At 37.9% G+C, this 72,089-nt stretch overlaps 2 protein-coding genes across 2 annotated transcripts; both read right to left on the bottom strand.

The window, feature by feature from the left end:
* Positions 1 to 1,441: 1,441 nt before the first annotated feature.
* On the bottom strand, positions 1,442 to 1,861 carry LOC129903691 (uncharacterized). Its single transcript, XM_055979232.1, has one exon. It carries the CDS (start codon positions 1,859 to 1,861, stop codon positions 1,442 to 1,444), a length of 420 nt encoding a protein of 139 aa, XP_055835207.1.
* A 26,575-nt stretch (positions 1,862 to 28,436) lies between these two features.
* Positions 28,437 to 28,796, bottom strand: LOC129903690 (uncharacterized). Its single transcript, XM_055979231.1, has one exon. The coding sequence runs from the start codon at positions 28,794 to 28,796 to the stop codon at positions 28,437 to 28,439; it is 360 nt and encodes a 119-aa protein (XP_055835206.1).
* Positions 28,797 to 72,089: the final 43,293 nt, after the last annotated feature.

Here is a 72,089-nt window from a genome sequence, read left to right as displayed (position 1 = left end):
TATTAGCTATCTCCTATATGAGGTCTCTCAATAGCATCCTGAAGATGCCTTATACTCAACAAAGAAAGAGAAAGTGTAGTACTAGTACATAAAAAAATGGTGTAATGAAAGGATCATGCGGCTATTCTAGTAAGTGAAATATAAAAAAGTAACCACAACAATAAACACACATATACAAAATTGTTTACCACTTGTCATCTCATGATCACTACATATATATACACAAAGGTTAACAATCTGAATTCTCTATGCAATAGTCAAAGAATGTTCAATCATGGAACCCACAACCAAATTGTTAGTGTGTAGAAACATGACACCTGATCCAATAATGTGTCAGAACATGACACCTGGTACAACATTGTGTCAGAACATGACACCTAATCTAATTATGTATTAGAATGTGACAATCGATCCAATTATGTGTTGGAATATTACACTTGATCCATTCAATCACAATCACAATGAATAGTCTCACACAGTTACAACCATTTGGTAACAGGTACATTGCATACAATTGATCACAAATTGTCATTTCATTAGGTTCATTTCATCTTTCCCTATTCACATACATACATGAATATAGTGGAGAAATTAACAGGCATGTATGACACAGACGGGAAAACAAACCATCACCTACCTCCAAACCATACCTTGGAAACTCTAAACAACTTGAGCTTTCCCTTTTCGAAGTCTTTCGACTTGTTCTTGGTCTGAAAACAATTACACATCTACAAAAAAAATTGCCTAATACATCCAAATTATATTATAATGCTAACCTTTAGCCATGTTCATAATCCTAACACCCAACTAGGGAATTCCACCATTAATTTGAAGCCAAAACCCTCTCCTAAGGATAATTAACCATGATTCTAGGTTCTAAAAATTGAAATATGGATTGTGGGACTAATTAACTTACCTTTGGAGCGAGAATTCATGGAAAAATGATAAGAAACTACCCTAGATCACCCCTTAGCTCTCAAGAACAAAGTTTTGTAAAAAATAACATTTTGGGGGATTTGTGTCCCAAACACCCATTTTGCTACACACCTTCAACCCATGACGTTCTAAATTCAACATTTCATGCCAAGATCTATTATGGGAGTTCTACTCACTCAAATTCGATTCTGTAAAGTCATACAGGCTCTTTACCGTCCTGGCTATAAACTCAAACTATCAAACTTAGAATTAATCCCCCATCCATTACCAGATTACCCTAGACCTCACTTGACTCAGATTTTATCCAAGTCTGTTCTAGGTTCAGAATTCCCTAATCAGTACTCAGAAATTTTTGGCCTAAATTCCTCTCCCATTGGGTTATCCATAACGATGGAAACATATCATTACAATATATACCAATTTACCCATCACTCGTCCTCGAGTAAAAAATCTAGGAAATACTGGGCTAAGGAAAGAATAGAGTTGTACCTGAATCATCAAATAACTAGGGATATTTGTCTCGCATGTCCTTCTCAATTTTCCAAGTAGCTTCCTCCACCGTATGATGCTTCCATTGAGCCTTAGATGATTTAATCTCTTTGGTATTCATCTTACGGACATCATGATCTAGAATCACAATATGTTCTTCCTTATATTGAAGATCCTTGTATAACAAGATTGATTCCCACTTGATGATATAAGCAACATCCCCATGGTACTTCTTGAACATAGACACATGGAAAACTGGATGGATTCTAGATAGGCTAGCTAGTAAAGCTAACCTATAAGCCACTAGCCCTACATAATCAAGGATTTCAAAGGGGCCAATGTAGCAAGGACTGAGCTTTCCCTTCTTGATGAATCTCATCAGCCCCTTTATGGGTGACACTTTAAGAAGAACTTTCTCACCAATCTGAAATTCCATGTCTCTTATGTTATGATCTTTATATTACTTCTATCGACTATGAGCTGCTAGGAGCTTAGCTTGGATGCTTCATACCTTATCCTAAGCATTATTTACAACCTCAACCCCCAAAGGCTGGAATATGAAGAATTGGTGAAAAGTGCCGAAGAAAATATGTTAGTGTCCAATAATGAAGAGAACAGGATGCAATTACATGCTCTCAACGCCGAATACATCAGATTTCTTAAAATTGAAGAGAACATTCTCAAACAAAAAACTCAACTACATTGGTTCAAGGATGGAGATGCTAACACCAAGTATTTCCATGCTTTAATCCGTGGTAGGAGAAGGAGATTGTTCATTCACAAGGTTACCAACGAAGAAGGGGATTGGATTCAAGGCGACGAATACATTGCTAGAGCAGCATGCGATCATTTTCAGAAAATATTCACAAGTGATGAATCTCGGATTCCGGAGAACATCTTGAATTACGTTCCTAGAATGATCACAGATGCTCAGAATGAAAGCCTTCAAGCCACGCCTACCATTGAAGAGTTGAAACAGGTAGTCTTCTCTATGAATCCTAACTCTGCAGCTGGTCCGGACGGTATGAATGGAAAATTCTTCCAAGCTTGCTGGGAGATTATTTCGGAGGACCTACTAGCAGTGGTTACTTCTTTCTTTGGAGGGTATGCTATGCCTAAGTTCTTTTCTCATGCTTGTTTGGTCTTGCTCCCAAAGGTAGATCACCCTAACAGACTCTCTGACTATAGACCCATTAGTCTCAGTAACTTCACCAATAAGATCATATCAAAACTCATTTGCCTCAGGCTTGCTCAAATTCTCCCCGGTCTTATTTCTCTCAATCAGTTCGGGTTTGTAAAAGGAAGAAGCATCTCCGAAAATATCATGCTAGCACAGGAGATTATCCACGATATCCGAAAGCCTGTTATTGGCGAAAACGTAGTTATCAAGTTAGACATGGCCAAAGCATATGATAGAGTCTCCTGGTCCTATACTTGTCTAGTACTGAGAAGGATGGGCTTCGGTGAGACCTTTATTGATATAATTTGGCGAATCATGTCTAACAATTGGTACTCCGTTATCGTTAATGGGTCTAGACATGGTTTTTTCCACTCCACCAGAGGGCTCAAATAAGGTGATCCTCTTTCTCCCGCCTTATTCATTTTGGGAGCGGAGGTGCTGTCCAGAATGTTGAATAGTCTTCATAATTACCACTTCTACCGTGGTTTTCATATGGAGAAAAGAGGCCCACAGATTAATCATTTGAGTTTTGCGGATGATGTTATCATCTTTTCCTCCGGAAGTAAGGAAATTCTCCAGATTATTATGAAGACCTTGACTCTGTATGAAAAGATATCAGGGCAGCTTATAAACAAGAATAAGAGCCACTTCATGATGCATCCCAATGCACTCCAAGACAATGTGGAAACGGTGAAACAGGTTACGGGTTTCACCCAGAAGCATAGTCCCATCACCTACTTAGGATGCCCTCTGTACATTGGCAGGCAGAGAGTCATGTACTACACGGACATGGTCTCTAAGGTTGTCAACAGAATTAGAGGGTGGCACTCCAAAATCCTCAGCTACGGCGGTAGAGCTACACTCGTGAAATACGTACTTCAGTCGCTCCCAATTCACCTTCTTTCGGCCATTACTCCCCCCGTACTACTCTCAAACAGATTGAGAGAGTCACCGCTGATTTTTTCTGGGGGTGGAAGGATAACAAGAAAAAATACCATTGGGCTTCATGGAAGAAACTTTGTTACCCTTATGACGAAGGAGGTATTGGGTTGAGGAGAACTACAGATGTGTGCAAATCTCTCCAGTTAAAGCAATGGTGGATCTTTAGAGCTAAACCAACATTATGGGGTGATTTTCTTAGAGCCAAATATTGTCAAAGAGCGAATCCCATCATCAAAAAATTCCATACTGGCCAGTCGCTTGTGTGGAAACACATGATGCACAACAAACACATTGCCGAACCTCACATTCAATGGAGGCTTCACTCGGGTTCGTGCTGTTTTTGGTGGGATGATTGGCTAGGTATCGGACCCTTAGCCAACTATAGGCAGGAGTTGGGAAGAGCAAACAATGCGAGGGTGGCTGATTTTCGTATAGATGGCCAATGGAACATCGATATGCTAAATCAGTTGGCACCAGCGCAGCTCGTTCCTCTCATTACTTCTTCCACACTTCAGCTGCAAGGAAACACACCGGATCAGGCCATTTGGAAGCTGAATACCAATGGGAACTTCACATGTTCCTCGGCATGGCAGCTTGTGAGGGAACACCGGACCAAGACACTTTCCGACCATTACACTTGGCACAAAAACATCCCCTTTAAATGCTCTTTTTTGTTGTGGAGGGCTTTTAGAGGCAAGCTGCCAACAGAGGAAAAGATCACTGCATTTGGCTATGTTTCCACACCATGCTATTGCTGCCACAGTCCAGGTCCGGACACCATAGAGCACATTTTCAGCACTGGCCATTTCGCTAGGAATATTTGGCACTACTTCTCAAATTCCCTAGGCATAAGGCATGAAGCCACACCCCTCAAACCTCTTGTTATGAGCTGGTGTCTTCGCAAGTACCGCACAGAAGCTCACAAACTTATCCTCAATTCCACCCCAATATTTATATGTTGGAATTTGTGGAAGAATAGGTGCGCGAGCAAATACGGGGGGAAGAGTTCTAGCTTGGCGAGAGTGAAATTTGCAGTTTTCAAGGACATCTCAAATCTTCTTAGAGTCGCGTACCCCTATATCCATTGGCCCTCGAACTGGATCCACACCATCTCCTACATATATAAGTGTACTCATGAGATGAAGATCACCCAAGTCTCGTTGATTAAGCCACAACTCGATTTCGTCAAGCTGAACACTGACGGCAGCGCGTTGGGTAATCCGGGGGCAATTGGGGGGGTGGCATCTTAAGAGATCACATGGGTAAATTCATCTTCGCCTACGCCATACCGTTAGGGGAGGGAACCAACAATCAAGCTGAACTAGAGGCGGCAGTTTATGGGCTTAAATGGTGCATTCAACAGGGTTTTCAGCACGTTATCTTAGAAGTTGACTCGGAGTTGCTCACTAAATGGATCAATCATCAGACTAAACCTCCGTGGAGCCTTCACCAGGTAACTCAGGACCTTGTTGGTATTTCCAAATTATTTGTTCGCTTTTCTTGCAGGCATGTATACAGGGAGGCAAACTTCACTGCGGATGCTCTCTCCAAGCACAGTCACACTCTTACCACTCCAGGCCACTACACCACCCTCCAGCAGCTACCTCGTGGTACTCGAGGTTACTACATGCTAGATAGAGTCGGTCTGCCCAGCTTCAGACGAAGGAAAACCAAACGGATTAAAAAGCCTCCATGATCTACTATTTAGTGTTGCATCCTTGGATTGAGCACCCAATTGCAGTGTTTGTGATTTTCCATGTTATATCTTAGCCATGTTATTTGATGTTCATCGTCTATGCTAATTTTGTTGTATATATAGCATTTATGAGGATTCATCCCCATTTTTATTTAGATTTTTCCTTTATTTTATGTAAAGGGAGAGTCTCCCTTATTTATGCTTTCCTAGTTTCTTTATATCGAGAGGAGTCATTTCCTTTAGGTGCATAGTTTCTAGGTTTTCTTTTCATGTGCTTGTATCGGGGATGAGTTGGCTGCCCTTATTAGGATGGTCGGCTTATGAACCACCATAGGATTGGAGGTTAGGTCTATGTCCCCCTCCGTGTATTTTTCTGTTTTTATGTATAATACAGCTTGGGGGTGAGCGGCTCAACCCCTGGCCGCGCACGAGAGGTGGGAGCCTCGTGTAAGGTCTGTTCCCATAAAAAAAAAAAAAAAAAAAAAAAAACCCAAAGGCTTCACATCTCTAGCCTCAAACCACCCTATGGGTGACTATATCCTCTCCTATGTAGTGCTTCGAATGGTGCCATATTAATACTAGAATAATAGCTATTATTTTAGGAGAAATCACACAAAGGTAGGAAATTATCCCAATGCCCTCTAAAGTCAATTACACATGGTCTCAACATATCTTCCAATACCTGAATGATCCTCTCTAACTGTCCATTAGTCTGTGGAGGAAAGGTTATGTTGAAAGTGAGTTGAGTACCCAACTCATCATGCAATTTCCCCTAAAACATGGATGTAACTGTGTACCATGGTATGAGATTATAAAAAGGGTCACCTTAGGCAACCTTACTATCTCTTTAACATAAATCTTCGCCAACTGTTTGCATTATAATCTACCCTGACTAGAATGAAATGGGCTAACTTTTTCAGTCTGCCAACCACAACCCAAATAGTGTCATACTTTCCCAAGGTCTTAGGAAGACCCACCACAAAATCCAAGGCTATTCTTTCGCATTTCCATTCAGGAATGGACATCCTATGAAGTAAACCTGTAGGCCTTTAGTGCTCATACTTCACTTGCTGATAGTTCTGATACTTAGCCACAAACTCAGCTATATCTTTCTTCATGCCGAGCCACCAATAAAGTCTTTTCAAGTCTTGATATATCTTGGTCACACCTGGATGAATAGAGTATCTCAAACCATGAGTCTCGAATAATACTTTTTGAATCAAGCCATCTACCTGGGGAACACAAATCCTCCCCTAAAACTAATCATCCTACCTACATCAAGGGCTGCATCTCAGGCCTTTCCCAAAAAAATGTTCTCTCTAATCTCATTCAAGTTTTCACCTTCACATTACTTGGCCTTGATTTCCTCAATAAAAGTAGTCCTTACCTCAACACTAGCCAACATCCCACCCTTATTTGAGATGCCTAGCCTCTTAAACTTATCCACCAAGGCTTAATATCTCTTGCAAGGGGCCACTTACAAGCACCCAAACAAACTAGACTGCCCATACTAACCAGCTTCTGGCTTAATGCGTTTACCACTACATTAGCCTTATCTGGATGATACTGAATAGTGACATCATAATACTTGAGTAATTCTATCCACCTTCTCTGTCTCAGGTTCAAGTCTTTCTGAGTTAACATGTGTTGTAGACTGTGATGGTCAGTAAACACTTCACACTTGACACCATAAAGGTAATGACGCCAAATCTTTAGAGCAAAAACTACCGATTCCAAATCCAAATCATATGTCGGATAGTTCCTCTTATGAATCTTCAACTCCTCTGAGGCATAGTCTATAACATTCTTATCTAGCATCAACACAACACCCAAGCCTGAATGTAAAATATCACAATAAATAATGAAATCCTTAACTTCAACTAGCAGGGACAAAATAGATACCATGGTCCGAAAGTCTTGAGCTTTTAGAAAATCTCTTCACATTTATCAGTCCATTAAATGGTACATCCTTCTAAGTCAACCTTGTCAAATAGGTGGTGATAGAACCAAAATTCCTCACAAAACGATGATAGTAGTTGACAAGTCCCAAAAACACTTCTCACTTTAGTCATAAAGCAAGGACGTTCCCAGTTCTTGATTTCTTCAATCTTATGCAGATTACTATTACCCCTTTTGTTTAAACCACATGCCCCAAAAAGACAGTTAAAGATAGCTAGAATTCACACTTAGAAAATTTTGCATATAATTTATGTTTCCCCATGACACCTAAAATAGTACGAAGATGGTCTGTATGTTCTTCTTTACTTTTCAAATAGAACAGAATATCATCTATAAACAAAATTACAAAAGACTCCAGGAATAGATTGAACACCCCATTCATAAAACTCATGAAGGTTGCAGGTGCATTGGTCAGCCGAAACGACATTACCAAAAACTCATAGTGCCGATATTAATTTCTAAATGCTATTTTAGACACAAACTCAGGTCTAATCTTCCGCTGAAGGTACCCAAACTATAGATTTATTTTTGAAAATACCGACACACCCTGTAACTGGTCAAAGTGATCATCTATCGAAGGCAATGGGTACTTATTTCGAATAATGACACTATTCAGCTACCGATAATCTATACACATCCTCATACTATCATTCTTCTTCTTAACAAACAAGATCGGGGCACCCTATGGAGAAGCACTAGGATAGATAAAACCTTTTTCAAAGAGTTCTTGGATTTGAGCTTTAGGCTCTCTTAATTCTGTCGGAGCCGTACGATAAGGATAAATAGAGATTGGGTGAGTGCCCAACTCTAAATCAATATAAAAATATATATCTCTATCCTAAGACATGCCGGAAAAATCAGTAGGAAACACTTTCCTAAACTTAGAAACCATAGGAATAAACTCAATAGAGGAAGAATATGTATCAATATCCCAAATATGAGCCAAATATACCAAATAACCTCACCCCACCACTATTTTTCTAGACTTAAGAAAGGATATGATCTTAGTTGTTTTAGGCTTGTACACTACTTCCCACTTTATCCTTTCACTATCCAGGATCTCTAGAGTCACAATCTTAGCATTACAGTTAAGCACAACATAATTGGGGGACAACGAATTAATTCCTAAGATTATGTCAAAATTAGTCATATCTAAGATTACCAAGTCATCCCCAAGTCTGGAAACCCATTAACAGAATAGGACAAGCATGATAGACAATGGAGACTATAACAGATTCTCCAATTGGGTAGAAGAATAGACAGGGACATCAATCCTATCACAAATCACATCAAAGACCAAGGCAAACTATACTGACACATAAGAGTAAGTAGAACCTAAATCAAATAAGACAGTAGCTATCCAGTCACAGATAAGAATAGTACATGTGATCACTGCATCAGATGTCTCAGCCTCTGTCCTTCATAAAAAGGCATGAAATGGTGGTTGTCATCCTAACGGGCAACTTCTCTGCCTGGCTGCACTGCTCCTCTACCTACATTACCATTTCCTCAGCCTCTATGGCCTCTATAATTTCCTCATCGCCCACCTTATGGATTTATTCTACCATTATTACCTCCGCTCGTCAGTACCACTATGCTGGTCTACTGCTGCACATGATCAGTTATGCAATGATGGGGAGACTCTCTCTTCATATGCCCTTGATCTCCATAATTAAAATAGTTGTGGTCAAGTGAAGGCCTTTTTCCTGGCGTGAATGAAGCTCCTTGACCCTTGTGGAAAGGATTATGCTATGGAGTTCTTGAGTAACCACCTCTAAAAGCAAGAATAGTTGACTGAATTGATCGAGCTGTAAGTTTTGGCCTATCTGAACCTCTAGAGTAAGAGCCGTAAAAGTTAGTTGTATTCTTAAGATTCTTATCCAAAGTCTCGGCCTGCCCATCCCGTCAAACTCCTTCTACCTTCTTTACAAAGTCTGTCAGCCCATTAAAACTTTTACCTATAGAGGTCATGTGGACAGAAAATACCTGCCATTCAGGATTCAATCCCTTCACGAACAAATAGATCATCTCCTCATCTGTAGTCACCAACTGAGTAGCATATCTTGATAGGGCATGAAACTTAAAATCATAAGTAGCCATTATTATTCCACCTTTCTCAAAAGCCATGAACTTATCCTTTTTATGGTCGCTCAATATTCTAGGAACATACTCTCCATGATTAAAGCATAAAACTAAATGTAAGTGAATAGGGGAAAGACTGGCAATCACAATTTCACAAAGGCCCTCCACCACTATTTGGCTTCACCTTGAAGCTGGAAGGTCACAAACTCAATGCCATATTCTTGGACTATGCCCAACTTATGCAACTCTCAAAATAGTCCAAAATGAACTCATAAGCATCCTTACTCTCGGAACCTTGAAACATTTGAAGCTTCAGCTTAAAGAACTAAGCAGCATCTCATGCTCAGTGCTAGCCATCACTGGTCCTATAAGTGGATGGAAGAAGGCATTAGTGCCCAACACTCTATCTATCTGAGGAACTGCAACAACAATAGGATAAGCAAATATACTTGGGCTATGGGCATTATGGGAATGGCTCCAGTGCTGACCAACCCACTCAAGAAAGTCATGATCTATTGGGATATAACTGGGTTTATAAGGGGAAGACCTGTAACCCTAGCCTGTGCATTCTCTTCCTACTCACCAGCCTCCTTAACTTCCACTACCACATCCTCTTATACGTCATCCTAGGGTACTGGAGAGGCCTATTCCCTAGGCACATGCTTAGTTTGGTCTTCACCCATGAAGGGCTCTACCCTTCCTTGGCCTCTTCCATATCCCCTTCTCTTCCCGCTGCCTCATCCACGTCCTCTAACAACTGGATCCTCCTCTAACACGATGGGAGATTTAGGTCAAAAACTATTGTAACATGTTTTAACCATATGCAGATAAGAGAGTGAAAGAGGTTAGATACTAATCTGGATCACCAAATACCAATTGGAATCAAGTTATAGAACGAAGGAAAAAAAGATAGAGAAATTTTCCTAAATCTTTGTAGCCTCTTGAATAAAAGTACAAACATATCCTTACCGTTTCATAAGACTCTACTAGATTGGTTTTTGTACAGCAATCAACAAATCTAGGGCTTTGATACTAACTTTGTCATGACTCTGACCGCCGTGATTGGCACCCACTCTAATCCTTTGGTGGGAGAACAACTACTACAACCTAACTAAGCCGTAATTACAAGAGTTACGTATTTAAAGAGGTGGAAATAGGTTTAACTAAGGATAAAGTTCTGAGTTCCCAAAACTCAAATAATAAAACTAAAGTATGCAAAAAATTCCCTTAGAACCTGAAAGTTATTATACCAAAACTTCTAACTAACAAGTCTAAGATAAGGGGATGCAATCTTGAAACCATAAACATAAATACGAGTCTAAAAGTCTTAGTCTGAAGGGTTGGAATAAGAAGTAGGATGGATCCACGACATCTTGAAAAAATTTCCTCACCCTTGAATCCGATGATAAATGATCTCCTATCTGAGGTCTCTCAATAGTTGCCTGAAGATACCCTATACTCAACAAAGAAAGAGTAAGTGTAGTATCAGTACACAGAATAATGGCATACTTGTATGATCACACTACTATTCCAGATAGTGAAATATAAACTAATAACCACCACACATTAAACACACACATAAAGAATACTGTACCACTTATTATCTCATGATTAGTACATATAATTATAATTAGGTTAACAATCTCAATTCTTTATGCAATAGTAAAAGAATGGTTCTCTTATGGAACCCACACCCAAACTGTTAGTATGTCAGAATGTGACACCCAGTCCAATGATATGTCAAAATATGAAACTTGGTCCAATATTGTGTAAGAACATGACACCTAATTTAATATATGTCAAAACATTACACCTGATCCAATTATTTATCACAACATGACACCTGATCCAATCAATCATAATCAGAATGAGTAGTCTCACACAATTACAACTATCAAGTAATAGGTTCATTGCATACAATTAATCATAAACAGTCATTTCATTAGGTTCATTTCATCTTTCCCTTTTCAGATACATACATGCATACTATGAAACAGTTAACATGCATATATGATACAAATGAGAAAATAAATCATCACCTACCTTGAAACAAGGCTTTTGAAACTCTAAATAGCTGGAGCTTTCCCTTGTGAACTCTTTTGGCTTGTTCTTGATCTAAAAACAATTATACATGTGCAAAGGATCAATAAAATGACCTACTTTACCCAAATTATATTATAACGAAGTTTCATGGTGTTGTACCTTTGCGCATACTAAACCTTAGCCAAGTTTATGATCATAACACCCAACTAGGGATATTTCCACCATTAATTTTAAGATAAAATCCTCCCCCAAGAAGAATTAACCATCATTCTATGTTCTAAGAATCAAAATATGGATTAGGTGAGTAATTAGCTTATCTTTGACATGAGAATACGTGGAAAATGATAAGAAATTTCTTAGGTCATCCCTTATCTCTCAAGAATGATGTTTTGTAAAAGATAACACTTTGCAAGTCAAAACAAGGAGCAGTAAGGGAATATCCACATCAAGTGATCAATGATAGAAAAAGCCCTATTCTAGAATATTAGTTTTGTTAATACCCATAATTCATTTGAAAGATTAATTAATTTAAATAGAAAAAATTATTATTCATTCATATTTTTAATGGAACCTTTTCAAGGACCATTGGAGCTTGATCAATAAAAAGGAAGATTTGGTTTTGAAAAACCACTGGTGAATAGGTTTTGTAAAATATGGATCTTTTGGAAGAAGGACTGGGAAGGTACAGTGATGTTGGACACAATCCAACCACTCACTATGAAGTTTACTCACAACAACTTCTCCTTCATCATTACCTCAGTGTATGCAAGATATAGTGCTATTGAAAGGTTAGAGTTATGGGAAAAAATAGAATACGTTGCTGATGATTTATAGAGTCCTTGGTTGGTGTGAGGAGATTTCAATGTTATTATCAATGAAAAAGAAAACATTGGGGGTCTTGCATTCATGCAACAGGAGGTTTCTGATTTTTCTCAATATATTTGTAATTATGGGTTAGCTGAAGTGAAGTTTACATGAAGTAGATACTTGGTGGAATGTGAGAATTGAAGAAGATTGCATCCTCAAAAAAGATCGGACAAAATTATGGGTAATAGTATGTTTATGGAAGCATGTCTTTCCTCTGAAGTTAATCATCTAATCAAGCAAGGTTCTGATCATGCTCCACTTAAAATTATATGCAGAATAGAAGAAGAACTCATCATTAGGCCTTTTAGAATTTTGAATTTCTGGGCAAAGCATCACAAATTTAAAGAAGTTGTGCAGGAAAACTGGAATGCTGATGCCATTAGCAGTCCTTTTATGGTGTTTTAGACTAAATTTAAAAAATGTAAAGAAGGCTTTGGGGAAATGGAGTAAGGATGTTTTTCACAATATTTTCAAAAAAACTTCCACTATTGAGGATGTCATCATGACTAAGGAATTACAATTAGAGATAAGGCCATTAGTTGAAAATAGGAGGGAGTTGAGTAAAATGGAGGTAGAGCTAAAGAAATTCCTCAAGATTATAGAAGTGTTCTGGAAGCAGAAAGCAGGCATGAAGTGGTTTAGTGAGGGAGATAGGAAAACTAAATTTTTCCATTCTTATGTGAAAGTGAGAAGGAAAAAATTGCATATAGCTATAATTTGAAATGTTGCAAGGGGATGTAGTGCAATCAAATCAGTTATTAGGAGAAGCAACTATATCATTTTTTACAAGTCAATTCAAGGAGGAGGTGCAAAATAGATACTTTGACCTATTGAGACATATTTCTAAGTTAATCAATAAAGAAGAGAATGAGGAAATGACAAAACTCCAATCTAAAGAAGAGGTCAAAAAAAGTGGTGTTTGAATTGAATAGGGACAGTGCTTGTGGTCCAGATAGGTTTTCAGGGTTGTCTTTTTAAAGTTGCTGGGAAATCATATGAGATGACATCACAAGACTAGTGGGAGCATTTTTCAGTGGAGCTGAACTTCCCATAATTATTACTAACACTAATCTAGTGTTATGACCAAAGTGTTATTCCCCGTACTTTGGTACTTCGGAATGTTTTCTTAAGCTTCTTAAAAGTTTCCACGTGACTTAGATTGTCTACCACGCTATCAAATAACTCTAAGGGAATGAGAATGAGATAGCCCATAATAGGGAAGATTGGAAATAGGGTTACAAGAATTCAGAAGGAGTTGGAGGCCAAGTAATGAGTCGTAGGACTCGATCTATCTGCGTAATATACCAACTTGGATGTCCTACGTAATTAAGCTACTTGAGTATACGTCGAGCTTAAGTATCAAGGAATGTATAGGCTCTTGAAGTAAGACGAGATTACGGACCTATGGAAGGGAAATAAGGAAACGACGCGCCTACTTGAAGCAAGTAGGTGATGCACCTACTTGGACAAGCAAGTGATACACCTACTTAGGCTTAAGTAGGTGATGCAGCAGCTTAGGGTGGACCCCACGCTACCACATGGCAGTATATGATTGGTTGCATGAAGTGAGGTGGCACCCTAGGGGACTGCCACATGTCACCCCTAGGGGATGCCACATGTCACATCCTAGGGAAGGCTATATATACTTAGTCTTATGACTAAGCCTTCATTTTCCATCCTTTTTACACTTAGAAAAAAGATGAGAAACATGGAGGAAGAGAGAAAGGAGCAACGGCAGCCATGGCTTTAAGGTAAGTTCCCCGATTTCTTTTTGTGAATTAATTATTTAAGATATCGTATGGTGATATGACGGTGTTTAACAACATAAAATTTATCATTGGGTCAACGAGGAGGTTTTTGTTCTTGTTAACAAACCCAGTTTTAAATGGGACTGCTTTTAGTAATACTAGTATAACTCCTTGTGTAAAGCTTCATTTTGAGTAATTCAAGATGTTTGGAAAGATATTTCATAGGGATATAACTTTCATTTAGACTTAAAAACCCAGTTCTGCTTTTATCTGCTCGAAAAAGGATGATGAAGTATAGGTGAGGTGCTTCCCATATTTTGTTTTAGAAATTCTACACGGACTGCTGTTGGTATTTTGGGCATATCGTTTTGTAAAGAATTTCTATAGGGGTGATTCGAAATTGTATGCGACCCTAAGACACATGTCTATAACTTTCATTGAGGCTATAAATCCTGTTTCCTTCAATTACCCCTTCAAAACTAGGTAACAATACAAGACAGTAGGCTGTCCAGAATTCACGTTTTGATAGCTTTGGCGAGTTTTGGCCAATTTTGGGAGAGGTAAGGTCTTTACTTTCAATTTAAAGTTTATGGTGTTGTTATATGGTGTATTACACCCCTTGTATGCAGCTTTAAGATTAATAATGTCGTAGAAATGCTCTACGTTCAAAATAAACAAAATTGGAATCGCTATAGTTAAATTGTCGTCGAAGTATAGTGTTGTTAGTGTGAGGTGCTGCTGCAGGGGTTTGGCGTGTTTTTGCAGGGAATAAATGTGTTCTAAAATGGGTAGGGGTGCTTCGGGTTGAATCAACATGACCCCTCATTTCGTATAATTAAAGGTGTTACAAAATAAAGGCTAGACACCCTATTTTGATATCGTAATTTTGAGCGAGTCACTTGGAGCTTATGTTATATGCTGCAAGTTGTTGTTGTTGGTTGGTTGTAGTGTTTAAGGAGCAAATTGGAAATTTGTATAGGGCACATTATAGGGGAGGTGCTGCCCAATTTTCGTTAACGCCTTAACTAATTAAAGAACTAGTTGAGGAGACGAACAAGGAAATAGGTTCCATGAATACTAAGGTGAAACCTATGATGATGGAAAGTTAAGAGTGGTTGATATTCGTATTACTTTCATGTTGAATATGTTCAAAGGAGGATGAGGCAAACGGGATAAAGAGTAACTCATAAGAGGTATGTAAAGCTATTCCTTCTTTTGGCATGTTTTGGTATAAATATGTAAAGCCTATCTGTTCTTTCTTTTGGGCATGTGGTAGATCTAAGTGACAAGTGATATGTGTATGAAGCTTGGGGTAACTCTATTCATGAGCTCTGAACATGGTTCATGATTCATAATTCGTGTTCACAGTTGAATGTTAAGACTCTTAAAGTAGTTAAGCTTCCATTCCTCAAGTATTCTATATACTGAGAAGTAGTGTATGTAAAGTTATTCTTCCTCTCCTTGGGCATGACTTAGATATATGTATTGTGTATATGAAGTTTGAAGTTATTCCACTCTTAAAACTTGAGGGTGGGTTAAGGCTCTTGTTCACTTCCTACTGATTGGAACTCCTGTAATAAGTTGAGTCATTACTTTTCAAGTCTTCCATGTGATAGGAAGTGGTGCATGTAAAGCTTGTCTTTTCACTTCTCGATATTAGAACTCCTGCGATAGTTCAGTTATGGACTTGTAAGTCTTCTACATGACTAATAGTAGTACACGTGAAGCCTCTCTCTTCCTTTCTTTGGAATGTCTTAAATGTAAGTGAATTAAGGTATGATATGAATGTAAAGGCAGTTCCAGTTGTAAGTCATGTGTATAACTTATGACTCGAGTTCACTCCTAAATGTTAAGGGTCTTGAAGTGGGTAAACTACGACCCACGAGCCTTCTATAGGCTACATGGTGATTGGGTGTGTAAATTCCTAAATCTGGGGTTTCTTAGGCATATTTATGATAATGTTTGGGGGATGTCTGATGTGTTACCAAGTCTTACATGCACGTAAATGCATTTTTGTATGATATGTGGATCGTGCCATTGTTCCTCGGCATTATTATATGATATGCATGTATACGGATCGGGCCATCGTTCCTCGACACTAATATATAAGATACGGATCGGACCGTCGTACCTCGGCATTATCATGAGATATACGGATCGGGCCGTCATTCCTCGGCATTATTACATGATATATGGATTGGGCTGTCGTTCCTCGGCATGTGCTTGCTATACATAAGGATCGAGATGTACGTTCCACAATGCTAGCAATGTGCTTATGCCTATCATGATAGATGATGTATTTGTGATACTGAGTCCCCAAACGAGACAAATACGGTACGTGATATTGGTATACAGGAATTTATTTTATGAGGTGTAGGTACAGTACCCTATTAAATGCTATACTTGATTTCCTGCATCCCTGTTTCAGTTGTTATCTCAGTTATGTTTGCTTATATACTCAGTACATGTATCGTACTGACCCCCCTTTCTTTAGGGGGCTGCGTTTCATGCCCGTAGGTACAGATGTTCATTTCGGAGATCCGCCAGCTTAGGATTTCCGCTCAGCTATATTGGAAGTGCTCTACTGTTTCGGAGCCTAGCCTTTGGGTACTGGTCCTATGATGTATATATTTGTTTATTTAGGGGTACGGCGGGATCCCTGTCCCATCATATGTTGCGGTTACTATTCTTAGAGGTCTGTAGTCATGTGTATGTGGGTTAAGCGTAAGTGGTCTCAATTATGCCTATACAATGTGTGGTAAATGTTTTTATGTTATGACAGCCTTGTCGGCTTGCATTCCCTTTCATGTTACGATACAAAAAAAAAGGGCTACATATTTATGAAAATATTATCGCATATTAGGGCTCTGTTACATAATATTGTTTTATTTACAATTCAATTTGACCATAGCTGATAGTTAGGTATACGGGGGGGGGGGGGGGGTCCAAGTCGGACCTCAGTTTCGGCCTACGGGGTTGGGTCGTGATAGAAATGGTATTAGAGCAGTTCGTCCTTGGAGTGTCTACTGACCATGTCTAGTAGAGTCTTGTTTATCGGTGTGTTGTGCACCACATCTATAAACAAGAGACTACAGGACATTTATGATGTTACCTTTCATTCATATCTATGATCGTGCGATAGATCCGAGTTATAGGGATTGAAATTCCTTATACTAACCTTTGACTTCTGTAGAAGGACAACATCGAAAGTAGAAAGTGACTGACGATATTGGAAGTCACAAAGCATGCATGTAAGGAAAGGCACGAAAGACATATGTCAGGTAAGGTGTTGAAGTACGATTGACATATAAGGTTTAAAAGTGAAAGGAAAAGTAAACGGGAAAGTGCAATAGGTGTAGTTCAAATGGACATACGAGGTAAGTCCATTTTCATACTATTGATATTGAGCGCCCTGTGTGGCTACGATATGATGCGATATGAATATATATGTTGGCCCTGTAAGGCATTATTGGCATTTTCTGCGTGCAGTGTAGGTGTTGAGATAGTAATAAATACAGAGGAAACTCTGTCCAAACCTCCCTAAAAATAAAAGAAGAATGAGATACAGGGTTGTAGTATGCCTTGTCCATAATAAGAATGAGATGTGACTAAACTATGAGTATGGCGGACCTCGAGAAATGAGTTGATTGCTGAATCGATGGAAATAGAAACTAGGAGGTTGATACTGGTGTGGTAAAACACAGTTGGAAAAGACTTATGATCCAAAGAAAATGATTTAGAGAAGACTGATAGATCTGGATAGAACAATGTACTAAGGCACCGACTGAATTGATACACAGGAGTAAACTATGACGAGTTGTAGTTAAAGGAAGTAATAGCATAATTAAGATAGGAGTACAAGGAAAAAAAGAATTGTGATGGATGTGAAGTATTAATAAGACAGCTTGTGAGATATTAAGGATGATATTAACTAAGATGGGTAAGTAACCCATAGTAAGAATCTTTAATGAGGTTAAGAAGTGTCATACTGTGAGATTGAATGTGAACAGGATATCAGGTGAATGTAACAAAGATCGTTATGAGAATAAGTAAAGCCTTGTAAGGAAATAACTAAAGGATATGACATGGTTTGTGGAAAAACAGAAAAGCAAACAGAGAATGAATAAGAAGGCTTACACAGATTTATAGGGAAGGTTCAGAATAAAAGGTCAAGTGGTAACGAAAGTAAAGATGATCAACAAGACAGGAGGAATACCAGAAATGACTGGTATACTAAGAATAAATAGAGGTAAACATAAGATGTTTTGAAAACGAGAAATGAAAGGACTACTAAAGGAACCACTTAAGATGGACGTGATTAATTAAGTATGAGTATCGAACAAAAAGGGAAATAGACAACTACGAACTGAAGATATAGTGCGATGAAAAGGTGATAAGACAAGAATACTATTAGAACAAAGTTGATATAGTTTTAAATAAGATTAAAAGTTAGCATCAGGTACACGACACGGGTGAAAGCTTATGGGGCATAAAGAAGTATTGTGTATACGTGACTCCACTTGGGAGAATAATGAGATCCTTTAAAGATAAAGGAATGTGGATTTGAAGAACAACTAATGCATTGCGAACTAGGGACGTGGCTTCCATCAAAGTCTTATGACGAAATAAGAATAAAGAAGAGTTGACCTGGGAAGCCGAAGAAGAGATAGAAAAGAAATATCCGTACGTTCTCCCTACATCTACAAGAAGTCTAAACTCCTGGGTTAGTTGAATTGATGAATAAAAGGGTCTACGGAAGACAACCATTATGGAGAATTAAGTCCTCGTACGACCTAATAAGCTTAGTTAACATTCGAGGATGAATGTTGTAAAGGGGGGAAGGATATTATGCCCCATAATTTGTTACTTTGAAACTCTTTCTTAAGCTTCTTAAAAGTTGCCACGTGACTTAGATTATCTACCATGCTATCAAATAACGCTAAGGGAAGGAGAATGAGATACCCCATAATAGGGAAGATTGGAAATAGGGTTATAAGAATTCAGAAGGAGTTGGAGGCCAAGTAATGAGTCATAGGACTCTATCTACTTGCATAATCTACCAACTTGGATGTCCTACGTAATTAAGCTACTTAAGTATACGTCGAGATTAAGTAGCAAGGAATGCATAGGCTCTTGAAGTAAGACGAGATTACGTACCTACGGAAGGGAAATAAGAAACAACGCGCCTACTTGAAGCAAGTAGGTGATGCACCTACTTGGACAAGAAGGTGATACACCTACTTAGGCTTAAGTAGGTGATGCAGTAGCTTGGGGTGGACCCCACGCTACCACGTGGAAGCGTATGATTGGTTGCATGAAGTGAGGTGGCACCTTAGGGGGCTGCCATGTGTCACCCCTAGGGGATGCCACATGTCACATCCTAGGGAAGGATATATATACTTAGTCTTATGACTAAGCCTTCATTTTCCATCCTTTTTACACTTAGAAAAAAAGATGAGAAACATAGAGGAAGAGAGAAAGGAGCTACGGCAGCCATGGCTTTTAGGTAAGTTCCCAGATTTCTTTCGATGAATTAATTATTTAAGGTATCCTACGGTGATATGATGGTTTTTAACAAAATAAAATTTATCATTGGGGAAACGAGGAGGTTTTTGTTCTTGTTAGCAAACCCGTTTTTAAAGGGAACTGCTTTTAGTAATACTAATATAACTCCTTGTGTAAAGTTTCGTTTTGAGTAATTCAAGATGTTTGGAAAGATATTTCATAGGGATATAACTTTCATTTAGACTTAAAAACCCTGTTCTACTTTTATCTGCTCGAAAAAGGATGATGAAGTATAGGTGAGGTGCTTCCCAGATTTCGTTTTAGATATTCTACACGGACTGCTTCTGGTATTTTGGGCATATCGTTTTGTACAAAATTTCTGTAGGGGTGATTCGAAATTGTATGCGACCCTAATATGCATGTCTATAACTTCCATTGAGTCCATAAATCCCGTTTCCTTCAATTACCCCTTTGAAACTAAGCGACAATACAAGATAGTAGGTTGTCCAAAATTCACGTTTTGATAGCTTTGGCGAGTTTTGGCCAATTTTGGGAGAGGTAAGCTCTTTACTTTCAATTTGAAGTTTATGGTGTTGTTATATAGTGTATTACACCCCTTTTATGCTGCTGGAAGTTTAAGAATGTCATAGAAATGCTCGACGTTCGAAATAAACTAAATTGGAATCGCTATAGTTATATTGTCGTCGAAGTATAGTGTTGTTCATGTGAGGTGCTGCTGCAGGGGTGTGACGTGTTGTTTCAGGGCCTAAATGTGTTCTAAAATGGGTAGGGGTGCTGTGGGTTGAAGCCACACGACCCCTCATTTCGTATATTTAAAGGTGTTATAAAATAAAGGCTAGACACCCTATTTTGATATTGTAATTTTGAGAGAGTCGCTTGGAGCTTATGTTATATATTGTTGGTGTGAATTGCTTAATCATATGCTGCAGGTTGTTGTTGTTGGTTGGCTGTAGTGTTTAAGGAGCTAATTGGAAATTTGGATAGGGCACATTATAGGGGAGGTGCTGCCCAATTTTCGTTAATGCCTTAACTAATTAAAGAACTAGTTGAGGAGATGAACAAGGAAATAGGTTCCATGAATACTAAGGTGCAACCTATGATACTGGAAAGTTAGGAGTGGTTGATATTCGTATTACTTTCATATTGAATAGGTTCAAAGGATGACGAGGCGAACGGGATAAAGAGTAACTCATAAGAGGTATGTAAAGCTATTCCTTCTTTTGACATGTTTTGGTATAAATATGTAAAGCCTATCTATTCTTTCTTTTGGGCATGTGCTATATCTAAGTGACAAGTGATATGTGTAAGAAGCTTGGGGTAACTCTATTTATGAGCTCTGAACATGGTTCATGATTCATAATTCGTGTCCACAGTTGAATGTTAAGACTCTTAAAGTAGTTAAGCTTCCATTCCTCAAGTATTCTATATAATAAGAAGTAGTGTATGTAAAGTTATTCTTCCTCTCCTTTGGCATGACTTAGATATAAGTATTGTGTCTATGAAGTTTGAAGTTATTCCACTCTTAAAACTTGAGGGTGGGTTAAGGCTCTTGTTCACTTCTTACTGATTGGAACTCCTGTAATAAGTTGAGTCATTACTTTTCAAATCTTCCATGTGATAGGAAGTGTTGCATGTAAAGCTTGTCTTTTCACTTCTCGATATTCAAACTCCTGCTATAGTTGAGTTATGGACTTGTAAGTCTTCTACATGACTAATAGTAGTACACGTGAAGCCTTTGTCTTCCTTTCTTTGGAATATCTTAAATGTAAGTAAATTGAGGTATGATATGAATGTAAAGGCAGTTCCAGTTGTAAGTCATGCATATAACTTATGACTCGAGTTCACTCCTAAATGTTAAGGGTCTTGAAGTAGTTAAACTACGACTCTCGAGCCTTCTATAGGCTGAATAGTAATTAGGTGTGTAAATTCCTAAATCTGGGGTTTCTTAGGCATATTTATGATAATGGTTGGGGGATGTCTGATGTGTTACCAAGTCTTACATGCACGTATATACATTGTTGTATGATATGTGGATCGGGCCGTCGTTCCTCGGCATTATTATATGATATACATGTATACGGATTGGACCGTTGTTCCTTGGCACTACTATATGAGATACAGATTGGGCCATCGTACCTCAGCATTATCATGAGATATACGGATTAGGCAATCATTCCTCGGCATTATTACATAATATATGGATCGGGCCGTCGTTCTTCAGCATGTGCTTGCTATATATATGGATCGGGCTGTACGTTCTACAGTGCTAACAATGTGCTTATGCCTATCATGATAGATGATGTATTTATGATACTGAGTCCCCGAGCGGGATAGATACGGTACGTGATATTAGTATACAGGAATTTATTTTATGAGGTGCAAGTACAGTACCCTATTAAATGCTATACTTGATTTCCTGCATCCCTATTTCAATTGTTATCTCAGTTATGTATGCTTATATACTCAGTACATATATCGTAATGACCCTCCTTTCTTTGGGGGGCTGCGTTTCATGCCTGCAGGTACAAATGTTCATTTTGGAGATCCGCCAGCTTAGGATTTCCGCTCAGCTATGTTGAAAGTGCTCCACTGTTTCGGAGCCTAGCCTTTGGGTACTGGTCCTGCAATGTATATATTTGTTTATTTAGGGGTACGACGGAGGCCCTGTCCCGCCATATGTTGTGGTTACTATTCTTAGAGGTCTGTAGTCACGTGTATGTGGGTTAAGCATAAGTGGTCTCAATTATGCCTATACGACGTGTGGTAAATGTTTTTATGTTATGGCAGCCTTGTCGGTTTGCATTCCCTTTCATGTTATGATACAAGCGAAAAGGGCTACAAGTTTATGAAAATGTTATCGCCCAATGGGGCTCTGTTACATGATATTGTTTTATGTACAGTTTAATTTGACCATAGCTGATAGTTAGGTATATGGGGGAGGGGGGTCTAGGTCGGACCTCAGTCGCGGCCTACGGGGTTGGATCGTGACACAAAGAAAGAGGGTGTAAAGACATTTTCAGATATGAGGCCTATAAGTTTGAGTTGCTTCATTAATAAGGTCATATTAAAGATGGTTCATGATAAAATAGTGGAAGGTTTACCAAAGATTATCTTACCCACTCAATCTGATTTTGTTAAGGGTAGGAGCATTATAGAAAATGTGTTGCTAGCTCAAGAAATAATCAGAGATATTAGCACAAGGAATCAAAATGTGAATGTGGTGGTAAAATTAGACATGGCTAAAACATATGATAGGGTGTCTTGGATATTCCTAACAAAAGTGTTGAGAAGGTTTGGCTTTTCAGAAATAATCATTGAAATGGTTTGGAAGTTAGTGTACAATAATTGGTACTCTGTTTGATTAATGGACCGTCCAATGGGGTTTTTCAATCCTCTAGGGGTCTAAAGAAAGGGTATCTCCTTTCCCGTACTATTTTCATTATTACTATAGAGGTGCTATCAAGAGGTCTTAATAGTTTACACAGGGACAATGAATTCGAAGGATATGGTATGCCTAAGTGGAGTACTGAAATAAACTATTTATCCTATGTTGATGCTACCATTCTTTTCTGTTCAGGAGAAAGAAGCTCCATTATTAAAATGACGACAATTCTAAGAGACTATGAAGTGACTTCTGGATAGAAGATTAATAAGGAGAAAAGCTATTTTTTCCTTCATGACAAAACTCCTTTGATAGTGGTGATCAAACTTAGAAGATTAACTAGTATAAGACAAAGAAATTTTCCTTTAACCTACCTTGGATGTCCAGTATTTTATGGGAGAAAGAATAAAAGTTACTTTGAAGACTTAATTACAAAGGTGGCTAGAAGAATTCTTATGTGGCAGAACAAATTTCTCTCATTTGGAGGTAAATATGTCCTGATTAGTCATGTTAATCAGTCTTTACCTATCTACCTTTTGTCTGCTATAAGCTCCCCAACAAATATTATTGAGCCAATTCATCAGATCTTTTCTAAATTCTTTTGGGGTAATTTTGGTTGAATTAAAGGAAAATATTTGGTTGCTTGGAGTGATATGTGTTACCCTTAAGAAGAAGGAGGATTGGATTTTAGATCTCTGTTTGATGTTAACAATGCTCTTTTTGCTAAGTTATGGTGGATTTTCAGAACTTCCACATCATCACTGTGGAGTAAATACATGGGCAACAAATATTGCAAGAAATTACATCCTACCATTGTAAGGTGTTTAGAGGCTTATTATGTGTGGAAAAAGATATTATCCATAAGTGAGGAAGCGGAACATGAAATCTGGTGGCAAGTTAAGGCTGGTAATTCAAACTTTTTGTTTGATAACTGGACTAACAAAGGGGCTTTGTATTTTACTGAATGAGATAATATAATGGTAGAGGAGGAAGAAGTGAAAGACTATATTTATAATGGTGATTGGAGGGTGGAAAAACTTCAAGATCAAACATCTCAGAGATGATAGATCAAATCAGAGAGAACATTAAACCAATTACAAATGATCTCAATGATAGATCTTGGTGGATGGGAAGCTCCAATGGCGCCTTCACTGTTAAATCTTCTTACCACATATTAAGGAAGAAGAGAGATAAGATTGATTGGATGAATTATATCTGGATAAAGGGGATACTATTCAAGATATCTTTTTTTCTATGGAGTTTATTAAAAAGGAGAATTGCTACAGATGACAATCTACAGAGAATGATAATGCACATTGTCTCCAAGTGCTATTGTTCTGTGGAAGGGAAGATGGAAACCATAAATCACCTTTTTCTAACAACTCCCATATCTCAAAGGCTATGGAAGCAATTTGCTTCTTGTGCAGGTTTCATCATAACTGGAGAAATATTACACCAAGTAATCACATCTTGGTGGGAGTATGATGTTAATCCTAAACTTTTTCAAATCATGAGCGAGGCTACATCAATAGCGGAAAATTCTGGGTAGGGTAGGCTTGGAGTCAAATGTCCTACTTTTCCCAACCCCATCCCTGCTATCATTATGTGGGAGCTATGCAAGAGAAGAAATTCTAGATGACATGAAAGGGATATTTCCTCCAATAAGATATACCATCAATGTCAACTTACAGTAAATCAATTGATCAGGAATAAATATCCTTGGCTGAAAAATGTACCATTTCATTGGAGTGGGATGTTTAATCAATTACAAGGATACAGGTCTAAACTGTACTTTAAAATAGTAAAGTGGTGTTTACCAGAAGAAGGGTGGATAAGTGCAAAACAGATGGAGCTAGCAAAGGTAATCCTGGTGAAAGTTCATATGATTTTTCATCAGAGATAGTAGGGGAGATCTCATATAAATAGAAGCTAAAAGCATAGGAATCACTACTAATATGGAAGCGAATATTAGAGCAGTAGGGGAAGCAATAAAGTTTAGTAAGTATAATGGTTTTAACCATATTATTCTAGAAACTGATTTTTTTAAGTTTAAAGAATATGATATACAGAACTTAGAGAATCCCATGGAGTTTAGCTGAGTGGATTAAAGAGATTCATGAACTAATAGAGCTATTACAAATTCAGATCATTCATAACTATAGAGAAGGTAACCAACTAGCTGACTATGTAGCAAATTTGGGGATAAATCAAGCAGAGAAATATCAATACAGGAACTTCAATCAGCTTCCAATAACATCAAGGAAAATTGTGAAAATGGAGAAACATCAACTACCAACAATCAATATAAGAACAAGGAAAATCAACAATAGTCACACTCATTACCAAAAGAGGCATGGAAGGGATCATCATGTCATACAACTATCATATTTACAGAATAGTTTTTGACCAAGATAGAAGCAAAATAGATACACGAGTCCTAACTAACATGTTCTATGTCAGCCAACAAAAAGAAATACAAGCACCATCAAAAAGGAAAGATCAAGGAACCAGATCCGAGAAAAGAGCGAGTGTAATCCAACGTGGAAGCTATCTCGAAGAAATCATTTAGCACCAGGGTTTGTACCATTTTGACATCAACTGAGAAAGGTAAAGAAATTAGAATATGCATCATAGAAAATCAAAGGAAAGATAGAAAGGATAACCTATAATGAACTAGGTTATGGCCTCCTCGAGTTAATATTAAAATCTTCAACCCCCACTGGATGGTGTACCTGAAAGACAATAGGGTGGGTAAGGAGTTTACTTCTAATGGAAGGAAAAGGAGTAATGAGATCATCATACCTTTAATAGCTGAACTAGAAGATTCTCTAAGCGCAATCATAGAGTATGTTGATAACCCACAAGAGAAGAAACAAAAAGTCGGAGCTCGGTATGCAACAAAACATCACCAGCAGCAGCGGAGCATGGAAGTAAATGAAGAAGAAAGAAGGGAGCTTTTTAGGAAACCCTATATTTTACGGTCTTGTTTGTATCCCCTAAAGTCAGTCCTTTTAGCCGGTCTTCAGGGCCATGTATTTTGTTGATGCTTTTGGTCCTTAATTCACCGAGCTCTTTTTTGAGTCCAATGGATATTTATTGAATAAAAAGGACCACTGGTCCAAAATTTGATAAAAAATAGCTCGTATAGTTTGACTTTCAAAAAGGGAAACATGACAAGTTACAATGAATGGAGGTAGCACTATCTTTCTTCACATTGGGATTGACCAAGAAAGAAAGTAATACTATAAGTTCGAAGTTGTTCATGGGGTCATTGGACTTCTATAAAATTTAAGTGTCTTTTCAAAAATTAAGTACTAGTTCAGGGACTTCATTGACAAATCAAAATACAAAAGATCTTCAATTTCTCAATAAAATTGCAGAAAAATTCTCCAAACAAGGAATACACAAGTTATGGATCTGCCAATACATCAAAATACATGTAAAAAAATTCTAATGAGTAGAAAAATTAACAAAAACAAAAGAGGAAGAATTGAGAGAAAGCGATGGACAAGTTGAGAGAAGACATCTTGAAATTGTCCAACGATGAACCAAAATTTGCCATTGTTAGCAACCCAGAGGTCCATTATTCAAAACCATTTTACCCATATTCTCTCTTGTCTTCATACTACTCTTGATCATCCTTCTTATACTTAGGTAATTCATCTCTTCATGTAAATTCTATATCTTTCATTATGATTAATTGTGTACGTGATTTAGATGAAGTTTCACTTCATCGATTAATCTTTGTTCTAAAAGTCAGGATAAAACACATCTCAAAACTCAACCTGATATGTAAGCTTAATAATAAATCTCATACGAGACTCCTAAAGGGAAATCAAGGCCACAAAAGAAAAGAAGTATAACGAAGAAATATTTCAAAACCAGGTATCATAAGTATAAAGAGCATCTTGTACAACAATTGAATCTGATATACATCATAAGTATTCGAACAATAATAAAGACTGAAAGCACAAGATGGAATAACAGTAATCCGAATCAAAAAATCTCACCACTAATTCAATACGACACTACCCGCTAAAGGAAATGAGTTGCCGCATGGAATACAATGACTAGGATCTGCATCAAAAGGGATACAACAGTAGGGGTGAGTACAATCCACATGTACTCAGTAGGTTTGACCGACTGATTATAAGGAATTAATTAAAATTATGAAATAAACTAAGGAATGCTTCCACCTATATACAGAAAAGTCCTACTTTGGTATCTATGCCACAAATTTATATAGGAATCGGAGTCAAAATCATTCAAAAATCACCTCAGAAATGAAAAGGATAAAATTAGAATGTTATTTGAAATTGTTATTCTACACATCAAGAGGAGTTTGTAATTGTAAAACCCATTAAAATCAAGCAAGAATAGGATTTGAAATCAAAGAAAACCAAATTTTAAAACTTGGAAAAACAAAAACCAAAACCCATACTGAAATCTTGATTTTGAAATATTTTGGAAGATAAATTAATCGAAAATGATTTAGGGATGATAAAGGAACTTACCCAAATAAAATTATTCAAGAAATCACCTAATTGCCTCTCCTAAGCTCAAACCGATTGAAAATGATGAAATGTAAACAATTGGTAGAATTCCTAAAGTTGACATTCTTCAAGTAAAAAATGAACATCATAATCGCGAGACACTAACTCTTGTGATTTGAAGCACTGGAGGAATGACCATCACGATCGCGGACCCACCATTCGCGATAGCGAAGTACACTTGTAGAGTGATCCCATCGCGATCATATGACTCTCTAATTGACATTGTGAAGCACACCGGACCTAAATATCGTGATCATGTGACCTCAAGTCTCGATAGCGATGCAAAATTTAACATGCACCAGAAACCCGATCATAAGAGAAAAACCAAGTTAAAACATAACTCTGATTGGACCCTCAAAAATCGTTTGAGGTCCAATAAAAATAAACTAGATATGCTACCCTACTAAAGTCGACATTCCGGATTCAATGGAATTATTGGATTTTCAAAAAAAATTATTATGAAAAAGATACCCTCCAGAACCGTTTTTAGGGATAAAACTTATCTTTTAGCCTAAATTCTCAAAACAAATTCCAAGGTCTCGAGGCTCTAAGACAACACTCAAGTATACCAATGTTGATGTTCTGGACGCAATGGAATGGATGGAATTCCCATCCAATGCTCAAATTTTAGAATGTTGAAAAAATTCAACTATCTCAATAAAACTCCCCTCAACATCTCAAATAATTAAATCACACCCGATCTCATCAAAAACTACACCAACCATCCCCATAATACAAACAAAGCATGAAAATGCTAGGGGAAGGGAAAAATAGTCATTTCACATGAAAAAAGAATTTTTTAATGAATTGGGATATCACATCATCTTCCACTATACACACATATGTCCTCGAATGAAAAGTGAAGTAAAGTACATGTAGAGGTGAAAAGATGAGTGTATCTACGATGAATAATGGACTCTACCTCCCTTGTAGCCTCCTCAATAGGCCGGTACCTCCACTGCACCTTCACTGAATAAATATGCTTTGATCTCAACTGTCTAGTCTGCCTATCCAAGATAGCAACAAGCTCCTCCTAAAATGATAAGTCCTGATCCAAAGAAACCGAGTCCCACTGAATCAGATAAGAATCATCATGCCGGTATCTCTTAAGCATCGATACATGAAACATATGATGAACAAATGAAATTCTTGGAGGCAAGGCCAATTTATAGGCCACTTCTCTATATTTCTCAAAAACCTCATAAGGGTTAATAAACCTCGGATTGATCTTCCCTTTCTTCCCAAGCCTCATCACACCCTTAGTGGGTGACCCCTTGAGAAACACTCTCTCTCCAATGGAAAATGATATATCACAAACACGCCTATCCACATAAATCTTCTGCCTACTTTGGGCAGTCACAAGGTGTTGCTGAATCAACTTCACCCTATCCATGGCATCTCTCAAAAAATTGGTACCCCAAGGTTGTACCTCAAAATAATCAAACAATCCCATGAGAGATCTATACATCCTTCATATAACGCCTTAAACGGTTCCATTTGAATTCTAGAATGGTATTGTTGTTATAGGCAAACTCTGCAAGAAGAAGGGACTGGTCCCAATGACCACCACAGTCCATGACACAAGCTCAGATTATATGCTCATCACCTGGATAGTCTGCTGTGATTGACCATCGGTCTGAGTATGAAAAGTAGTACTCAACTCAAACTTGGTACCCATCTAGTCCTGCATAGAACTCCAAAAATGAGAGGTAAATTGTGTACCTCTATCAAACACAACAAAAATAGAAACTTCATGCAACCAAAAATCTTACGGATGTAGATCCTAGCTAACTACTCCGCATTATAGTTAGTATTCAACAGAATGAAGTGAGTCGATTTTGTCAACTGATCCACAATCACCCAAACTAAATCATATTTACCCAAAGTCAAGGTTAATACCATCACAAAGTCCATAGCAATGTACTCCCACTTCCACTAGGGAATGGGTATCCTTTGCATAGAACCACCTTGTTTTTCATGTTCATACTTCACTTATTTGAAATTTAAACCCTTAGCCACAAAATCAACAATGTCTCTCTTCATGCCACACCACCAATAGTATTTTTTCAAGTTATGAAATATGTTTGCCATTCCTAGTTGAATGGAATACTTGAAAAAATAAGCCTCCTTCAATATCATTTGCACCCAATCACCAACCTTTGGCACAAAAATACACCACTAATCCTCTAAACTCCCTCGGGATCAAGGGAAGTTTATTTAGCTTCACCTCTCAACACTTTTTCACGAATTGTTCTCAACTTGTCATTATCAAACTGGTGGGTATGAATCTGATCCATCAAGGTTAACGTTGCCTCCATGAAGTCCAAAATCCTTTGAGATGTAGAGATATCATATTTGACCAATTGTCTAGCTAATGACTGAACCTCCAAAGCCAAAGGCCTCTCCTCTGCCATAAGAAAGGCAAAACTACCCGTACTAGGTTCTCTCTGACTCAAGACATCCGCTACCACAGCTTGCCTAATGATAAAGAATGGTAATTTTATAAGTTTTTAATAGTTTCAACCACCTACGCTGCCTCATGGTCAGATTTCGCTCATAAAAGATATATTTAAGGCTAAAGTGGTCGGCAAAGACCTCATAATGTACACCATAAATATAGTGTCTCCACAACTTCAAAACAAACACCACCTTCGCTAAAACCAAGTCATGAGTAGGATAGTTCTTCTCATGCACCTTTAGCTATCGAGAAGCATAGGTTATAACTCTCCCTTCAGCATCAATACACCACCCAAACCGACACTCGAAGCATGCAAAATATAATGAAAGCCACACCCTCCCAGGTAATGCTAGAATATGTGTTGAGGTCAATAACTCCTTGAGCTTTTGAAAGCTCACCTCGCACTCATCATTCCATACAAATACCACGGTCTTTTGAGTCAATCTAGTCTATGAAGCTTCAACAGAAGAGAAATCCTGAGAAAACCAATAATAATAGACTAGTAACCCAATAAAGCTCTGAATCTCTATAATCAAAGTAGACCTAACCCAATCACGAACCACTACAACCTTGGTCGAATAAACCATAATCCCTTCCTTGTTCACCACATGACCCAAGAATGCCATAGACTCAGCCAAAACTCATATTTGGAGAATTTTGCATACAACTTCTCCTCTCTTAATCTCTATAGTACGACCCTTAAGTGACTAACATAGTCGGCCTTCTTATTAGAGTAAACCCTAGATATCATCGATAAATATAATCATCAAAAGGAGTCTAAATAAGTCTAATAAACTAGGTTTATCAAATCCATAAAAGCAGATGGGGCATTAGTCAACCGAAAAGACATGACCACAAACTCATTATGCCCATACAAAGTCCTAAAAGCAGTCTTCAAAATATTAGAATCATGAACTCTCAATTGATGGTAGCCCGACCTCAGGTCAATCTTAGAGAACACCATGCACCCTGAAGGTGATCAAATAAATCATCAATATAGGGAAGATAATACTTTTTCTTGATTGTAACTTTGTTCAACTATCAATAATCAATACACATCCGTATAGTATCATCCTTCTTCCTCACTAATATGACCAGTGCACTCCACGGTGATACACTAGGCCGAATAAACCCTTTTTTCAATAAGTCTTCCAACTGTTCCTTCAACTCCAATTCAATCGGAGTCATTCGATAAGGAAAAAATAGAGATGCACTTGATTCCCAACTCCAAATCAATCACAAAATCGATATCACGGTCCAGAGGAACACCCAACAAGTCATTAGAAAACATATCCATAATCTCTCTCATCACCCTCATGGTCTTTAAATAAGATAATTCCTTAGTGAGATATATACAAGAGCCAAATAAAATAGCAATCGTCATTCATCACATGACGAGAACAAATATAAGATACCACACCCTTTAGATATGAACTTGGCTTACCTTTTCACACTAACCAAAGCAGACCAGGATAAGCTAAGGTCATGGTCTTTATATAACAATCTAGAATCGTATGATAAGGAGATAACTAGTCAATATCGAATATCATATCAAAATCAAGTCTGTATGAGTCTCTGTACCTAAAATTATCACCACATCCCTAATATATCTGATCTACCATTAAAGACTTACCTACCGAGGTAGAAATACTAATAGGCACAACAAGGGGCTCACATACATAATCAACACCAATATCAAAATAAGTCAACGCATAAGAGTAGGTAGACTTGAGGTTGAAATAATACTGAAGTAGAACGATGGAAAACTAGAACAGTGCCTATAATCACTACATTAGAGGCCTCTGCCTCAAATCTACCTGGTATAACATAGTATAGCCTATGATCACCACTAACCTGCAAAATACCATGAGCACCACCTCGAGCTCTACCTTGGTACCCCAGGTGCCACCTCTAGAACTCAATGAAGAACCTCATACAACTGGGGCAGCCATAGTACAAATGGACGATTTGCTAGAGAAAAATATATAAGAAGCATGTCTGGGGAAATCCTTTGCCTTATGCCCAAAATCATCATAAAAAAACAACCACGAGGAATCAAACCTTGTAGAGGATAATAAGAAGTGTCAACACATCCTCCAACTACCATAACTAGCCTGGCCTGGTCTGGGTCAACCCGTACCATCTATACCCTAAATCACCGTATCCACTAGCCTACCTTAATAACTCCGGGTGCCTAGACCCGAATACTTCATGCCTTTGGATAAATGATTGTTGAACTGACCATGTCGATGGAACCTCTTGGTGCTGCCCTATCTAGCATGTCAAATACTCTCAATCATCCTATCATGATAAAACAAATACTCTAAAATGAGCTACCCAATAACATAAGAGAGGTTGTAGCCTACTAAAGATAACTAGAAAACCCCTTCATGGACTTACTAATCTATTCAAAATCTATAGGGATACTCGATATAGCATAATGTGATAACTCAAGAAAATAAGCCTCGTACTCAGATACTGATAGAAAGACATACTCCAATCTGTTAAACTCATCTCTCCGCTAATTGTTAATGTTTTAAGGCACAAACCTCTTGAGGAACACTTAGTAAACTACTTCTAACTCATCATAGGAGAACTAGCAAGTGTAAGAGCAAGAAATGAACTGTACAACTCCTTGGCCACTCCCGTAAATTGGTATGAAGTGTAAGCTACTCCATGTGCCCTTAGAATACCCAGGTTGAACAACCTGTCCTAGCATCAATTCAAGACTTCATAAGCCTTCACTCCTGCCATACCATCAAACCTGAGATGTGTCAATCAAACAAACCTCTCAAAACTATTCTGTTCAAACACTAACATGACTGCACTAGAAGAAATTTGGCAGAGCTACAAATCTCAAAGGTGCAATAAAGGGCACCGAATAACAACCAGGAGTCTGAAATCCCATACTAGGCCCCTAAATTAGCAGTTTAGCACCAACTGCAATAAGAGATCTTGAAATACCTAAAAGAACACCAGGAGTAGAGGGCACCATCAAATCTAGCCAATAATCGAATAAATAGCTCTTAAAGCATCGAAGCGATGTTAGAACTGCATAAGGATGGTTTGGCCTCTATTACTCAAAATCACCCTTATGCTCATATAAAGGCTCAGGATATGGCCTCTAGATCTTCCTTGAGTAGGTTTCTCTGATCTTGCTTAGCCTCGACCCCTAACTATACCACGTCCCTTACCTCTTCCATGAATTGGGGCTTAGGCAACAGGTGCAGCCTTACCCTTGGTGGCTTTAGCTCTAGTCCTCACCATCTAAGCAGAAGGAATATATTAGCTAAATACAACACTTGATAAGAATTAATCATAGAAAAGGAATCAAAGGAAAGAATTTCTTCTATTAAGTATCTTGTAGCCTCTCGAAGATAAGTATGAAAGTCTACATACCTATCCGCAAGACTCTACCTGACACTCTACTTTTTAACTTATGAGATTGGTAACCTTGCACTTTGATACCAATTTGTCATGATTCAAAAATTGAAGTCATGATAACACACATCCCAAAACCTAACCTAATGTGTAGACCTAATAATAAATGAGATACGAAACTCTCAAAGGAGAAGTCAGGCGACAAATGAAAAGAAAAGGACTATAACAAAGAAATATCCCAAAACTAGGTGTCATAAGTATAAAAAACATCTAGTACAACAATCGAATTTGATATACATCATATGTCTTCGAAAAATAAGAAAGATTAAAACTAAAAAATGGAAATAATGGTGATCCAAATCATAGAATTTCACCACTAATCCGATACGACACTACCCATAGAGGAAATTAGTTGTGCTTAGAATACCCTAACTAGGATCTACTTTAAAAGGGACACAGAAGTAGGGGTGAGTACAATTCACATGTACTCAGTAGGTTTGACCAACTGAGTATAAGGAATTAATCAAACTTATGAAATAAACTAAGGAACACTTCCCCCTGCATTCAAAAAAATCCCACTCTGGATGGGTGCCACTAATTTATATAGAATGGCGTAAGTAAAGTAAATATATAGGGATAATTCAATATAGCATAAGATTATATAATTCAAATAATTCAAAGAGCAATGCAATGCAATGCAATGATGTGGATGTATGGAGGAATCAAGACTGTCGCACAATAGGTCGTAAACACCAGTCAAGCTAAGGCTTCGAGCCAAAGGCCCATAGGGAACTCACAGTCCATATACAAAATCATAATCTCAATAGCTCATCAACTTGTCACCTAGCTCGTGCTTAAGGATATAGAAAGGTGTCACATTTTCTTTCTCAAAAAGAATTTTCACATTTCTGTACGTCCCAAGATCAATGATATGAAGAATTAGGAAGAATGCATCATAAAACATATGGCATAGAGGCAATATTCAACTCAACATGTAATATAAGGTTCAAAGTTTTCAAAAATCAACCTAAACATGATATACACCCTCAAATAGTTAGTAATGGGAATGAGATACATTGAAATAAGCGTTCACCCTTTTTGAAAATGTTTCATTACTCAAGTGTGTTCAAAAACCCCAACTCAACCTCTCACACATGCATTACAAGTCAATTAGTATTACAATTATCTCTCACAGGAAAATCATGAATTACATGCTAAGAAAATAGGATAGCAAATAAGACCCTCACACAGGCTAAACCACACAAATAAGCCCCCATACAGGCAATACTATATATAATCAAGCTCCTACAAATTCATCACAATATAAACACTAGTCCCAAATCATATTATGACACTATCACAAAGACTAAAACATAATAATGATCAATTAATATATCCTAACCTTAAAGACAGATATCTAAACCTACCTCAATGGCCGAAAATTCACCCGAACACTTAAGTCGAAGCTCTACTTTAAATTATTGACCCTGAAATGATCCCAACTGTAAAGAATGGAAAATTTTCATCAAACAAAGTCCAATGATACTCATATTTCAAGGTTTCAGAACCAGGGTTAAAATCATTCAAAAATCACCTCAGAAACAAAAAGAGTACAACTGGAATTTTATTTGAATTTCATATTCAATACATCAAGAGGAGTTCGTGATTGAAAATTCCATGAACATTGAGCAAGAATCGTGTTTGAAATCAAGGAAAATTGAATTTTAAAACTTGGGAGAAAAAAACCCCAAAACCCACATTAAAATATTGATATTGAAATGTTTTGAAACATGAAGATGATAGAAAATGATTTAGGAATGATAAGGGAATTACCCAAATGAAATTCTTCAAACAATTACTATAAGAATTTCCCCTCCTAAGTTTAAACCAATTAAAAATGGTGGAATTGAAAATGGTGGAATGTGAAAAATGGGAATAGTTCTTGAAGTTGAGACTGTTCATGTGAAAAATGAACATCGCGATCACAACCCACTAACTCTCATGATTGTGAAGCATTGGACATGTGACCATCACGATCGCAAACCCACCAATCACGATCGCGAAGCACACTTCCAGAGGGATCCCATCGCAATTGTGTGACCCTCTAATTGCGATTGCAAAGCACATTGGACCTACACATTGCGATCGCATGACCTCATGTCACAATCGTGATGAACGCTTTATCATGCACCAGAAACCAGATCACAACAACAAAACCAAATCCTAAAATACCTTCGATTGGACCCTCGAAAATCATTTGAGGTCCAATAAAAATAAATTGAATATGATACCCTACTATAATCAATATTCTGGACTCAATGAAATCATCGAATTTCTGAATAAGGATCGTTATGACAAAATACCCTCTCGGATCCCTTTTAGGCCTAAAACTCAACTTTTAACCTAAATTTCAAAAATGGATTCCAACGTCTTGGGGCTCTAAGTCGACACTCAACTAGACCAAACTCGATATTTCAGATATAATAAAATTGATGAAATTTACATCCGATGCTCGGATCTCAGAATATTTACCAAAGTCAACTATCTCAATAAAAACTCTAACCAAGGTCTCAAATCACTAATTCATATTTGATCAAATTAGGAACCGCATCAAACATCCCCATAATACAAAAAAAACATAAAAATGCTAGGGGCAAGGGAAAAATAGTTATTTCACATGAAAACTTAATTTCTCATGAATAGGGACATTACAGGTTGATTGTTATTTATCACACCAGTTTACTAAAAATGAATTCTTGAATTATATTTTTCATTTTGAGTTTCTAGAGATGGACTAATCTTGATGACCTAGATTCCATTCTTCTACAATATCTTACCAATTTCCTCTCTTGTCTTCACACTACCCTGACATTATTATCAATCACCCATCTCCTTAAATGATGGACCCAAGATACTTAATGTCTCGAATATGACTAGTTCATCGATGTTCACTTATACCTCGACCTCATGCATTACGTTATTAAATATGTACTCAATTTACTCTGTCTTAGTCCCGCTTAACCTGAAACCTCTAGAATCTAGGACTTCTATCAAAATTTATCATCTACCACAACTCTACCGTGTATATTGTGAATCATTACTTTATTATTTGCTAATAAAATGCACCATGATACCTATCCTTATATATGTCGTGTCAATTGGCCCTAATTGGGCCTCTCCCATCTAATCTTTGTTGGTCACATGTAACCTCATCCTCAATCTACTATGTCTTAGTCCTACTTAACCTTAAAACTCTAGATTCTAGGGCCCCTCTAAAAACTTCTCATCTACCATAACTCTACCATGCATCTCATCAATCATTACTTTGTTATTTAGGAATAACATACACAACGATACCTCTACTTATATATGTCTTGTCAATTTGACCTAATTGGACCTTTTCTTCTTGAGATATAAATTCACAACCACAAGCTTGCGTTGGGTTGTAAAATTGTCACTTAGGATAAATTTATCACTCTTGGAAGCTCGAGTTATGTATGACAAATCAAAAGTATTTGTGAAGTCTAAAAGTGAACTCTTCCTTCATATCTATCCCCAAATTCAAAGTCATCATGTATACCATCATAACCTCTTGGAGTTGTTCCTATGTGACCATTCAAATCTCCTCCTATAAATTATTTGTCGGTGTATAAGATACTTCTCACAACCTTGTCCAACTTCTTCTAAAATTATTTTTTGTCCTCCTTATCAAATCCTCTTGTGGTGCATGTGCATTAATTACATCAATAGTTAACGTCCTAAAACTAGTTTAATGGTCATCATCCAATTGTTCACCCTCTTAACCTCCACCACTTTCTCCCTGCATTTCATGCCTTCTAATATTCCTAATCCATTCTTATTACTTAAAGCTTCCTTAGTACCACAACTTAAATCCTCTACATCTTTCATGACCCAATTTCTCAGGTCATGATGACACCTACTATAACCCACCAGTAGGTAAGCCAACTCGTAAACCTAGAATAACAAGTAATGGGTTTGAGGACAGAAACTAAATAGAAATGGAAAATTTTAAAATAAATAGAATAGATAAGCGGAAGCAAGCCAAATTATGATATATACAACTAAAGATCCCTCCTAGAACCTGGATGTCACAAGTAAAGAACTACTATAATGTAAAATATGAGTATACATCCCAAAAGTGACCAAAAATATATACAACAACTGGCTAGTCTCAAAAGGCAAAACATGGGCCATCCATGATGAAGGAGACAAATGATCTCAAAATATTAAGTGCTCACCCTAGTCTCTGAAGTTGCTTGCAACAGGCTCGATCTATTCACGATAATAGATGATGCTTATTCCTACATCATGAAGTTAGATATAGAGTGTAGTATGAGTACCAAGACAACAGGTACCCAATAGGAATCATAGGCCGATTGAGCAAGAAAGGTAAAAACAATATGAAAAAGTGGAATAAGCCTAAGTAGCAATCATAATAAGCATCTAATGTGAAAAGGGTACCATCTAAGAGAACTCCAACTAACTATACCCAACTGATCCCCCATAAGCTCAGCCGGGACACTGGTGTAAAAGTTTAACTATAAACCTAGACAAACCCCCATAAGTCTGTCAGGTATATAGAGTAGCTACAACTACCAATGCTAGGAATTAAGAATCTACGTTGCCAAGAACTGAAGAACCATGCCATGTTCGAACAAAAATCTCTATGAATCGAAGAACCAAGAATGCTCTTGTCATGAACCAACCCCATAGGCCGTAATGGGTGCCCAAATTGGACACTCACATATACCCCTGCTAACTATAAGTAAACCTGTCCCCTGTTTGAGTTATAATGTATCAACAGGCATGACAATATATAAGCTAACGAGACTATCATAACATATAGGGTCATCCCACAATAAAACCCCCGCGAGCCGACAAGGCTGACATGACAAAGGAGACGTCCTAAAATATCCGTCTTATAGGCACAAATGCACATACATACATATACAACCCACATACATGTCCACTAACCTCTAAGAGTAAGAAAAGTAACATAAGGCGGGATAGGGCCCCTGCTATACCCGTAAACAAATAAATATATACATCGAGAGTTAGTACCAAAATCTAGGCTCCGACATAATAGAGCGCTTCTGAACTGCTGAGTGGGACTCCTAAACTAGAGGATCCCCAAAGTGTGTATCTGTACCTGCAGGCATGAAACCCTCCCCCCTAAGAAAGAAGGGTCAGTACGACTGTAATCATTTACAATTTATTAAATATAAATTTGTAGAATGGTTTAATTTATATTAAATTCAAGATATATTAGTCTAAATAAATATTTTGGATTAATAAAATTGGGTCGATTATTTAAGCCCAATAAATGTGGATTTAATTAAAAACCTAAATCCATTGATTTGGGCTATAAAGATGACTCCACTTTGTTAAGCCCAATATCATCTCATCCTAGAGGCCCAAAATCATACCACATGTCAAAGTTAGGTGGCAATCTAAGTCAAATTAAATAAGCCACTAGAATTATGCCATGTGCCAAAGTTAGGTGGCAATCCAAGTCAAATTAAATAAGCCACTAAAATCATGCCACATGTCAAAGTTAGGTGGCAATCTAGGTCAAATTAAATAAGCCACTAAAATCATGCCACATGTCAGAGTTATGTGGTAATCTAAGTCAAATTAAATGAGCCACTAAAATAATGCCACGTGTCCATGTGACATGTTCTGACCAATCAAATTAAAACTCTTCAACAAAGAAATCTGATTGGTCAGTTCAAACCAACCAATCAAATCACACACTCATACCACTCCCTACAACTATAAATAGGGGTCCTCATTATTCTGAGAGGGGGAGGTTTTTGGAAGAACAAGAAGCAAGAAGAGAGCTCGTGGATCAAAGACCGCAAATTCTCTACAAAGCTACAAAGTTCAAGCAATCAAATTCAAGTTCAAGATGAAGAACGAAGAAGAAGATCAAGATCAAGTTACTTGTTCATCTTTACTGTTCGTCATAACCATACAAGTGTTCGTGACGAATAATTCAAATCCAAATTCGAAGACGAAGATTCAAGTTCAAGCTATTCAAGCCCTTGACTCTAAATCACATTCAAATTCAAGTTCAACGTGTTTCATATTATTTGAAGAATCAGAGGATTATTATAGAGATTGTAACCGCATTACATTTTGAAATCAAATACTACACTTTGTTACTCCAATTTTCCGGTCTTGATTATTTATTTTTCTTGACTCGAAAATTTGTTGTTTACAAATTTTGGCACGCTCGGTGGGACTATCTCTACCTCTCATCTCTTCACATCGATCATCAAACTTCAAGAACACTTAAATGGCATCTAAGAAGTTTGACTCCAGGACTATTATTGCTAAGGCTACTGATTCCAAGTTTTCCTCTGAGGAGGAGAACATACTGGATGCTACTATGGGAAGTTTGGGACCCATCACTAAGAACAGAGTAAACTTGCTAGGACAACAAGCACTTCAAGTATCGTCCGCATCAGTTCCTATTTTTGATCTTCCATCTTCAAAGGGGGCAAGATTCTTTCCGAATAAATTGGAAGAAGAAGAGAATATAGCTGATATTGTTGAGAAGACGTTGGCTCGACTTAGTCCTTTTAACATGAGAAATTGCACTATTCCAGATGAAGATGATGTCTTGATCACTAGATCTGCCTCAGTCACTCCACGTAACTTGTTTCAGACAGATTTCAGTTTGAGGGAAAATCCATGCTTTGCTCCATCATCCATAACGGCCATCCAAGTGATGATGACTAACACCTCAACTGTTGAAGAACAACTGGCGAGTTTGACGAAGACAATTGAAGGTCTAACAAAATATGTGCAAGATCAGGATAATCGAATTGTCAAGTTGATGGACAGAGTTGAGAATGCTATGGAGGAAGACTCAAGTCATGCACCTGGAAAACGTCCGATGATACAAGAAAAGGGAGATTCAGTTACAAAGTAAATAAATGTGGGTGATGAGCTGCAAGTATCTGCTGAAGGAGGAATTCCCATTCATCAACTGAAGGACTTTATTATGGGAACTATCAAAGATAAGTATGACGTGTCTTCAAAGTCATCATTCACATATGCAAAGCCATACACTTCAAAAATTGATGTTTTGAAGATGCCTGCAGGTTATCAACCTCCAAAATTTCAACAATTTGATGGAAAGGGAAATCCAAAACAACACATTGCCCATTTTGTTGAAACCTACAATAACGCTGGAACATATGGAGATTATCTGGTCAAGCAGTTTGTGCGCTCCTTACAAGGAAATGCTTTTGACTGGTATACGGATCTCGAGGCAGGCTCTATTGATAGTTGGGAACAACTTGAGCATGAATTTCTTAATCACTTCTATAGCACAAGGCGTACTGTGAGCATGGTTGAACTCACAAATACATGTCAATGGGAAGATGAACCCGTCATTGAGTTCATCAACCGATGGAGAAATGCAAGCCTCAATTGTAAGGATAGGCTTAGTGAAACTTCCGAAATAGAAATATGTATTCAAGGAATGCATTGGGGACTTCGTTATATCCTACAGGGTATTAAACCCAAATCGTTTGAGGAACTAGCTACACGTGCTCATGATATTGAGTTGAGCATGTCTGCAAGCGGGATTGATGGACTAATTATTTATGGGCCTCGAAAGGGAAAAGACAAAATGGAGGTAAAGAAAGGGGGAAAATCGGCACCTAAGTTTGGAAACAAGGAGTCGATAAGTATTAATGCCGTACCTTTGAAAGTGGCTGCAAATCTAAGCAAGAATCAAAGGGTGAAGACCACAACTTTTCAGAATAACGCTGGTAGAAAGCTGACTTTGAAGGAAATGCAGGCAAAAGAGTATCCTTTCTTGGACTCAGATGTTCCAGCAATTTTCGAAGAGCTTCTGGCGTTAAAACTCTTTGAGCTACCTGAAATGAAGCGTCCAGATGAGGCTGGGAGGACTAATGATCCAAATTACTGCAAATATCACCGTTTGATGGGCCATCCTATTGAAAAGTGTTTTATCTTTAAGGAAAGGATTATGGACTTGGCCCGTGAAGGAAAGATATTGCTTGAAGATGAGAAGGAGAGTTCAAATCAAGTCTCTGTCACTTTTGGTTCACTTGACCCCATAGTTCTTTGCAACTTTGTCGAAATACATGATAGTGGTGATAAACTAGCCACATCACCATCAAAGATGATTAAATTTGGTGACTTCAAACCAATAAATATTGACGTATCATCGCTTGTTCCTTTGATGAATGAAGTAATATGGGAAGATAAATCTCTAGAGGAAAACCAATCTTGCGGTGCTTATACTGATGATCAAGGATGGATTTTAGTGACACGAAGAAGATGTCGTAAAATGAGCTTGCAAAGAGAACCAAATAAGCAAGTGACTAGAGCGAAGATAAGAACAAAGTGGTGCCATCCACCTACCCCTAAAACTCAAAGGGTAAAGAAGAATGTGAAGAAGTCAAGAGTCGAGGGAAATTACTATCAAAGCAACGCCCTCCGGTGACATTAGAGAAATTCTTGCCAAGTTGGTTTCGTGAAAAGATTTCTCATCGTGACACCAAGGCCTCATGTTGTAACATTGATAGAGAAGAGACGATGGTAGAAAGCTCATCACCATCATTACCTCCATCACATGAAGTCCCTATAAAGCCTCACTCTGAAGAAGTGGACACTTGTGATGCGAAGTTTACATTCACTAATGATGATCTTTTATTGGGTGAAGTGTTGCATAATCATCCTTTATATATGGTAGGTTTTGTACGCGGACATAAAGTAAATAGGATCATGGTGGATGATGGATCTGGGGTCAATATTCTCCCTATTCGTACTGTGAAAGAACTTGGAATACCGATAAATGAATTGTCTGAAAGTCGTCTGATGATTCAAGGTTTTAACCAAGGGGGGCAGAGAGCCATTGGTGCTGTCAAATTAGATATAATGATGGGGGATATGCGTTCGAGTGCATGGATGCATGTTATTGACTCAAAGACCTCGTATAACATCTTGTTAGGAAGACCATGGATACATGAGAACAAAGTGGTACCGTCCACCTACCATCAATGTTTCAAATACTTTGAAGATGGGGTTCAAAAGAAGGTAGTTGCTGATGATGAACCTTTCACCAAGACGGAAGCGCACTTTGCTGATGCAAAATTCTACTTAAAGAATTCAAAAGAAGTTAAAGTTGATAACGTGATACCTGCTGATATCACAAAAAGGGTTGATGTAGCACCTGCTAATGCGAGGGTCTTGATTGAAAAGGATAAAACGCTTTCAGATATGAGTAAAGTACCTAAGATAAGTGAGGCATCTTCAAGTAAGAAAATGATTCCTGTTTCTCACTATGTCCCAAAGATAAACAAAGTCAAGATCCCACCCTCTGAGTTGCAGAGTAGTAAGTTGACATTCCCTATCAAGCAAATTGATGCGATCAAATCACCTTCAAAAATGATACAGGGATTTGTCAGACCATCGAATCATGATTCACATGAATCACTCCCTAAAAATCGTACAAATGAGGGTTTTGACCCGAATGCATATAAGTTGTTGGTGAAAGCAGGATACAATCCCAATGAAGCTTCTAAAGTAGGGAAGCTTCCAAATGAAGTTATTGAAAGGGCAAATCATGGCCTAAATCCAACTCAAAGGATGATGATAGAGAAAGGGTATGATGTCAAGCAATCGCGCGAAGGTCTGGGTTACAAACAACCATCACCAATCCGAATCTCTATAAAAAGGATGAGCATCAACTATATTACCCATGTGGAAGAATCGATGATGTTCAACAAAAAGCCTTCTGTGTTTGATCGACTTAGTGGCATGACTCCTAAGGTTTCTGCATCTGATCGACTAATAGAATCAACTCCAAAAATTTCAGTATTTGATCGATTGGGACCAATGAAGAAGAAATACAAGCGCCAAGGAGATTATAGAACAGTGGAAGAACGGGTATATGCCCGGGAGCATAATTCACCCAAGAATTGGCCCAGTTTGATCCCTTCTAGAATGAGCCGAGAAACAAAACTTGTAGTTTCATGTGGAGATGTTCTGAGAGCAAAAACTCATACCATAGTTCACACTAGGGAGCAAGATGAAGATGAAGAAAGTGTGGGATCATCAAATCACATCACAATTTGTGACGAAGAAAGTACTCCACTATATGCAAAAATTGATGATGGATTTGTTAATATTCATGCATGCCATCACATATGTTTTAATGATGGTGATCCTCAAGAAGATGAGAATGCTGAAGATGCGCCACCTGAACTCGAGGAAGGGATAAAGAATAATGTTGATGCATTGAAGGAAGTAAATCTTGGAGTTGATGTTGATATAAGGCCTACATATGTAAGTGCTTCGTTGGGTGACGAAATTAATTTTCTTGAAGTCGACCCCTCTACAGATTCATTACTATCTTGTGGCTTGCTTTGACAAGAAGTCTCCAACATGCTAACGTCGTTCGCCTGAAAAAAATAAATTAATTTAAAAAAAATATCATAGTTAGTGGAATCGTGTGGTATCATGGAATAAAATAATAATAATAATAATAATAATAATAATAATAATAATAATAATCATTACCTCTTTAATAGCTGTCAAAGTCTTTGAAGAACTAGCATTGTTGTCGGAAATCTCTATCGGATATGAACTACCATCGTTTGGCGTGTCACAAGGTAGTTTCAACTGCTTCCAACAACGATCACTACGGGTGCTACTACTTTCATCTTGAGATGGCCGCTTGTGAGATATCCGTTGAATTTGAGCTGAATACTTTTCATTTTCAACTTTCTCAAGGGAAAATCCCTTGATCTTATCTGGAACAACAACTTTAGACTTTAAAATAGCAGTTTGACTCACCATTAAGACCTCCTCGTCTTTCTTTTGAAGAATATTACTATCCAGACCAACAGCACTCACCAAGGATTGTATATAATTTTCAAGAAAATTTCCATGCACCTTCTCCCACCAAGACTTGTAATTGATCGAGAAGAATTTCTTCAAGTTGGACCCACTAGGAGGAAATGTTGCTCTTGCCCTAGATTTTGTCAGTACACAAATTCGTGCAAGTCTTAAGCCCTCGGCTAATGAAGCTTCACGAAAATCTTGATCTAATCGACCAGGAGCATCTTGAAAAAAGCCAAATTGACGACTGAATCTGTGGGGACTATAAGGCTCCATAATAAAGATATTTTCGTCCCTTAAAGTGAGATAGTTTGAGCGAAGGCTCATAAAGAAATTTGATTGAAATTCCTTTTCAGTGCCGTCGTCGCGGTAGTGGTGAGCATTAGGCCTTTGGATCAATGTTGCATCCCACACAATGGTTCCCCCTCCATGTATACGCTTCCTCGCATCCTCTTTATCAAAATACCTGGCAGCACCTTCACCAGAAAAAGAAGCCATAAGAGGATCAGCCGGTCCACCTGCTAGTGGGTAATGAGTTTTGAAGTAGTAGGCCAACCAACCATACACATAATGAATTGGAAAACAAGTTTGAATGAGATCAAGTCGTGAGCATTTTGAAATCGTATTTAGACCTTTGTAAATGCTGGCTAAGACGGGAACTGCAAGGCTAACTCTTCGTCCACATGCTAAATGACAGGCGATTCTGAAGACGCCCAGACGAATAAAGCCATCCTCCTTCGTAGGAAGCACAAAAACACACAACCAGCAAGATAAAAAAGCTGCCAAGTATATTTCATTTTTTTTGACTCTTAACTTCCATCTGGTGAAATAAAGCTTCTTCAGCAGGAGACCAATTAACAGATTCACCAATTACGCCATTTGGGTTATGCGATGACTTAAGACGGGCAGACTTCTTTTCTCTTCTCGGTGGGGGTTGTCCATATTTCATATCTTTCTTACACCAAAACTCTACCCATCTTTCCACAGAAACATTTGGGTCATGATTATTTTTTACTCGGATTCGACGAAAAGCATCAAATAAATGCTCACAAGAGTGAGGAAGAAACCTTTTACCCTTATCAAATGTGCCTAAAAGTTCTGCAACATTTGGCACGACTTCCTCGTAAAGACTTCCTGCTATGGGTAGACCACCAAACACGTGTAAGTCCCAAAGTGATATAGATAATTCTCCGACTGAAGTAAGCAATGTATTTGTAACAGGACACCAAGCTTCGTAGAAGGCCTGCAAGATGTTAGTGTTACGATCATAAGTAAAAAGTGAACCATACACAGCATCATATATTTTTGCATCCTTCAAAGTCTGGCGATTCCTGCTAAGGATATCTTCAGTCCACTCCCAATAGCCTGGAATGTAGTGAAATTCTCCATCAAGTGTAAAAGTGTCATTCCATCGAGTCTCTCTATTAATGATTCGTCGCCCCAAACATGGTAAAGAAGTTGCAATATTTTTAGTATGATGATTAGGAGTACAAAGTATCCACGTCTTAGGAGGACGGCTGTTATATTCAAGAGTCCAATCCTCTAAACCAGGAAGTTCCCCCAAAGATGGCCATGGAGCAGCATATTGGCCAGCTAAGGGCGTACTTACAAGCAGTTTGGTCTCCACCTCACTGTCTTTATGATCTGATATCACAAGGTATCGCAACTCTGAAGAAGGAGAAGTTAAATCTCTAAAGTAAACCATGGTTCAATCTGCAAAAAAAAATAAAATAAAATAATAATTATATATATATGTTTTGTTAGCTCATAAATTAGTAATTCAATAATCATGGTCATGCATCTTGATAACGAATGACTATATTCTTTGAGCAAGGCCTATGCTTAATTCAGACGGTGTAAAGTCTTTGCCATAAATCATGTAAAGTCTTTGCCTCAGACGGTGTAAAGTCTTTAGCTCAGACTATGGAATGCCTCTGACTCAGACGGTGTAAAATCTTTGCCACAAATCATGTAAAGTTTTTGCCTTAGACGGTGTAAAGTCTTTAGCTCGGACTATGGAATGCCTTTTCTTTGACACAAATCATGTAAAGTCTTTGCCTCAGACGGTGTAAAGTCTTTAGCTTGGACTATGAAATGCCTCTGACTCAGACGGTGTAAAGTCTTTTCCATAAATCATGTAAAGTCTTTGCCTTAGACGGTGTAAAGTCTTTAGCTCGGACTATGGAATGCCTCTGACTCAGACGGTGTAAAGTCTTTGCCACAAATCATGTAAAGTCTTTGCCTTAGACGGTGTAAAGTCTTTAGCTCAGACTATGGAATGCCTTTTCTTTGCCACAGATCATGTAAAGTCTTTGCCTTAGATGGTGTAAAGTCTTTAGCTCGGACTATGGAATGCCTTTTCTTTGCCATAAATCATGTAAAGTCTTTGCCTCAGACGGTGTAAAGTCTTTAGCTTGGACTATAAAATGCCTCTGACTCAGACGGTGTAAAGTCTTTGCCATAAATCATGTAAAGTCTTTGCCTTAGACGGTGTAAAGTCTTTAGCTCGGACTATGGAATGCCTCTGACTCAGACGGTGTAAAGTCTTTGCCAAAAATCATGTAAAGTCTTTGCCTTAGACGGTGTAAAGCCTTTAGCTCAGACTATGGAATGCCTTTTCTTTGTCACAAATCATGTAAAGTCTTTGCCTTAGATGGTGTAAAGTCTTTAGCTCAGACTATGGAATGCCTTTTCTTTGCCACAAATCATGTAAAGTCTTTACCTCAGACGGTGTAAAGTATTTAGCTTGGACTATGGAATGCCTCTGACTAAGACGGTGTAAAGTCTTTACCATAAATCATGTAAAGTCTTTGCCTTAGACGGTGTAAAGTCTTTAGCTCGGACTATGGATTGCCTTTTCCTTGCCACAAATTATGTAAAGTCTTTGTCTCATACGGTGTAAAGTCTTTGACTTGGACCAATAGAATAAAAGTTTATTGCATATGAAGTAATATTTTCATTTTAAAATAATAAAAAAAAATAATAAAAACAAATATATATATATATATATATATATATTAAAAAAAATGTACCTCATATGTCGATGAACTCAAGAGGATATGCAAAAAGGAGTATCAAAACTGTCAATACCAATGATGAAAATAAATAGAAGGAGAGAGTCTATTTATAGACAAATAGTGATGGTGAGAGAGTCCTTCTTCCAAAGTAATTGTAATTACTTTTTTTGGTAGAACTCTAGTAAAATGATACAAATTTATTCTCTCCAAATCCTAATTGGATGTGAAATTGTGAAAATTTGGGCTATCCATATTCTAAAAGAAGTGTGTCCTTTCAGAATTCTAATTGGATTTGGAAGACAGAATAAAGGGTAGGCATTTGCAAAAAAAAAAAACAAAAAAAAACGTGAAAAAAAAAACGTGAAAAAAAAAAATTATCTAGAACGGTCATGAAAGTATTAAATTCTCAATTTTGGATATGTTGTAAATCGAGAAGTCTAGTTTCTAGAAAATCACACCGTTCATGATTCTTACGTATCTACAATAAGATATGAATTTTCTACGACAGACATGTCAAGATGAGGAAAAGGTTGTTGAAAATCAAAGAAAAGAAAGAAGAAAGTACCACGGCGCTGATCGTCAAGCCACATTGCTGCAAAACAATGAAGGTCAGACATCTATTTATAGAGGTTTATTAGCACCTATTATAATTAGATTCAAACTTGAATTAGGCTTCTACAAAATTGACTCCTAATCGGATTCCAATTAGTGGTGGAATCTTGCATGACAAGTAAACACCAAAAAAAAAAGGCAAAAAAAAAAACGTGAAAAAAAAAATATTATTTTTTTTCTTCTCTTTCCTAATCCTCATTGGATATAACTAATTTTCTACATTCCTACTCCAACAATGATGAAAGGGTGCATCAATATAGTATGAATTCACGGTACATCTCAAAATAAATGGCATGTCATTATCCTACAAGTAATACTTCAAGCCTAGTCTTCAAAAGATAAAATATCTCGACAAGACTTGAAGCAGACAACATTTGTAATCATTTACAATTTATTAAATATAAATTTGTAGAATGGTTCAATTTATATTAAATTCAAAATATATATTAGTCCAAATAAATATTTTGGATTAATAAAATTGGGTCGATTATTTAAGCCCAATAAATGTGGATTTAATTAAAAACATAAATCCATTGATTTGGGCTATAAAGATGACTCCACTTTGTTAAGCCCAATATCATCTCATCCTAGAGGCCCAAAATCATGCCATATGTCAAAGTTAGGTGGCAATCCAAGTCAAATTAAATAAGCCACTAGAATTATGCCATGTGCCAAAGTTAGGTGGCAATCCAAGTCAAATTAAATAAGCCACTAAAATCATGCCACATGTCAAAGTTAGGTGGCAATCCAGGTCAAATTAAATAAGCCACTAAAATCATGCCACATGTCAGAGTTATGTGGCAATCTAAGTCAAATTAAATGAGCCACTAAAATAATGCCACGTGTCCATGTGACATGTTCTGACCAATCAAATTAAAACTCTTCAACAAAGAAATCTGATTGGTCAGTTCAAACCAACCAATCAAATCACACCCTCATACCACTCCCTACAACTATAAATAGGGGTCCTCATTATTCTGAGAGGGGGAGGTTTTTGGAAGAACAAGAAGCAAGAAGAGAGCTCGTGGATCAAAGACCGTAAATTCTCTACAAAGCTACAAAGTTCAAGCAATCAAATTCAAGTTCAAGATGAAGAACGAAGAAGAAGATCAAGATCAAGTTACTTGTTCATCTTTACTGTTCGTCATAACCATACAAGTGTTCGTGACGAATAATTCAAATCCAAATTCGAAGACGAAGATTCAAGTTCAAGCTATTCAAGCCCTTGACTCTAAATCACATTCAAATTCAAGTTCAACGTGTTTCATATTATTTGAAGAATCAGAGTATTATTATAGAGATTGTAACCGCATTACATTTTGAAATCAAATACTACACTTTGTTACTCCAATTTTCCGGTCTTGATTATTTATTTTTCTCGGCTCGAAAATTTGTTGTTTACAACGACATATGTACTGAGTATGTAAAGCATAACTGAAAGCATGTCTAAAATAGAGAGAGTTAGGGGGATAAATACATTACTTAGGAAAACATTGTACCTTTACCGTGTGGATCATGAAAACATGCATGCTCATATTATAGAATATAGTCATCCCTTACAGGGACTCGGTGAATCATAACTATAGGGCCATCATAGGGCCCGACGCCATCGCCACCTTATCACATCATATCATAATCATATATATATATACATACGTACCCGGCCCTCTAGTAAGGGACTCGGTGAGATGTTCATGTCATTGTATTATCATATCCTCGTATAGTATACCCGACCATTTAGTAAAGGACTCGGTGGATAATACAGTGAACTCCGCATGATTATGTACCTATCCCGAGAGTCAATGAAAGAAGGGTTACATTATACATGAGTAGAGTACTGAGTAACCATATGAAATTTAAAACGTCGTCCAAGACTCAATGAAGTAATAAAAATAAATTTTCATTTGAAAATAAGGATGATAGTCATATCAGTCATCTCACAAATAACACTATTGGTCATATCAAAAGAGACTTAGAAACCATAGGTGTGAATCAAGATGATACAAAATAACTTATAAAAGTCAAGGACATTAATTATCGGATAATCTCTAAGAACAGGAATCATGAATCACCCTCGAGACTTATGAATGGAATTACCCCCAAAGCTCATATTAATCCTAACTTAATTCTAAGACATGCCAAAAGAAAGAAGGGACTACTTTACATACTCTCTACTTTCCCTCATATAGTCATCATATACATATGTGTTATGGAATGTACGGCCCGATCTTTATATTGTAATATATGCCGAGGAACGTGTGGCCCGATCCTTAGATAGTAATATATACCGAGGAATGTTTGGCTCGATCCTTAGATAGTAACATATGTCGAGGAACGTTCAGCCTGATCCTTAGATAGTAACATATATCATACTTGGCCCATCAAGGGACTTGGTACCATAAACATTTCATCATAACATCATAACTTATGTCAAAGACATATCAAGAGAGAATAAGGGTAGCTTTACATACTTATGCCAAAAACATGCCAAGAGATAGAAGGTAGTTTCACATACTTCTTATGGATTACCCTTAACCACGTTCGCCTCGTTGTCTTTTGAACCTATTTAACATGAAAGCAATACTAAGGTTAATAACCTTTCACTTTCCAATTTCCAACTCTACAACTAAGTATCCATAGGAATCATTTCCTTATCCATTTCCCTCGACTAGTTTATTACTAGTTCTGAAGTTGGCAAAAATCGGACATCATCTCCCTTATAACTTGCCCTATCCAAACTTCTAATTACATATTTAATTACTAAATACAACCAACAACAACAACGAGCAGCATATATTCAATTAAATCACTTCAACATAACACACTACAAACTCCAACCAACTCACTCAAAACTACGGTACCAAAATAGAGTTTTTAATCTTTGTTTCGTAAAACCTTTAACCATACAAAATGGACGGTCGTATTTCTGCAAACAAAAGAACCCACACCCATTTTAGAAAACTCTCCATCCATGAAGCACACAACCAACCCATATGCAACCGCAGCACCACAATCACAACACACTACTCGACTTCAATTTAACTCTAACGACTTCAATTTAGTTTATTTCTAACGTCAAGCATCCATATACAATTTTTCCACTTACAACCTTATTTAATACATGTATTATACTACATAACAACCTCATAAACTCCTATTTGAAAGGGAAATCCTTACCTTGCCTGAAACACGCCAAAACTTACCAAGACTCGCCTCGTAAGCTCTTTTAGTGCAGCTGAAAATTCGTGGTTGTTTGTTATCCTCTTGGTGCTGATACAAACTGTAAATTTAAATTAATAAAACGTTAATACCCTAATTGTATACCCTATATAATTAATTCACAGAACAAAATAAGAGAACTTACCTTTTTTTCTCCCAAATCTGTGGCTCTCTCTCTTTCTAGCTCAAGGTTTCTGTTCTCTTTTTTTCTAGAATTTTCTTGATAAGGATGACTTGTTTGGATAAAAATTACCATAAAACATATATATAGGCCACCTTAGGGGTGACATATTTCATCCTCTAAGTGGTGATACATGCTAAGCCCTCATAGGGCCAACGCACCCCTCCTCTGACTATGGGCGGCCACATGGCAGGTGGGGGTCCACCCCCTTGCTTCAGCTGCTGCCACATGGCAATTCCAGCTACTTTCATATGTCACTCTCTCTTGATTCCATGTGTCACTTTCTTTTCCCCCTCGTAGGTTTGTAATCTTGTCTTATTTTACGAACCTATGTAATCCTTGCTACATAAGCTTGGTATGAACTCGAGTAGCTTAAGAATGTAAGATTTTTAAGTTAGTAGCTTACGTAAGTAAGTCGAGTCCTACGACTCATTACTTGGCCTCTGACTTCTTCCATATTCTTAAAACCATATTTCCAATCTTCCCTACTATGGGGTATCACATTCTCTCTTCCTCAGAATTGTCTGACAGCGTTATAGATTATCCGGCTCACATGGTGACTCCCAAGAAACTTAAGAGCCTTTCAAGAAACTTAAGAAGCTTAAGAACCATCCAATGTAAAAAAGTATGAGGTATAACATCCTTCCCCCCTTTAGAACATTCATCCTTGAATGTGAACCAAAAACTTTCCTCAAAATCTTACGTAGACTATAGGAAAAATTCCTTTTTATTGCAATAACACATACTTTCGTTAACTTAAGATTTTCAGAAGTTGGAATTACCTGTAGACATAAGAAATAGGTACGGATACTTGTGTTTCATTTCCTCTTCAGCTTTCCAAGTCACTTCTTTCCGATTCTCATTTCACCACAACACCTTGACGGAAGCTACGCCCTTAGTCCGCAATCTTCTAATCAGCCGATCCAGGATGGCGATAGGTTTTTCTTTATAGGATAACTCATCTGTGACCTGGATATCATCTATAAGATATACTCGGGATAGATCACCAACGCACTTGCAAAGCAATGATACATGGAAGACTGGATGTACTGCTTCTAGATCCGTCGGTAGGTCTAGCTTGTAGGCAACCTTACCTATTCGGTGAAGGATTTGGTAAGGATATCGGGCTCATCTTCCCCTTATTATAGAACCTCATTACTCCTTTCATGGTAGACACCTTCAAAAACACCCAATCGCCTACTTAAAATTCAAAAGGTCGACAACGATTATCTGTATATGATTCTGTTGACTATGGGCAGCTAATAATATCTCCTGAATAAGCTTTACATCCTCCCCTTCTTGTTAAACTATGTCTGGGCCTATTAGTCATGTTTTGCCAATATCAGACTAACCAATGGTGACCTACACTTTCTGCCATATAGAGTTTTATACGGGGCCGTCTGGAGACTGGAATGATAGTTAATATCATAAGTAATCTTGATAGGTAGTAGGCAATCATCTGAGCTACCTTTGGAGTCAACTGTATAGACCTGCAACATATGTTCTAGCGTTTAGCTAGTAAACTTAGTCTGTCTATCAGTTTGAGGGTATAATGGTGTACGAAGTCCTATATGTCTTCCCTATCTCTTTGTGGGCTGATCTTCAGTAGTTAGCTGTAACTCGGGCTCTATCAACTGAGATAATAGCTATGGGAACTCTATAAAGTCTCACCATTCTCTTGATCTATAATTTCACATAAATTTGGCTGAAAAGGTAGTCCTTGATTGAAGGAACACGGGATGATATTATTAATCTGCGGATGAGTATTATAGCCAAGGTCGTGTTGTGGATTCTTTCACCTCATGTATTACTTCTTGCCTTTTTTAGATGACATCAATTGGTACCCTTTCCTTTTGGGTTTTAGTTTTTACCCATCATAGTTGGCTATCGAATGTTGCTGAAGTTCGCTCACACAATGACCTTCATAGCTATTCTGTGTTTTGTCTATCACTACTGGTATAGTATTGTAGAACTTTGGCATACCAGTGCGCCATTTGTTAGTAACTAGCTACTCCTACTCGTTTTGCTTAAGCCCTTTTTACAACTCCCTTAACCCTACTTATAAAACTCTAGGTACATAATCTCGTGTTGTTGCTTTATCATTAGTTTAGATTCTTCCATGGTCCTTTTCCTCATACTTGGCTCCGATTTTTCTATCACACGTTACATTGCAATTTTTGCAACAATGTGCGAAGGCACTCAACTTAGCCTAAGTTTTACCTTAGTGTTGTCTAGCTAGTCTTTAGGTTTCGCCTTGCCCTCTCCTCTTTTATCTTACAATCGGTATCAGGGTAGATCTTTAGTTCAACCATGACTATTTCCTTTTTGGTCATTTGATTTTACTTCTCTTTGCATTTCTCTGTAACGTATCTAAAATATCATAACCCCTTTTTCCTCATGTACTTCTTCGCTTGGTCTTATGCTGCATATATATATATATATATTCGTAGGTTACACAACTAATTTTATACAATTGGTATAAGGTAGATGCAGTCTTTTTATTTCCTGGTCCATCTTGCTTTATATATCACCTTTACACTAGAACTTGCTCGCACTAACGCTATTCTGTCCTACCCCTTTCTTTTCATTCCTTTGGGTACTCCTTAGTCTCCTCATTCCCTACCGTAGGATATTTTCTATTCTTTATCCTTGCTACTTATATGTCACATCTCAGCGGCCAACAACTCAGTTGCCATATCTTAATCTTTACTCAACCATGGCCTTACTACCCTTTACACGGTCCTTAGATCGCTCTATATTACTCTCTTTTTGTGTTCACCCCTTTTTGTATGCACCCATCTATTAGGGTCTCTTCTAATGGTTCTCTGTATGGTCTCAGATACCATGGCTTCTATCCCTTTATAGCTGGCCTTTAGCCCTTGCTAACTCATGCCAGCATGGGATTTCGCTTGAAGTTTAAGCATTCCCATTAACATGTGATAGTGTTAGTTAACTTTGTCTCACACTTGTATTTCTCTTGTCCATTTCCCCCTTTAGGGTGTACCCATGTCATGCTCTATTTGTTTTCAACTGTTCATACGCATATGATTCTGTTCCAACACATTTGACATACTGCACCATATCTATACCTTCTGTTAGATCATCTATACTTTAGGTTGCCTCTGTAAGAACCCTTAATACAACCATAGGGTTCTTAGAATTCTCGATAACTAGTACCCAATCTAGTCCAAGTACTAGTGCTCGAGTCATATAATTAATATAGTAGTTTATCCAGAGCCACATTCCTTTCTTCCCCACCAGTGATTCGCTAAAGCTCATAATCATTTCAACTTCTCCATTTGGAAGTACTTGTACTCCAGTAACCCGTGTTTCTAGCTCTGCTATAACACTATCTTCATCCCAGTGGATACTACTTGTCCCTCTTAATGGACTCGTAATGCATCAATGGTTTTGCAGAGCTACCTCCCTCATCCTTGAGGGGTATTTATATTTTTTACGGTGGAATCACGAATCCACAATACTTCTTTATATCTCCTAAGCTTTTATCTTTGTCGGGTACTTGAGGTTAACTTCCAATTCTTCTCAGTCTCATGTCAATTTTACTTTAATAATGGTCTTATCTTCTCCCCTTTTCATACTATACCTTCAGTTTGTAGCTATCTATTCCCTTTTTCGTCCGATACTCGTACTTAATTGATCATGTATATCTTGATTACTCCCTGCAATAGTCCTTCCATTCTTTCAGTCTATGGCCATTTTTTTGCCCGAGGAGTTTCATGTTACCCCTATATCCCTTGGGAAAATTATTCCTTGGTATCATCGACCCTTCTAAATCCTTCTAGTATGTTATCCAATATATGAAGCACATGATTCTGGACAGCCCATAAGTTCATGTCTTCCATCCACAAGTTATTTTAGTCACTTAATAACCAATAAAAGGTTACCATAAAGCATCCTCTAACCACTACCAGAAGGAAATTAAGATCCAATAAGCACCACAATACTATTTAGTGCCTAACTCGTATGGTTTCCCTCTATGTTCATTCTTGAGTCGTGAACAACTTATCTAGTTCACCACTAATGGTTGAGGGTTCTGTACTTTCCTACCAAACTGGAACCCAATTATTGTACACCTTTCCCTCCAACAGGAGTTTTCCTCTAACTTAAAACTTCCTAAGTAAACATGGGTCTCCCTTACCAACAACATGGAGGGTAACCCTACAGCTCTAGTTCATCTTAATAGGGGTACTCGGTATCAACCTCCAAGCCATATGATAAACATATAGTTCATTCTTTTTTTTCTAGAAAATTTTGAAAGAGCTTCCTCTATATTCCTTACTATCCCAAACTTGCACTCAGGAAATACCAATAATTCCATGCAAGGATGACATATATATACATCCATATCATATCATATCATAGCCACAATGCCTCATAGGACTTCTTATATTAGGCCAAAACAAAAATGACAAATTTCTCCATATAGCCAGAAAAAACTATACTTATTACTCCCTTGTACCTATGACCGGTCAGTCCCTAGTTTGACCCGGTGACCTAGGAGGTGAAGTGTGCTCCCCATCTTTATTCGTTTGCTATCTGCTTGTCTGCCCCTCGTCATCTTCCTTGATTGAATCCAGAAAACATAGATAACAAGGTAACCTCTGGTTTATCGACGACTAAGATAGAGGGCTCAAATATGTCGTAACACTTACCGTAAGAGCCAGCTTGACATAGTGCTTTGTCATAAGAACTGCTGGCATGGCTTCCAGAACTACTTCCTTGGTTATCAAATGCTTCGGGGAATTTGTCATTGGGCCCTCTGAGGTATCGGTCTCAATAACATACTCGGGGTCTTCCGAAGGATTGGTCTCAATAGCATAATCAGGGTATTATGAAGGATTAGTCTCAATCGAGTAACTAGGAGTCCGCCTGCTTGGTCTTGGAACCTGGGTTCCCATATGTACCCTGGGGGCCTTCTCTGTACCCCCTCCACTATCCAGAGCTGGCCTTTTCATTTTTCACCTCAACTTGTACCCACCTGTAAGAAAGGAGGTCAGAAACAAGCTTCCCTTAGAGGTATTACTGTATACCTAGTAGTCCATTAGGGAGGGATAATCCTAATAAAATAGCTCTATCGCCCGATCTAAGATAAGAAACAAAGATAACATCCAAACTGTCCTGTAGCCTCCTGTTTATAGATGTGGTGCACAACACACTGATAAATAAGACTCTACTAGACACGGTCTGTGGACATTCCAAGGAAGGACTGCTCTGATACCACTTCTATCATGACCTAACCTCGTAGGCCGTGACGGGTGCCGAAACTGGACACTGGCATATATCCCTGCTAAGTATTTGTAAACCTATCCCATGTTTGAGTTATAATGTATCAATAGGCATGATAATATATAAGCCGATAAGGCTATAGTAACATATAGGGTTGTCCCATAATAAAACCCGCACGAGCCAACAAGGCTATCATGACAAAGGGGACATCCCAAAACATTCGTCTTATAGCCATAATTGCACATACATACATATACAACCCACATAGATGTCCACCGACCTCTAAAAGTAAGAACAATAACATAAGGTGGGACAGGCCCTCGCCATACCCGTAAAACAAATAAATATATACATCGAGAGTTAGTACCAAAATCTAGGCTCGGGAATAATAGAGTGCTTCTAAACTACTGAGTGGGACTATTACGCTGGCGGATCCCCAAAGTGTGTATTTATACCTGCGGGCATGAAACACAGCCCCCCTCCTCAAAAAAGGTGGGTCTGTACGACATATGTTCTGAGTATGTAAAGCATAACTGAAAGCATAACTGAAATAGAGAGAGTCAAGGGGATAAATATGTTACTTAGGAAAACACTATACCTTTACCATGTGGATCATGAAAACATGCATGCTCATATTATACAATATAGTCATCCCTTACAGGGACTCGGTGAATCATAACTATAGGGCCATTATAGGGCCCGACGCCATCACCACCTTATCACATCATATCAAAATCATATATATATATATATATATATATATATATATATATATATATATATATATATACGTACCCGGCCCTCTAGTAAGGGACTCGGTAAGATGTTCATGTCATTGTATTATCATATCCTCGTATAGTATACCCGAACCTTTAGTAAGGGACTCGGTGGATAATACAGTGAACTGCGCATGATTACGTACCTATCCCGAGACTCAATGAAAGAAGGGTTACATTATACATGAGTAGAGTAGTGAGTAACCATATAAAATTTAAAACATTGTCCAAGACTCAATGAAGTAATAAAAATAAATTGTCATTTGAAAATCAGGACGATAGTCATATCAGTCATCCCACAAATAGCACTATTGGTCATATCAAAAGAGACTTAGAAACCATAGGCATGAATCAAGATGATACAAAATAACTTATAAAAGTCAAGGACATTAATTATCAGATAATCTCTAAGAACAGGAATCATGAATCACCCTCGAGATTTATGAATGGAATTACCCCCAAAGCTCATATTAATCCTAACTTAATTCTAAGACATGCCAAAAGAAAGAAAGGACTACTTTACATACTCTCTACTTTCCCTCATATAGTCATCATATACATATGTGTTGTGGAATGTACGGCCCGATCTTTACATTGTAATATATGTCAAGGAACGTGCGGCCCGATCCTTAGATAGTAACATATACCGAGGAATGTTCGGCTCGATCCTTAGATAGTAACATATGTCGAGGAACGTTCAGCCTGATCCTTAGATAGTAACATATATCATACTTGGACCATCAAGGGACTCGGTACCATAAACATTTCATCATAACATCATAACTTATGTCAAAAACATATCAAGAGAGAATAAGGGTAGCTTTACATACTTATGCCAAAAACATGCCAAGAGATAGAAGGTAGCTTCACATACTTCTTATGGATTACCCTTAACCACGTTCGCCTCGTTGTCTTTTGAACCTATTTAACATGAAAGCAATACTAAGGTTAATAACCTTTCACTTTCCAATTTCCAACTCTACAACTAAGTATCCATAGGAATCATTTCCTTATCCATTTCCTTCGACTAGTTTATTACTAGTTCTGAAGTTGGCAAAAATCGGACATCATCTCCCTTTTAACTTGCCCTATCCAAACTTCTAATTACATATTTAATTACTATAGACAACCAACAACAACAACCAGCAGCATATATTCAAGTAAATCACTTCAACATAACACACTATAAACTCCAACCAACTCACTCAAAACTACGGTACCAAAATAGAGTTTTTATTCTTTGTTTCGTAAAACCTTTAACCATACAAAATGGACGGTCGTATTTCTGCAAACAGAAGAACCCACACCCATTTTAGAAAACTCTCCATCCATGAAGCACACAACCAACCCATATGCAACCGCAGCACCACAATCACAACACACTACTCGACTTCGATTTAACTCTAACGACTTCAAAGTAGTTTGTTTCTAACGTCAAGCATCCTTATACAATTTTACCAATTGTAGACTTATTTAAGACATGTATTATACTTCATAACAATTCCATAAACTCCTATTTTAAATGGAAAGCCTTACCTTGCCCAAAACTCGCCAAGACTCGCCTCGGAAGCGCTTTTAGCGCGGCTGAAACTTCGTGGTTGTTTGTTATCCTATTGGTGCTGATCCAAACTATAAATTTACATTAATAACACCTTAAAACCCTTGTGGTATAACCTAGATAATTAATTCACAGAATGAAATCGGAGAATTTACCTTTTTTTCTCCCAAATCTGTGGCTCTCTCTCTCTAGCTCAAGGTTTCTCTTCTCTTTTTTTCTGCTAGAATTTTCTTGATAAGGATGACTTGTTTGGATAAATATGACCATAAAACATATCAAGCTCACATGGTGACTCCCAAGAAACTTAAGAAGCTTAAGAACCTTCCAAGGTATAAAAGTATGGGGTATAACATCCTTCCCCCCTTTAGAACATTCGTCCTCGAATGTGAACCAAAAACTTTCCTCAAAATATTACATAGACTATAGGAAAAATTCCTTTCTATTGCAATAACACATACTTTCATCAACTTATGATTTTCATAAGTTGGAATTACCTATAGACATAAGAAATAGGTACGAATACTTGTGTTTCATTTCCTCTTTAGCTTCCCAAGTCACTTCTTTAGGATTCTCATTTTGCCACAACACCTTGATGGAAGCTACTTCCTTAGTCTGCAATCTTCTAATCAGCCGATCTAGGATGGCGATAGGTTTCTCTTCATAGGATAACTCCTCTGTGACCTGGATATCATCTATAGGATATACTCGGGATGGATCACCAACGCACTTGCCAAGCATTGATATATGGAAGACTGGATGTACTGCTTCCAGATCCGCTGGTAGGTCTAGCTCATAGGCAACCTTACCTATTCGGTAAAGGATCTGGTAAGGATCTTGGGCTCATCTTCAAAAATACCAAATCGCCCACTTAAAATTCCAAAGGTCGACGTCAATTGTCTGCATATGACTTCTGTTGACTCTAGGCAGCTAATAATATCTCCTGAATAATTTTTACCTCCTCCCCTACTTGTTAAACCATGTCTAGGCCTATTAGTCATGTTTTGCCAATATCAAACTAATCAATGGCGACCTATACTTTATGCCATATAATGTCTTATATGGGGCCGTCTAGAGATTGGAATGATAGTTAATATCATAAGTAACCTTGATAGGTAGTAGGAAATCGTCCGAGCTACCTTTGGAGTCAAATTTATATTCCTACAACATATCTTCTAGCGTTTAGCTAGTGTACTTAGTCTGTCCATTGGTCTGAAGGTACAATGGTTTACGAAGTACTATATGTCTTCTCAATCTCTTTGTGGGCTGATATTCAATAGTTAGCTGTAACTCAGGCTCCGTCATCTAAGACAATAGCTATAGGAACTCTATAAAGTCTTACAATTCTCTTGATCTATAATTTCACATAATTTTGACTGAAAAGGTAGTCCTTGATTAAGGAACACAGGATGATATTGTTAATCTACAGATGACATTCCATCTAAAATCATCCGTCCATGGAGTGAAAAATGAGTCTTATAGCCAAGGTTGTGTTGTGGAATCTTCGACCTCATGTATTTCTTCTTGCCTTCTTTAGATGACATCAACTGGTACCCTTACCTTTTGGGTTTTGCTTTTTGCCCATCAGAGTTGGCTACCGAGTGGTGTTAAAGTTCCCTTACACAATGACCTTCATAGATATTCTATGTTTTGTCTATCACTACTGGTATAGTGTTGTAGAACTTTGGCATACCAGTGCACCATTTGTTAGTAACCAGCTACTCCTGCTCATTTTAATTAAGCCTTTTTTACAACTCCCTTAACCTTAGTTATAAAACTCTAGGTACATAATCTCGTGTCGTTTCTTCATCGTTAGTTCAAATTCTTTCATGGTCCTTTTCCTCAGATTTGGCTCCGATTTTTCTGTCACACATTACATTGCAATTCTTGCAATAATGTGCGAAGGCACTCAACTTAGCCCAAGCTTTACCTTAGCATTGTCTCGCTAGTCTTCAGCTTCCGGCTTGCCCTCTCCTATTTTATCTTACAATCGATATCGAGGTAGATCTTTAGTTCAACCATGACCATGTCCTTTTTGGTCATTTGATTTAACTTCTCTTTGCATTTCTCTGTAACGTATCCAAAATATCATAACCCCCTTTTCCTAATGTACTTCTCCGCTTGGTCTTATGCTGCATATATATATTTGTAGGTTGCACAACTATTTTTATACAATTGGTATGAGGTAGAAGCAGTCTTTTCCTTCACAACCCAACTCTATAGGCCATGACTGGTGCCCGATTTGGGCACCCATACATACCATTAGCCCCACTTAGCGTGTTAGCAGAATAGACAACAGTAGGAGTTAAAAAGGGGTCGTTAGAGAGCGCATGAGAACAGATATAGCACAAGAGGGCCATAAAGTCTATCAAGAAACACAAAGCCGAAAACATATATACATAACCCATATCATAAGTCTACAAACCCCTTTAGAATGATAGCCTAGTCATATGATGGGACAGGTCACCATCGTACCCTTAACCAACATGTACAAATATACAATAGAGAAGTTAGTACCAAAATAAGGCTCCGGACAAAGGAGCACTGCCAACAGCTAGGGTGGATGTCCTAGGCGAGCGGATCAGCAAACTGAGAGTCTGTACCTACGGGCATCTAATGCAGCTCCTGAAAAAAAGGGGTCAGTATGGGCAATGTACCGAGTATGTAAAGCATAGACTGTAATAAGTAAAGTCATTACCAGAACAAAAGGTGCAAAAATAAGCAAAATATTCAGAATACCAAAATACTTTTCATAACCATAGATAATGTATACAAAAAACATAGGCCATATTCGGCCCCATTATGGGACTCGGTGGACAAATCATGGTCGCCACCCCATCACTGGCGCCACAACACATCATAACTCCAGAGTAGGAAATATCTCTATAATAGATCATATCATATCAGATGGTCATATCAGATCAAATCATATCATATATGTACATGGCACATTATAACTCCATAAATCCCATGTATAGGTCATACATGCCCTCTCACATTGTGGCACGGTGAACAATGCAAAGAAGTACGCATGATAACAAATCCTGACCCTGGCTTAGTAAAAGAAGCATTAAGGCATCCATGAGTAGAGTAGTGAGAAACTAAATGCAATATAAAATATAAAACATTTCCAGAGACTCGATAGAGTAACTTCGATGCCAAGTCATATAGGAGAAATTGAGCGATAATCATGGATCATGTCTTTCAGATATCACGATGGTCTATGTTAAAATAGTCTTTCTGAAATCATTTCCATATTTCAAAATATATTACGAGGCTCAATGGAATAATTAAAATAAGCTATCGTTCAAAATCAAGAAGAATCATATAAGTAACTTTTGAAAGTCACTATGGATTACATCAAAATGGAACTTTTGGAATTATATACTCGCATCAAAGCGTAATAAAATGTCCTTTGGAAATCAAGAAATTGGTCATCCTAGTGGCTCTAGAAATAGGATCTTCCTTGGAACAATAAAAAAATTCATATATTTGTTTCATAAAGACCATGCCAAAAGAAAGATTGGATTTTCATACTTATGTCCAAACATACCAATAGAAAGAATAAGCTTTACATACTTATGCCAAAAACATGCCAAAAGGAGGAAATGTTAGCTTTACATACCTCTTCCGAATTACTCTTAACATGCTTGCCTCGTCGTCTCTTGAACCTATTTAACATGAAAGTAATTCTAAGGTTAGTGACCTTCTACTTTCCATCTTGCAATTCTACCACCAATTACGCATAGGAACCAATCCCTTATCCATTCCCTTAGACTAGTTCTGAAGTTAGCAAAAATTGGGCAGCATCTCCCCTATAACTTGCCCTATCCAAACTTCTGTTTTAACCTCCAAAACTTAACATCCAACCAAAAAACACAATCATCAGCATATATACAAGTAAACCTCTAAAACATTACACAACACAAACTCCAAACAACTCACTTAAAAGTATGATACCAAAATAGGGTTTTTAATCTCTATTTCGTAAAACCTTTAACAACATGAACCGGGGTGTTATGTGGATTCAACCAGCAGAATATACAGTCATTTTTATTCATGTTCCATCCCTGCAATACTTTATTGACTCTAGCCAAACTTTAACCCATTAAAATCGCGTCAAACCAACCCCTACATGACCTACAACATTCTTTAGTCATAACATGTATATTTTCATGTTTCAAAACCATATTTATACCTTCATAAAATTTCCAAATCCTTACTAAAACGTGGGAGAAGATATCCAAGCCATACCTTGCTAGAACTCGCTAAAACTTGCCTCGGAAGTTCTCTTAACATGCGTCCCCTCTTCGCTGCCCTAAATAGTAATTTTACTCTGTTAAACACCGTCATGTAGCCGTGGTATACCTTAAATAATTAATTCACAGAATGAAAGTCAGAGGCTTAACTCAAATTGGCCAAATCCGTGGTTGCCTTCTCTCCTTTCTCATATTTGTTTCTCTTCTTTGTTGCTGATTTTTGGATGAAAATGACTTAATAGTAATCACAACATGTATATATATGTGTCCTTAAGAGGGTACATGTGGCATCCCCTAGGAGTGACACATGGCATCCCCCTAGGACGCCACCTCATCCATGCGCCCCTAGAGAAGAAGCAATGACGGTATCTGGGGAATAAGTATCGGCTAACTCTGCTCACATACTTCCACGTAGAAGCATGAGGTCCACCCCAAGTAGGTGAGTCACCTACTTAGTCCAAGTAGGTGCATCACATTCTTAGTCCAAGTAGGTGCATCACCTACTTGTTTCACATAGGCGCGTCGTCTCCTTATATCCCTTCCGTGGGTTCATAATCTTGTCTCACTTCAACAGCCTATGTATTCCTTTCTACTTAAGCTCGATGTGTAATCAAGTAGATTAGTATGTAAAATGTCCCAAGTAATAGCTTTCACAAGTAATTCGAGTCCTACGACTCACTACTTGACCTTCAACTTTTTCCGGATTCTTCTAACCCTATTTCCAATCTTCTCTATTATAGAGTATCTCCTTCTCCTTTCCTTCGAAATAAGGGATAGGTACGGATAATTGTGTTTCATTTCCTCTTCAGCTTACCAGATCACTTCTTTGCAATTGTCATTTCTCCACAATACCTTGACGGAAGATACGACCTTAGTCAGTAATCTTCTAATCTGCTTATCCAGGATGGCAATAGGTTTCTCTTCATAGGATAACTCCTCTGTGACCTAGATATAATCTATGGGATATACTCAGGATGGATTACCAAAGCACTTGCAAAGCATTGATACATGGAAATGTGGATGTACTACTTCTAGATCCGCCGGTAGGTCTTGCTCGTAGGCAACCTTGCCTATTCAGCGAAGGATCTGGTAAGGATCTCAGGCTCAGATTCCCCTTCTTATCGAACCTCATTACTCCTTTCATGGGCGACACCTTTAAAAATACCCAATCGCCCACTTGAAATTCTAAAGGTCGACGTCGATTATCTGTATATGACTTTTGTCGACTCTGGGAAACTAATAATCTCTCATGAATAAGCTTTACCTCCTCCCCTGCTTGTTAAACCACGTCTAGGCCTATTAGTCATGTTTTTCCAATATCGGACTAACCAATGGCGACCTATACCTTTTGCCATACAATGTCTTATACGGGGCCGTTTGGAAACTGGAATGATAGTTAATATCATAAATAATCTTAACAGGTAGTAGGCAATCATCCGAGCTACCTTTGGAGTCAAATATATAGGCCCACAACATATCTTCTAGTGTTTAGCTAATAAACTTAGTCTGTCCATCGGTCTGAGGGTACAATAGTGTATGAAGTTCTATCTGTCTTCCCAATCTTTTTGTGGGCTGATCTTTAGTAGTTAGCTGTAACTCGGGCTCCGTCATCTGAGACAATAGCTATAGGAACTCTGTAAAGTCTCACTATTCTCTTGTTCTATAATTTCACATAATTTCAGCTGAAAAGGTAGTCCTTGATTAAAGGAATACGGGATGATATTGTTAATCTATGGATGATATTTCATATAAAATCATCCGTCCATTGAGTCAAAAATGAGTCTTATAGACAAGGTCGTGTTGTGGAATCTTCAAACTTGTGTATTACTTCTTGCCTTTTTTAGATGATATCAATTGGTACCCTTACCTTTTGGGTTTTGCTTTTTGCCCATCAGAGTTGGCTACCAAATGGTGCTGAAGTTCCCTTACATAATGACCTTCATAGCCATTCTATGTTTTGTCTATCACTAGTGGTATAGTGTTGTAGAACTTTGGCATACCAGTGCGCCATTTGTTAGTAACCAGCTACTCATGCTCATTTTGCTTAAGCCTTTTTTACAACTCCCTTAACCCTAGTTATAAAACTCTAGGTATATAATCTCGTGTCATTGCTTCATCGTTCAGATTCTTCCATGGTCATTTTCCTCAGATTTGGCTCTAATTTTTTTGTCATATGTTACATTGCAATTCTTTCAATAATGTGCGAAGGAACTCAACTTAGCCCAAGATTTACCTTAGCGTTGTCTCGCTAGTCTTCAGCTTCCACCTTGCCCTCTTCTCTTTTATCTTACAATCGGTATCGGGGTAGATCTTTAGTGCAACCATGACCATGTCCTGTTTGGTCATTTGATTTAACTTCTCTTTGCATTTCTCTATAACGTATCCAAAATATCATAACCCTCTTTTCCTAATGTACTCATCTGCTTGGTCTTATGCTGCATATATATATTCATAGGTTGCATAACTATTTTTATACAATTTGTATGAGGTAGACCCAGTCTTTTCTATCACGACCCAACTCTGTAGGCCATGACTGGTGTCCGAGTTGGGCATCTATATCTACCCTTAGACCCACTTAGCGTGTTAGCAGAATAGACAAAAGTAGGAGTTAAAAAAGGGTCGCTAGAGAGCCCATGAGAACAGATATAGCACAAGAGGGCCGTTAAGGCCATCAAGAAACACAAAGCCCAAAACATATATACATAACCCACATCACAAGTCTACAGACCTCTACAGAATGATAGCCTAGTCATATGATGGGACAAGGCCTTGTCGTACCCTTAACCAATATGTACAAATGTACAACATAAAAGTTACTACCAAAATAAGGCTCCGGACAAAGGAGTACTGCCAACAGCCAGGGTGGATATCCTAGGCGATTGGATTAGCAAACCGAGAGTTTGTACCTGTGGGCATGTAGCGCAACCCCTGAAGAAAGGAGGTCAGTACGAAGAATATACCGAGTATGTAAAGCATGGACTGTAATAAGTAAAGTCATTACTAGAACAAAAGGTGCAAAAATAAGCAAAATATCCAAAATACCAAAATGATTTTCATAACCATAGATAATATATGCAGAAAACATATGATATATCCGGCCCCATTATGGGACTCGGTGAACAAATTATGGTCGCCGCCCCATCACTTGCGCCATAGCATATCATAACTCCAAAGTAGGGAATATCTCTGTAACAGATCATATCATATCAGATGGTCATATCAGATCATATTATATTACATGTGTACATGGCACATCATAACTCCACAAATCCCATGTACAGGTCGTACCTGCCCCTCACGTCGGGGCACGACGAATAATGCAAAGAAGTACGCATGATAATAAATCCTGGCCTGGGATCAGTGAAAGAAGCATTGAGGCATCCACGAGAGGAGTACTGAGAAACTAAATGCAATATAAAATACAAAACATTTCCAAAGACTCAATAGCATAACTCCGATGCCAAGTCATATAGGAGAAATTAAGCGATAATCATGGTGAATGGCTTTCATATGTCACGATGGTCTATGTCAAAATAGTCTTTCTGAAATCGTTTCCATATTTCAAAATATATTATGGGGCTCAATAGAATAATTAAAATAAGCTATCATTCAAAATCAAGACAAGAATCATATCAAGTACCTTTTGAAAGTCACTATGGATTACATCAAAATGGAACTTCTGGAATTATATACTCGCATCAAAGCGTAATAAAATGTCCTTTGGAAATCAAGAAATTGGCCATCCTAGTTGCTCTAGAAATAGGAACTTTCTTGGAACCATAAAAAAATCCATATATTTGTCTCATAAATACCATGACAAAAGAAAGATTGGATTTTCATACTTATGTCCAAACATGCCAAGAGAAAGAATAAGCTTTACATACTTATGTTAAAAACATGCCAAAAGGAGGAAACATTAGCTTTACATACCTCTTACGGATTACTCTTAACACGCTCGCCTCGTCGTCTCTTGAACCTATTTAACATGAAAGTAATTCTAAGGTTAGTGACCTTAGACTTTCCCTCTTGAAATTCTACCACCAATTACCTATAGGAACCAATCCCTTATCCATTCCCTTAGACTAGTTCCGAAGTTAGCAGAAATTGGGCAGCATCTCCCCTATAACTTGCCCTATCCAAACTTCCATTTTAACATCCAAAACTTAGAATCAAACCAACAACAACAATCAGAAGCATATATACAAGTAAAAAACTTCAACATTACACAACACAAACTCCAAACAACTCGCTTAAAACTACGATACCAAAATAGGGTTTTTAATCTCTATTTCGTAAAACCTTTAACCACATGAACCGGTGTGTTATGTGGATTCAAACAGCATCATATACATTCATTTTTATTCATGTTCCATCCCTGAAATACTACAAAACAATTCCCAACACAACACCACAATAATAACGACTCTAGCCAAACTTTAACCCATTAAAATCCTGTCAAACCAACCCCTACATGACCTGCAACGTTCTTTAGTTGTAACATTTATATTTTCATGTTTCCAATCCATATTTATATCTTCATAACATTTCCAAACCCTTACCAAAACATGGGAGAAGAGAGTCAAGTCATACATTGCTAGAACTCGCTAAAACTTGCCTCGGAAGTTCTCTTAACATGCTAAAAATTGACGGGTTGTTCACGTCCCTTCTTCGCTGCCCCAAATAATAATTTTACTCTATTAAACACCATCATGTAGCCGTGGGATACCTTAAATAATTAATTCACAGAATGAAAGTCGGAGGCTTACCTCAAATTGGCCAAATCCATGGCTGCCTTCTTTCCTTTCTCATGTTTTTTTCTCTTCTTTATTGCTGATTTTTGGATGAAAATGACTTAATAGTCATCACAACATGTATATATATATGTGTCCTTAAGAGGGTACACATGATATCCCCTAGGGGTGACATATGGTATCCCTCTAGGGCGCCACCTCATCCATGTGCCCACTCACATGCTACCACGTGGCAGCGTGGGGTCCACCCCAAGAAGGTGAGTCACCTACCTAGTCCAAGTAGGTGCATCACCTATTTGTTTCACGTAGGTACGTCGTCTCCTTATTTCCCTTCTGTGGGTTCGTAATCTTGTCTCACTTTAAGAGCCTATATATTCCTTGCTACTTAAGCTCGACGTGTAATCAAGTAGATTAGTATGTAAAATGTCCCAAGTAATAGCTTTCACAAGTAAGTCGAGTCCTACGACTCACTACTTGACCTCCAATTTCTTCCGGATTCTTATAACCCTATTTCCAATCTTCTTCATTATGGAGTATCTCCTTTTCCTTTCCTTAGGATTATTTAATAGAGTTATCAATTATCCGACTCACATGATGACTCTTAAGAAACTTAAGAGCCTTCCCAGAAACTTAAGAAGCTTAAAAAGTGTTCCAAGGTACAAAAGTGCGGGGTTTAACATTTTCGTTTCCTGGTCCATCTTGCATTACATATCACCTTCACACTAGAACTTGCTCACACTAACGCTATTCTTTCCTACCCCTTTCTTTTCCTTCCTATGGGTACTCCTTGGTCTCCTCATTCCCTACCGTAGGAGATTTTCTATTCTTTCTCCTTGCTACTTGTATGTCACATCTCAGCGGCCAACAACTCTATTGCCATATCTTAATCTTTACTCAACCATGGCCTTACTACCCTTTAAACAGTCCTTAGATCGCTTAGTCTTACACTCTTATTGTGTTCACCCCTTTTTGTATGCACCCATGTATTAGGGTCTCTACTAATGGTTCTCTGCAAGGTCTCAGATACCATGGCTTCTATACATTTATCATTGGCCTTTAGCCCTTGCTAACTCGTACCATCATGGGATTTTGCTTGAAGTTTAAGCGTTCTCATTAACATGTGATAGTGTCAGTTGACTTCATCTCACACTTGTATTTCTCTTGTCCACTTCCCCCTTTTAGGGTGTACCCATGTCATCCTCTATTTATTTTCAACTGTTCATATGCATATGATTCTGTTCCAACATATTTGACATACTGCACCTCACAATCTATACTTTAGGTTCCCCCTGTAAGAACCCTTAATACAACCATGGGGTGCTTAGAATTCTCAATAACTAGCACCCAATCTAGTCCAAGTACTGATGCTCGAGTCATATAATTAATATAGTAGTTTATCCAGAGCCATATTCCTTTCTTCCCCACTAGTGATTCGCTAGAGCTCATAATCATTTCAACTTCTCCATTTGGAAGTACTTGTACTCAAGTAACCTGTGTTTCTAGCTCTGCTATAACACTATCTTCATCCCAGTGGATACCACTTGTCCCTCTTAATGGACTCACAATGCATCAATGGTTTTGCAGAGCTACCTTCCTCATCCTTGAGGGGTCTTTATATTTTCCACGGCGGAATCACATATCCATAATACTTTTTTATATCTCCTAAGCTTTTATCCTTGTCGGGTACCTGAGGTTAACTTCCAATTCTTCTCAGTATCATGTCAATTTTACTTTAATAATGGTCTTATCTTCTCGCCTTTTCATACTACACCTTCAGTTCATAGCTATCTATTCCCTTTTTTGTCTGATACTCGTACTTAATTGATCACATCTATCTTTATTGCTCCCTGCAATAGTCTTTCTATTCTTTCAGTCTATGGCCATTTTTGTGCCCGAGGTGTTTCATATTACCCCTATATCCCTTGGGAAAACCATTCCTTGGTATCACTGGATCTTCTAAATCCTTCTTGTATGTTATCCAATATATGAAGCACATGATTCTGGACAGCCCATAAGTTTATGTCTTCCGTCCACAAGTTATTTTGGTCGCTTAATAACCAATAAAAGGTTACTATAAAGCATCCTCTAACCACTACCAGAAAAAAATTAAGATCCAATAAGCACCACAATACTGTTTAGTGCCTAACTCGTATGGTTTCCCTCTAGGTTCATTCTTGAATTGTGAACAACTTATCTAGTTCACCACTAATGGTTGAGGGTTCTGTACTTTCCCACCAAAGTGGAACCCAATTACTGGACACCTTTCCCTCCAACGGGAGTTTTCCTCTGACCTAAAACTTCCTAAGTAAACATGGGCCCCCCTTACCAACAACACGGGGGGTACCCCTACAACTCTAGTTCATCATAATAGGGGTACTCGGTATCAACTTCCAAGTCGTATGATAAACTAATAGTTCATTCCTTTTTTTTAGAAAATTTCGGCAGAGCTTCCTCTATATTTCTTACTATACCAAACCTGCAGTCAGAAAATACCAACAATGTCATGTAAGGATGATGTATATATACATCGATATCATATCATAGCCATAATGCCTCACAAGGCTTCCTATATTAGGACGAAACAAAAATGACAAATTTCCCCATATAGCCAGTAAAACTATACTTATCACTCTCCTATACGTGTGGCCGATCAGTCCCAAGTTTGACCTGGTGACCTAGGAGGTGAAGTGTGCTCCCTGTCTTTATCTATTTTCCATTTTCTTGTCTGCCCCTCATCATCTTCCTCACTTGAATCCAGAAAACATAGATAAATAGGTAACCCTTGGTTTACCGACGACCAAGATAGAGGGATCGAATATGCCGTAACACTTACCATAGGAGCCATCCTAACATAGTGCTCTGTCATAAGAACTGCTGGCGTGGCTTCCAAAACTACTTCCCTAGTTATCAAATGCTATGGGGAATTCATCATTGGGCCTTTTGAGGGATCGGTCTTAATAGCATACTCGGGGTCTTCTAAAGGATCGGTCTTAATAGCATAATCGGGTTTTTCTAAAGGATCGGTCTCAATCGAGTAACTTGGACTCTGCCTAGGTCTTGGAGCCTGGGGGCCCATATGTACCCTGGGGGCCTTCTCTACACCCCCTCCACTATACAGAGCTGGCCTTTTCATTTTTCACCTCAGCCTGTACCCACCTGTAAGAAAGGAGGTCAGAAACAAGCTTCCCTTAGAGGTATTACCGTACACCTAGTAGTCTGTTAGGGAGAGATTATCCTAATAAAATAGCTCTATCTCCTAATCTAAGACAAGAAACAAAGATAACATCCTAACTGTCATGTAGCCTCCTGTTTATAGATGTGGTACACAACACACCGATAAACAAGACTCTACTAAACACGGTCTATAGACATTCCAAGGAAGGACCGCTCTGATACCACTTCTATTACGACCCAACCCCGTAGGCCGTGACAGATGCCCAAACTAGACACTCGTATATACCCCTACTAACTATAAATAAACTTGTCCCCTATTTGAATTATAATGTATAACTAGGCATAATAACATATAGGCCGACGAGGCTATCATAATATATAGGGTCATCCCATAATAAAACCCGTGCGAGCCGACAAGGCTATCATGACAAAGGAGACATCCCAAAACATCCGTCTTATAGGCACAACTGCACATACATACATATACAACCCATATATATGTACACCGACCTTTAAGAGTAAGAACAGTAACATAAGGCCGGACAGGGCCCCCACCGTACCCGTAAACAAATAAATATATCCATCGAGAGTTAGTACCAAAATCTAGGCTCCGGCATAATTAGAGCGCTTCTAAACTGCTGAGTGGGACTCCTATGATGGCGGATCTCCAAAGTGTGTATCTGTACCTTTGGGCCTGAAATTCACCCCCCCCCCCCCCGCCCGAGAAGGAGGGTCAGTACAACATATGTACTGAATATATAAAGCATAACTGGAAGCATATCTTAAATAGAGAGAGTCAGGGGATAAATACGTTACTTAAGAAAACATTGTACCTGTACTGTGTGGATCATGAAAATATGCATGCTCATATTATACAATATAGTCGGCCCTTTCAGGGACTCAGTGAATCATAACTGTAGGGCCATTATAGGGCCCGATGCCATCACCACCTTATCATATCATCATCATATATATATATATACATACATACCCGGCCCTCTAGTTAGGGACTTGGTAAGTTGTTCATGTCATTGCATTATCATGTCTTCGTATAGCATACCCATCCCTTTAGTGAGGGACTCGGTAGATAATGTAGTGAACTGCGCATGATTACGTACCCGGCCCGAGACAAGATGAAAGAAGGGTTACAA

This window comes from Solanum dulcamara, chromosome 9, assembly GCF_947179165.1.
Source record: "Solanum dulcamara chromosome 9, daSolDulc1.2, whole genome shotgun sequence".
In the NCBI taxonomy this organism is placed as follows: Eukaryota; Viridiplantae; Streptophyta; class Magnoliopsida; order Solanales; family Solanaceae; genus Solanum; species Solanum dulcamara.
The sequence above is the reverse complement of the archived record's forward strand: the minus strand, read 5'-3'. Positions and strand labels throughout refer to the sequence as shown.

Excerpts from the sequence above, each read along its gene's own strand:
- LOC129903691 (XM_055979232.1), bottom strand. The coding sequence starts at position 1,861 with ATGGAATTTCAGATTGGTGAGAAAGTTCTTCTTAAAGTGTCACCCATA.
- LOC129903690 (XM_055979231.1), bottom strand. The coding sequence starts at position 28,796 with ATGGATAGGGTGAAGTTGATTCAGCAACACCTTGTGACTGCCCAAAGT.